Below are 72089 nucleotides of genomic sequence, written 5' to 3' on the forward strand. Positions count from 1 at the left end.
TTTAATTCTAGATTGGGAAGTTCAGCTTTGTAGAGATTTTTAAAGAAATCCGTGAACGTATGTTGAATGTCGTGGTTAGAGGTAAATCTATTTTTCCCAGATCTAATTGCGGCGATGTAATTGGAAGATCTCTTTTTAGTAATTTTAACAAGATATTTTGCCGCTTTCCCTGAGTAGCCACCATAAAGTGATTTCTTCCTTATATCTTCAGATATCATTTGTTGTTTAAGGAAGATATCCCTTTGTGTTTTTAAATTTGTGTATCTTTCTCCAAGATTTTTGGAAGGTACAGCTATGAACGCATTATATGCGTTCCTCACACTATTAGAGAGTTGAATTTCTTTCTGTAAGGATTTTTTTTTGAGGGCACACATATAAGCCTTAATATCCCCACGTAGAACAGCCTTTCCGGTCTCCCAGAGTATTTCTGTCTTATCTTTATAAGCATGATTGTAACTCTCAAATTCTCTCCATTTGTTAGCTAACCAGTTTTGAAAATGTAGGTTACTATGTAGATAATTGGGGAAAAAGAAATTATTATTCGGTCTAGGAATAAGGGATTTAGAGTTAAATTCTATAGCTATAATCGCATGATCAGAAAGTACTATATCTTTAATGTCGGCCTTTACCTCCTTACCACTTAAGTTTTCAGAGATTAGAAACATGTCTATGCGCGACAAAGCTTGATGTCCTTTGGATAGATATGTAAATGCTTTGACATCTGGGTTCAGACTTCTCCAGATGTCATATACACCCACTTTATGACAGAATTTTTGTAATGTTCGTGTTTTCTTGACTCGCTTAGTACTTTTAGTTCTACTTAATCTGTCTAAGTTAGGGTATGCTGTTAGGTTAAGGTCCCCTCCAATCACAATATTACGTCCTCTATATAATACTAATTCTAATGCTAGTTCCTCCCAAAACCTAGAGTCAGGTTGGTTAGGGCCATAAATATTGCAGAGAATAAAAGAGATCTTCTCTACTTCAATATCAAGGATTTGATAACGGGCCTCTGGGTCAATTTGGCTCTTATTTATTTTATATTTTAAGTTTTTATTGATCAATATTGCCACTCCTTTCTTCCTGACCTGTGACGGGGCAGCTACCACCTCCCCAACCCATCTAGATTTGAGTTTATCAATTTCATGCCCTTTTAGATGAATTTCTTGAAGCATAACAATATCGGGCTTATGGGATCCCAGTAATTTTAATACGGCTTTCCGTTTAATAGGGGAAGTAATTCCACCTACGTTCCAGGATAGAATTTTAATCGACCCTATGCCCGGTCCAAATTTACTAAAGTGCTAAAAAACATTTTAAAACGTACCGTGATTTTATAAAGTACAAAGAGACCGCAAGACTGTAATACTTTTAAATATATTAGAACGAGAGAGCAGAGGGGAGAAGAGGATGCAGAGACCTCATAAAAAAAAAAAAGACAAAGAAGGGGAGAGAAAAGAGAGGAAGAGAAAGAAGAGGAAGAAAAAAAAAAAAAAAGAAGAGAAGAAACCCCCCCCCCCCCCCGTTTACATACCGGTAATAAAAATACATCTTTACACACATAATCTTGAAAAAAACCTTCTTTTCAACAAGACGAATGTTAAGATATTATAGTTAAAAAAACAAAACACAAATCTCAATCTGTACCCCCTTCCTATATGACATGGGTTGATAGATAGATAGATAGATACTACGGATCTTTTCCAGATAAGCCCCGCCACTAATGCAAACAGTGCACGCGCCAAAAGTTAAGCCCCGCCACTTTTGTCAGCTGACGTATTACATTGTAATAAAAACTATGAAAATGAGTGAAACTATGAACTTTCTTACGCTTTCGACTGTCGTTCATGACAAGGAGACGGCAATACTTTTTTTGCAAACACACGGAGTGATCCATCAGCAACGTTTATGCAACAATGGGCACCAAATGACACTTTCCACTGTTTCTGACAGGTGGAGGTGTAATGCACGACAGTGTCGTCAAGAAATCGCTCTTAGAAAGGGAACTTGGCTGGAACGGTCTAGGATGGAGTTCAGGACAGTAATTCTATTTATTTATTGCTGGTCTAAAAATCTGACAAGTATGAAATTCTGCTCTGAGGAATTATCTATTGGCCACACGACCGCTGTTGACTGGAAGAACTTTCTTCGCGAAATTTGTGCCTGGCGTCTTTTGCAGAATCCAACTATTGTCGGTGGGCCAGGTCTACACGTCGAGATAGATGAAACGCTAATATCTCGCCGTAAAAACAACGCAGGGAGAGTCCTTCCCCAGCAGTGGATTTTCGGAGGGATCTGCAGGGAGAGTAAAGAAGTGTTCATGTATGCAGTTCCAGATCGAACTGCGGACACTCTGATGCACACAATACAGGCTTGCATAGCTCCCGGCTCAATCATCATTTCCGATATGTGGCCATCATACAAAGGAATTGAAACTATTCTTTCAATGAATTATACTCATCAAACGGTTAATCATAGTGAAAACTTTGTGGATCCAACGACTGGAGCTCACACACAAACCATTGAATCTTTCTGGCATGTCTACAAGATGCAGAATAAGCGCCAATGCGGCACACACAGATCTTTAGTGGACAGCTACTTGTGTGAGTTCGTTTGGAGGCAAAGGTACCGAAATACGGACCTTTTCATGCAAATTATCAATGACCTGTCCCAATTTCACCCTCTTAAATAAAAAATAAAGACCTGTCCCAATTTCACCCTCTTAAATAAAAAACAAGTTTCAATGCAAAATAAAAGTACAAAGTTTCAATGCACCGATAAAAAATAAAAGTACAAAGTTTCAATGCAGCGTCTTCAATAAAAACATTAAACTACAATACAAAATAACAATATAAGTTACAGTTTAGTACAAGTTTAATTTAATTTCACAAGTACAAGTTTCAAGTACAAGTTTCATTTCACACTGTTCCTGTTCAATAAACAATAAATGTACAAGTTTAATATCTTTTTTTTTTTTCATATTTGTTGCGGCGGGGCTTAACTTTTTGGCGGGGCTTAACTGGAAAAGATCCGATACTACTGTAGTTGGACCTGAGAAAGAAAGAGGTGTTGATCATTATTAGTTTCAGTGATAGAAAATGTATTGTAGTTTACTGTCATAGTGTCATGCCTCCTCTGGCAAGCTGTTATAATCCGATTTATGGCTAATTAATAGTTATTAAATCCCTTTAGCAGTAAGTCTTTATCTAAGTATCAGGTATGTCTCTTTGAAACTTTCGATTGTCTTGATATTAGCCAAGCGTACTAGAATGCCTGCAGGCTTTTTTTCTAAACAGATGATTGCTTAGAATATTATGAGAAATCCTTACTAAGATGCTTGGTGGATATGTGTGGTGCAGCAGTGCTTCAGTACCTGTTCCTGGGGGGAGACTTTCAAACGGTCGATCCCCATGTAGCAGGAGGTGGCTGATCTCACACCCTGCCTTGTGTAAATATTCCAACCGATCGCACCTGAATTGAGAAGATCCGGCTGCAGGGCGACGTCGACGATTTGCCTCTGGGTCCCTCGTAGCAGGCAGCTATGCTCCGCCTCCTTCCCTCAGTGACAGCACCGAATGATTGGAGATAAAAATGTATATGCTCCAATCATTCAGCGATGCTGTCACCTGGCTGTGTGCTGCTGAACGTGGACTGGCCTCTCTTCTATCCCCTGCCTGCAAAAAAATTGTGGGGGGGGGGGGGGGAAAGGCGGCAAAATAAAAAAGCGCCAAAAAAAAAAATATTGGGGAAAATGTGAAAAAAAAAATATTTAAAAAAATATTTTTTTTTCACCTTTGCGGGGCCCCCCTGACTGTATTGCTGGTCTGAACCCGAGGCGGTCGCCTTGCCAGCCCTGAAATAACTTGCAAGTTAGTAGCGAGCCGCTCATAACGCAAAACTCGTAATCTAGCCATGAGTAAACCACAAACAGGATTTGCGATAATAATTAAAGGGACAGTGAACCCAAAATTTTTCTTTTGTGATTCAGATAGAGCATGCAATTTTAAGCAACGTTCTAATTGACTTCTATTATCAAATTGTCTATTCTATTGGTATCTTTATTTAACCCCTTAATGACCGGACCATTTTTCAATTTCCTTACCCTTAATGACAATGGCTATTTTTACATTTCTGCAGTGTTTGTGTTTAGCTGTAATTTCCCTCTTACTCATTTACTGTACCCACACATATTATATACCGTTTTTCTCGCCATTAAATGGACTTTCTAAAGATACCATTATTTTCATCATTAATTCATAAAAATACAGCTCTTACTTAAACCTTTGTATCTCTATTTACTTCAGTGTAAATTATATAGTATTAATGCCCAAATAACTTTGTTTATAAAAGAAAAACACTGATTAAAATTTGTATATACCTGAGATGAGACTGTCACACTGATTAACCAATCGTTTCTGATCTTAAAAATAGTACATACTCTATGTGACAATACCGATTTACCTGTACCTTTATGCCTCCCGGAGTATGATAAAACGTTGTCTTTGAATTCCTGTGATTCTTTCTTCGATGCCGATGTACTCCGTTATGTTCTGAGCGTGGCGCTGCTGCACAATTCACTGACCACTAAGGAGTGTGTCAGACTACGGAATCACTATAGAGACAAAAAGAAAAACGAGCGCAGCCACGACTCAAGGTAAAAGTTTTAATGCCTCCAAATTGCGCATACATACATATTGCACTTACAAGAGCTTAGATAAAAACAGGCGCCTCAATGTGGCAGATCATATAGGATTATTCAGTCCCGGTTCAGCTGTGATTTTTACGTCTTCTTTATAATTGAGCTGTCTCCGGTATACACCGTAAGTTATTGATCATCCAGCAGACGGACTTTGTTCTTTTAGTGACTGCTGCCTTGTGCCTTTTTCTTCTACGCGTTTCGTCCGACCTCTGCGAACTTTCTCAAGACTTGCAAACAAGGTATGAAGTTTTTCGCGGGGGTCCGTGGTTTAAAAGTGGTAGCTCCACCCTATTGCTATCTTGTAGGCCAATCACATGTCCAGATTTCTCACACACCCCTCTGACCAAATACAGATTGGTATGCCGTAATAAGAATACAAAATTGCAAAGTTAAAGCTGTTTGATACATTCAATATACATTTCATTACATTATATTAACTAACATCCATATATTCTTTCTACTCAAAATTTATAAAAAGTCTCATAATCAAAACACATCATTAAAATACTTGCAGTACCGTGTACTCCTGTATATGTTCCTATACTTATATTTCGTACGTTAAAAATGTTATACTATCATAACTCTGTTTATTGATGTATATACATAATGTTAAAAATTCTATTGTGTTACTTATTTTTAGGATGCTACCAAATCAAAGTTGATTCTTCTTATTTTTAGAGACTGGCTGTCCTCCATATTACCTAATCCTCATATATTTCTATTCACAGATATCTCTCCCTACTCTATACGTAGTTGTTAATGTGTAACCATTCCCCGTCTGAATGCCTAGGGATCATGTTGTCTACTCTTCCTATTGTTATACTTATAAATGCTTGTCCCGGCTCTATTTGTAATTGAGATTATACTATCACTCTCAGTGTTTATTTACACATTATAATTCAGAGCATGAACGCCTGGAGATCGAGGTCAATATTTAACCCTTTGGGTGCTAAACTTTCTAATTGTTGTATCCATTTTGTTTCCTTCTTTCTCAAAGTTATGAGTCTCTGATGTGGATTAGACCCTGATGGTACAACTTCTAAAATACTGATTCGTAGGCTGGAGGGATCTTGCTTATGATGGTATTTAAAGTGTTCAGACACACTGTGTGTTTTCAACCCTATTTCAATATTATGAATATGTTCATAACATCTCCTCTTGATTTTGCGTTTTGTCCTTCCCACATAGATCCGCCCACATTTACACGTGAGCCCATAAATTACAAATGTGGATTGACAGGTACCCCTTGAGTTTATTGGTATTGACTTGGTGTGATTCCAATTATCTATAGATTCTCTGTTACTGATAATGGGACACATGCAGCAATTTTTCCTGCCACATCTGAATGTCCCCGGTTTTCTAGAGACCCACTGTTGCAAGGTTCCTGGCTTACTACTTATCCCTATTTCTGGGCTTCTTAATTTGGACGGGGCTAAGATATTCTTTAAATTCTTATTTTTTTTTTAAAGACTATATTTGGTTTGTCTTCTATTACCTCTTTTAGGATGGGGTCAGCTCTTAATATCCCCCAATGTTTATGCAGTACTTTTTGAAGAAACCCTGCCCCTTCATTATATGTTATATATATTGTTATATATATTGTATATTATTTTCATCATGTCTTATAATTTACTAAAAAAAAAATAATAAAATATGAGGAAAAAATGGAAAAAAACACACTTTTTCTAACTTTGACCCCCAAAATATGTTACACATCTACAATCACCAAAAAACACCCATGCTAAATAGTTTCTAAATTTTGTCCTGAGTTTAGAAATACCCAATGTTTACATGTTCTTTGCTTTTTTTGCAATTTATGGGGCAATAAATACAAGTAGTACTTCGCTATTTCCAAACCACTTTTTTTCAAAATTAGCGCTAGTTACATTGGAACCCTGATATCTGTCAGGAATACCTGAATATCCCTTGACATGTATATATTTTTTTTTAGAAGACAACCCAAAGTATTGATCTAGGCCCATTTTGGTATATTTCATGCCACCATTTCACCGCCAAATGCGATCAAAAAAAAAAAAAGTTCACTTTTTCACAAAATTTGTCACAAACTTTAGGTTTCCCACTGAAATTATTTACAAACAGCTTCTGCAATTATGGCACAAATGGTTGTAAATGCTTCTCTGGGATCCCCTTTTTTCAGAAATAGCAGACTTATATGGATTTTGGGTTGCTTTTTGGTAATTAGAAGGCAGCTAAATGCCGCTGCGCACCACACGTGTTTTATGCCCAGGAGTGAAGGGGTTAATTAGGGAGCTTGTAGGGAGCTTGTAGGGTTAATTTTAGCTTTAGTGTAGTGTAGTAGACAACCCCAAGTATTGATCTAGGCCCATTTTGGTATATTTTATGCCACCATTTCACCGCCAAATGCGAGCAAATAAAAAAAAAAACTTTACATTTTTCACAATTTTAGGTTTCTCACTGAAATTATTTACAAACAGCTTGTGCAATTATGGCAGAAATTGTTGTAAAAGCTTCTCTGGGATCCCCTTTGTTCAGAAATAGCAGACTTATATGGCTTTGGCGTTGCTTTTTGGTAATTAGAAGGCCGTAAATGCTGCTGCGCACCACACGTTAATTATGCCCAGCAGTGAAGGGGTTAAATTAGGTAGCTTGTAGGGAGCTTGCAGGGTTAATTTTAGAGATCAGCCTCCCACCTGACACATCCCACCCCCTGATCCCTCCCAAACAGCTCTCTTCCCTCCCCCACCCCACAATTGTTCCCGCCATCTTAAGTACTGGCAGAAAGTCTGCCAGTACTAAATAAGAGGTTTTTTTTTTTTTTTAAATAAAAATAATAAAGTATTTTAGCTGTGATGGACCCCTGCCTTAGCCCCAACCTCCCTGATCCCCCCTCCAGCTCTCTAACCCTCTCCCCTACCTAATTACCACCATCTTGGTTACTGGCAGCTGTCTGCCAGTACCCAGTTTGGCCCCAAAAACCCCCCAAAAAGTATTTTTATTTTATTTTTACTTAAAAAACTATTTCTGTAGTGTAGCAGCCCCCCACAATACCCCCACCCCCTCCCAGATCCTTTTATATATATTTTTTTTTTAAAAATCCCTTTTTTTCCCCTTTCTGCCCTCATTCATTGGTGTCAGTGTGGCTAATGGGTGCACGTGCACGCTCACGTGCACACACGCGCATCGTGCACGCGCGCGCATCGTGCACCCTCACACCCGGCACTATCGCTACCGGTGCAGAGAGGGCCACAGAGTGGCTCTCTCTGCATCGGGGGCTTGTAAAGTGGTATTGCAGGATGCCTCCATATCGAGGCATCACTGCAATACCCTCAGAGCTGCTGGAAGCATTTGTGATCGCTTCCAGCACTCTGTTAGACAACTGACGTACCAGGTACGTCCATTGTCATTAACTGCTTGTTAATGCATGACGTACCTGGTACGTCAGTTGTCATTAAGGGGTTAAAATACAAGAATGTAAGTTTAGATGCCGGCCCATTTTTGGTGAACAAACTGGGTTGTTCTTGCTGATTGGTGGATAAATTCACCCACCAATAAACAAGTGCTTTCCATGGTCTGAACCAAAAAAATATCTTAGATGCCCTTCTTTTTCAAATAAAGAAAGCAAGAGAACGAAGAAAAATTGATAATAGGTGTAAATTAGAATGTTGCTTAAAATTGCATGCTCTATCTGAATCACGAAAAAAAATTGGGTTCAGTGTCCCTTTAAATCATTTACCCCTATTGGTAACCAGATCAGAAAAAAATATTTTCTCACTAAGCCCCAGGGTCTCCCTATTTATCTTCCACTCGTAATCTAGCCCTATATTGTTCCATTTTCCTAGGAATAACATTGCCCTGCAAATAAAAAGAAATCTTTAACCTTTTTTTTTCCTGTGCAAAATTAACATAAATTTACAACAGCGATGTTTTCTTTAGCAATTACTACGCCAGCCTGAAGATGGCTCCCTAATCAGGCTGCTCAACCCTCTTTTTACATGCGGGGAAGGGATTATGGGTACGTGACATCACAGGGAACGTCAAATTCAGTGCCGCCTCCGGCTGAAGCCAAGAGCAGCAGCGGGGCTAATATGGCGGCGTCCAAGGTGAAGCAGGACATGCCTCCTACGGGGGGCTATGGACCTGTGGATTATAAAAGAAGTATGCCCCGGAGAGGACTGAGCGGTGAGAGAACGTTACCGGGTCCTATGACGGCTGTCAACGCGTAGATACGTTCACTGAATACATAAGCATACAGGGTCACACACATACTACAGACACAATTGTTGAAACAAATATAACAAGACATGAGCGTACTGCACATAACGCACTGATTAGAGACACTGCAAATAATTTACACAATGTAATTGAAGAGACACTGGAACTAAACGATGAGTAACAATTAGTTGTGTGTGTTCAGACAATCTAATCTCTCACTTCTTCAAGTAACCCCATTCTCCCTGGTCCTCTGTCTGCAGGGTATTCAATGTTTGGTTTGGGTGTTGGAGTCTTGCTGTTTGGATACTGGAGGATTTTCAAATGGAACAGGGAAAGAAGGTGAATATCTCATTGTCCTCCTCTGCCCTCTAGTATTGCTGGTCTTCTTACTTCTGTGTGTACTGACTTTGCCAGTAGCCCATTTAATATGTGCTATTTTTCCTTCTCAATCTTAAAGTGATGGTAAATCCTAGCGTTTAGGAAACGCTAGGATTTACAATCGTAACAAATAAAGGGGACTTTCATTCATGAAATATAAAATACTTCATTCTGAAAGCCCCTTTATTTGTTAGCAGCGTTTGCTGCGCTGAGCTGCTAAAGGCAGCCCACGGCAAAACGCAATTTGGCTGAGAGGTGACGTTTCCACCTCTTAAACAATAGCAGTGCGGGAAATACAGCTTGGCGCCAGGTTTTGTGGCGCCAAGCTGTATTTCCCGCATGGCTATTGGCTAAGAGGTGGAAACGGAATATGAAAGTCAAACTTAAAGGACCACTAAATGCAGTATAATTAACAAGTGCATAATAAAAATAAACACCTACTCCTAAATTTCAAATAAGCAGTAGATTTTTTTCTATTTTTTTTTTTCTGACAAATTTATTTTTTGTCCCATTTCCCAGCTCCCTTTAGCATGTAACAGACATCAGCCAATCACAGACTAGTATATGTATACCCTGTGAGCTTGTGTACATCCTCAGTAGGAGCTTGTTCCCCAGAACGTGTACATATAAAAAGACTGAAACATTTGATAATGGAAGTAAATTGAAAAGTGTTTTCAAACTGGATCCTCTATCTGAGTCATAAGTTTATTTTGTCTTGAGTGTCCCTTTTAATATTCATGATTCAGATAATACATGCAGATTTAACATAAGTCTCATTAATTGTCATCAAATTTACTTTGTCCTTTAGGTATTCTTTGTTGAAAAACATACCTAGGTAGGCAGGAGCAGCAGTGCACTACAGGGAGTTAGCTGAATATTAGTGGCTGCCCACATATGCCTCCTTTTCAATGACTGACCCAGTGTGTTCAACTAGCTCCTTGGAGTGCATTGTTGCTCTGGAGATGACTAGTTAAAGGGCAATTAATGTGGTTTAACAAATAGTTAAAGTAAACCCTCTGAATTAGTGTAAATATGCCCTGAAATACACTGTGGTACTTCCCCTCATGAATGCATTGGGGTGTACTTGCCCATTTTATTATTGGGTGCATTATTTTTATTATAGTTAATGTATAGTTTTCCTGTCTGTACTGACAATGTTTTTTTTGTTTGTTTTTTTGCAGAATACTTAAAGGGACATAACACAATTTTGTTTTCTTTTATTTAGAAAGCGCATGTCATTTTAAAACATCTTTCTGAATTACTTCTATTATCTAATTTGCTTTATTCTCTTGATATCCTTTGCTGAAACGTATATCTAGATAGGCTCAGTAGCTGCTGATTGGTGGCTGCACATAGATGTATCGTGTGATTGGTTAACCCATGTGCATTGCCATTTCTTCAACAAAGGATATTTAAAAAATTAAGCAAATTAGATACTAGAAGTAAATTGGGATGTTGTTTAAAATTGTATTCTCTACCTGAATCATAAAAGAAACCTTTTGGGTTTAGTGTCCCTGTTAAAAGGACAGTAAAGTCATAATTAGACATTCATGATTTAAACGAAGCATACCATTTTTAAACAACTTTCCAATTTACTTATAATATTTAAAGGGATAGTCTAGTCAAAATTAAACTTTCATCATTCAGATAGAGCATATAATAAGCAACTTTCTAATTTACTCCTATTTTTCTTCGTTCTCTTGCTATCTTTATTTGAAAAAGCAGGAATGTAAGCATAGTTTCAGCACCTGGGTAGAGCTTTCTGATTGGTGTCTAAATGTAGCCACCAATTGGCAAAAGCTACTCAGGTGCTGAGCCAAAAATGGCCCGGCTCCTAAGCTTACATTCAAATAGATACCAAGAGAACGAAGAAAAATTGATAAAAGGAGTAAATTAAAAAGTTGCTTAAAATTGCTGCTCTATCTGAATCATAAAAGTTTAATTTTGACTAGACTGTCCCTTTAATTTACTTCCTTTGTTATCCTTTGCTGAAAGGTTTATCTAGGTAAGCTCAGGAGCAGCAAATAACCTAGGTTCTAGCTGCTGATTGGTGGCTGCATATATGTCATTGGCTCACCCATGTATTCAGTTAGAAACCAGAAGTTCATTGCTACTCCCTTAACAAATGATACCAAGAGAATTAAACAAACTTGATAATAGAAGTAAACTGGAAAGTTGTTTAAAATTGTATGCTCTACCTAAATCATGAAAGCAAATTTTTGGGTTTCATGTCCCTTTAATGCATAGTAACTACATTATTCTCCACTGAATGTTAGCTGCAATTGCCTAAGCACAAGAAGCTGCACATACTGTGACACTAAACAATTCTAAAAATAGATATTTTAGTGATGAGAGTTAAGAGTTTCTGCCCAGTAGAATGGATAGTATAAAGCAGGATCAGGTGGTTAGGTACCTCCATCTGTTTAGAAATCAAACACAAAATTCTCACTCTGACATACAAAGCCCTCAACTGCACTGCTCCCCCCTATATCTCAGACCTAGTCTTCAGATACTCTCCCTCCCGTCCCATTCGCTCTGCTCATGACCTCCTACTTTCATCCTCTCTGGTTACCTCATCGCACTCCTTTTTACATGACTTCTCCAGACTGGCTCCCATCTTATGGAACTCTCTGCCTCGCCCCACAAGACTCTCCCCTAGTTTTGAAAGCTTCAAGCGCTCCCTAAAGACTCTACTGTTCAGGGATGCATACAACCTATGCTAACTTTACTTTATACCAGTTCCACTCCTCCATTGCTATCCCCTGAACCCCCTTAAGTCCAGCTGTTTGTAGATCACCTTCTTAAGGGCTGATTACAACAGTGCGACTCTTGGCAGGGCCCTCTACCCACTTGTTCCCTTTAATTGTTTTGTTGCACTACCCTCTGTTTACAGCGCTGCGGAATCTGTCGGCGCTCTACAAATAACCGTTAATAATAAATAAATCAGTGAGCTCTGGCGCCAAATTTTTTTTTTTTTTATTTTTTATTATTGTGTCCTCACAAGTATTAGACTGGCTGCTATTTCATATTATTTTGTCAACTACAATGCTATTTAAAGGGACATTAAACAATAAATTAATGCTAGATAGAATGAAGCATTCAAAGAAAAGATTTGTCTGAGAATTACATGTAGATGTATTTTTTTTTTTTTTTGTTTTTTTTTTTTTTTGTTTCATTAGTTGTTTAAATGACAAAATAAGTGTAACGTTTTAATATCTATTAACAATGGGAGCTGTCAAGTTGTAACTTGGGTTACTTTCTCTGCTGTGGCCAATTAGGGACAGTTATAAATAGATCCCTAGAGTGTGCAGCCAATGGCTGTAGCATATGTGTTCTGCACTTCCATTTCTAACAGGAGCTGAAAAGCTCACAATTTCAGAATGGAATTACAAGGAAAGAGGACAAAATAATGAAAGTATATTGTAGAGTTGATATAGAGATATATCTATCTATCTATCTCATTTTGAAGTTTTTATTGCCCCTTTAAGTGAACGAGAGACGTGAAATGTCATCTAGTAGTGGGTTCTGCAAAAGCTATTTGTTTTAATTTAAAAACAAAAACACTGTTATATATTGATTGGGTGGAAGCGTGGACAATGGTTGTAAATGAGGGCACATTTATTTATGACATAATCTTGACTGACATAGTAGAAGGCAACCCTAGTGTGAAAATGCTTGAATTATTAGAAGCTGGAACATTGATTCCCCGCTATTAAAGTATGTAAAATGTATACATAGCTCAGAATCTTGTTAATGTGTCTTTGGTTGTGCTTGTGTTTTATGGATCACAACAATTAAAAAAATTAATATTTTGATCTTGTTTTTTTTTTCTCCTTTAGGCGGCTACTAATAGAAGATCTAGAGACCCGTGTAGCTCTCCTTCCCCTTCTCCAGGCAGAGCAGGATAGACGGTTAGTACTATATTCATCGCTAGTTTTAGACCTATCAAATAGCAATGCCAAATTGTGATAATGCTTAAATGTTATGCAGTTCATATAGAACCCAGATGGTTCACCTCTTATCTGTCAATGGGTTAAAAGGACATTAAACCCAAACTTTTTCTTTGACGATTCAGAGCATGCGAGTTTAAACGGTTTTCCAATTTATTTCTATTTCATTTGTTTTGGTCTTGTGGTGTTCTTTGTTGAAAAGGATATGACAATTGTGACCTAATCACAAACAAGAGGGGGCTCTAAATGAACAAATAAACACAGAATATAAATAAAATAAGCATAAAAATAAGTGTCAAGAATATAGTGAAAGTTTATATTGCACTAAATGCTGTCAAAAGTCTGTGTAAGAAATGTCCTTTAGATGGCTGCCTCCTCACTGTCTGATCCAGGCGAAACTATGAAAGGTAAAGAGAAACACAGGGGCGCCTCATGTGTGGTATCGTCATAAGCAGATACAACATAAAAACAGATTTAGCCAAATGGGTACTCACACACTTCCGGAGCACACTTATGTGCTGGTAAGGGCCGGCTGCAGATTTATGGGGGGTGTGGCAGCTCACCCGTGCAATGGCGTTATCAGTACTTTGATGCTGGGAATGTAATAGAGAGAAAGCACTACATGTGCAGACTGTTAAAGGTATAACCAACAATATTAGCTTAGTTATGTAGGTGGGTACTCAGATATTCCCAGAGCACACCAATGTGCTTGTAGAGGCCGGCTGCAGAATTAGGCAGGTGTAGCAGCTCACCCAAATAACCAGGTTCTTGGAATAAATATTGTTGTGAAACAGTGAGTGAGGTAGTCCAAAGAAAGTTGCACAAAAATGTCAGGAGCAATTCTTGTGTGTAGTTAAGGCAGTAGGTAGGTAGAAGAATCCACTCAAAAAGTAAAAATAAAATTATTTAATAAAAACGAGTTTAAAACAAGTTAAAAAAACAACACCACACAGGTTTGTTGTGCAAAGTGGATTAGAGGGGGTTAACAATATTGCCCCCAATAGTTGCAACGCGTTTCTCGGTTAAACAAACGTTTCATCAGGCATAAACTAACTTCCTCCTACCTCTACCTTATATACCTAACTAACAAACATTCTACTCCACTTCAAAGGGGTGTTTCCTAATTAATCAGTTGCACCTGTAACGTGAGACTTATGTCTCTAATGATAGTGTCTTACATATATGCAGATTGAATAAAAACGGGAAAAAGGGTCAGGTTAATTTTAGTTTTTATTCAATCTGCATATATGTAAAACACTATCATTAGAGACATAAGTCTCACGTTACAGGTGCAACTGATTAATTAGGAAACACACCCCTTTGAAGTGGAGTAGAATGTTTGTTAGGTATATAAGGTAGAGGTAGGAGGAAGTTAGTTTATGCCTGATGAAACGGTTGTTTAACCGAGAAACGTGTTGCAACTATTGGGGCAATATTGTTAACCCCCTCTAATCCACTTTGCACAACAAACCTGTGTGGTGTTGTTTTTTAACTTGTTTTAAACTTGTTTTTATTAAATAATTGTATTTTTACTTTTTGAGTGGATTCTTCTACCTACCTACTGCCTTAACTACACACAAGAATTGCTCCTGACATTTTTGTGCAACTTTCTTTGGACTACCTCACTCACTGTTTCACAATAATATTTATTCCAAGAACCTGGTTATTTGGGTGAGCTGCTACACCTGCCTAATTCTGCAGCCGGCCTCTACAAGCACATTGGTGTGCTCTGGGAATATGTGAGTACCCACCTACATAACTAAGCTAATATTGTTGGTTATACCTTTAACAGTCTGCACATGTAGTGCTTTCTCTCTATTACATTCCCAGCATCACAGTACTGAGAACGCCATTGCACGGGTGAGCTGCCACACCCCCCATAAATCTGCAGCCGGCCCTTACCAGCACATAAGTGTGCTCCGGAAGTGTGTGAGTACCCATTTGGCTAAATCTGTTTTTATGTTGTATCTGCTTATGACGATACCACACATGAGGCGCCCCTCTGTTTCTCTTTACCTTTCATTGTTGAAAAGGATGCCTAGGTTGGCCCAGGAGCTGCTGATTGGTTGCTGCACATATATGCTTCATGTTATTGGATCGATCACCCAATGTGTTAAATTAGCTAAAAGTAGTGCATTGCTACTTCTTTAACTAAGGATACCAAGAGAATGAAGCAAATTGGATAATAGAAGTAAATTGGAAAGTTGCTTAAAATTGTATGTTCTCTATCTGAATTATGAAAGGGAAAAAAAATTTGGTTTTCATGTTCCTTTAACCCCTTAGTGACCAGACCATTTTTCAATTTTCTTACCGTTAAGGACCAGGGCTATTTTTACATTTCTGCGGTGTTTGTGTTTAGCTGTAATTTTCCTCTTACTCATTTACTGTACCCACACATATTTATATACCGTTTTTCTCGCCATTAAATGGACTTTCTAAAGATACCAATATTTTCATCATATCTTATAATTTACTATAAAAAAAATATGATGAAAAAATTGAAAACGAAACACTTTTTCTAACTTTGACCCCTCAAAATCTGTTACACATCTACAACCACCAAAAAACACCCATGCTAAATAGTTTCTTTTTTTTTATGAGTTTAGAAATACTCAATGTTTACATGTTCTTTGCTTTTTTGCAAGTTATAGGGCAATAAATACAAGTAGCACTTTGCTATTTCCAAACCATTTTTTTCAAAATTGGCGCTAGTTACGTTGTAACACTGATATCTGTCAGGAATCCCTGAATAACCCTTCACATGTGTATTTTTTTTTTTAGTAGACCATCCAAAGTATTGATCTAGGCCAATTTTGGTATATTTTATGCCACCATTTAACCGCCAAATGCGATGAAATAAAAAGAAAAAGTTTTTCTTTTTCACAAAATTTAGGTTTCTCACTAAAATGATTTACAAACAGCTTGTGCAATTATGGCACAAATGGTTGTAAATGCTTCTCTGGGATCCCCTTTGTTCAGAACAAGCAGACATATATGGCTTTGGCATTGCTTTTTGGTAATTAGAAGGCCTCTAAATACTACTGCACACCACACTTGTATTATGCCCAGCAGTGAAGGGGTTAATTAGGTAGCTTGTAGGGTTCATTTTAACTTTAGTGTAGAGATCAGCCTCCCACCTGACACATCCCACGCCCTAATCCCTTCTTGACCCCTCTCAAACAGCTCTTCCCACCCACCAAAGGTCACCCCCATCTTAAGTACTAGCAGAAAGTCTGCCAGTATAAAAATAAAAGGTGTTTTGTTTTAATATATTTTCTGCAGGTTTGTATCCCCCCAAACAGCTCTCTAACCCTCCAACCTCTACCTATTAGCCGCCACGTTAGGTACTGGCAGCTGTCTGCCAGTACCCATTTTGCTATAATTTTTGGCTTATTTTTTTTATATATATTGTATATAAATAAACTTTTTTTTTTTTTTTTTTCATGTAATTAGCAAGAGTCCATGAGCTAGTGACGTATGGGATATACATTCCTACCAGGAGGGGCAAAGTTTCCCAAACCTCAAAATGCCTATAAATACACCCCTCACCACACCCACAAATCAGTTTTACAAACTTTGCCTCCCATGGAGGTGGTGAAGTAAGTTTGTGCTAGATTCTACGTTGATATGCGATTCGCAGCAGGCTGGAGCCCGGTTTTTCTTTCAGTGTGCAGTGAATGTCAGAGGGATGTGAAGAGAGTATTGCCTATTTGAATTCAATGGTCTCCTTCTATGGGATCTATTTCATAGGTTCTCTGTTATCGGTCGTAGAGATTCATCTCTTGCCTCCCTTTTCAGATCGACGATATACTCTTATATACTATTACCTCTACTGATTCTCGTTTCAGTACTGGTTTGGCTTTCTACTACATGTAGATGAGTGTCCTGGGGTAAGTAAGCCTTATTTTTTGTGACACTCTAAGCTATGGTTGGGCACTTTTATATAAAGTTCTAAATATGTGTTTAAACATTTATTTGCCTTGATTCAGGATGATCAATATTCCTTATTTCAGACCGTCAGTTTCATTATTTGGGATAATGCATATGAATTAAAACATTTTTTCTTACCTTACAAATTGACTTTTTTCCCTGTGGGCTGTTAGGCTCGCGGGGGCTGAAAATGCTTCATTTTATTGCGTCATTCTTGGCGCAGACTTTTTTGGCTCAAAAAATTTCTTTGTCATTTCCGGCGTCATACTTGTAGCCGGAAGTTGTTCGTGTTTGCGTCTTTTTTTTGACGTTTTGCGCCAAAAATGTCGGCGTCACCGGATGTGGCGTCATTCTTGGCGCCAAAAGCATTTGGGCGCCAATAATGTGGGCGGCTTTTTTGGCGCTAAAAAATGTGGGCGTCATTTTTGTCTCCACCTTATTTCTCACATTACTTAAGTCTCATTTTTCATTTGCTTTTGGTTGCTAGAGGCTTGTTCATTGGCATTTTTTCCTATTCCTGAAACTGCCTTTTAAGGAATTTGATAGATTTTGCTTTATATGTTGTTTTTTCTCTTACATATTGCAAGATGTCTCAGATTGACCCTGGATCAGAAGCTACTTCTGGAAAAACGCTGCCTGATGCTGGTTCCACCAAAGTTAAGTGTATCTGCTGTAAACTTGTGGTACCTGTCCCTCCGGCTGTAGTTTGTGATGAATGTCATGATAAGCTTGCTAATGCAGATAGTATTTCCATTAGTAATATACCATTACCTGTTGCTGTTCCATCAACATCTAATATTTAGGATGTTCCTGTTAATATAAGAGATTTTGTTTCTAAATCTATTAGGAAGGCTATGTCTGTTATTCCTCCTTCCAGTAAACGTAAAAGGTCTTTTAAAACTTCACATTTTTCAGATGAATTTTTAAATGAACATCATCATTCTGATTTGTCTGTTTCTGATGATGATTTTTCTGGTTCAGAGGATTATGTCTCAGATATTGACACTGATAAATCTTCATATTTATTTAAAATGGAATTTATTCGTTCTTTACTTAAAGAAGTTTTAATCGCATTAGAGATGGAGGAATCTAGTCCTCTTGATACTAAATCTACTAAGCGTTTAAATTCGGTTTTTAAACCTCCTACAGTTATTCCGGAAGTTTTTCCTGTCCCTGATGCTATTTCTGAAGTAATTTCTAGGGAATGGAATTATCTGGGTAATTCATTTACTCCTTCTAAAAGGTTTAAGAAATTGTATCCTGTGCCATCTGACAGATTAGAGTTTTGGGACAAAATCCCTAAAGTTGATGGGGCTATCTCTACTCTCGCTAAACGTACTACTATTCCTACGGCAGATAGTACTTCCTTTAAGGATCCTTTAGATAGGAAAATTGATTCCTTTCTAAGGAAAGCTTGCTTATGTTCAGGTAATCTTCTTAGGCCTGCTATTTCTTTGGCTGATGTTGCTGCAGCTTCCACTTTTTGGTTGGAGGCTTTGGCACAACAAGTGTCAGATCATAATACTCATAGCATTGTTAAACTTCTTCAACATGCTAATAACTTTATTTGTGATGCCATCTTTGATATCATTAGAGTTGATGTCAGGTATATGTCTTTAGCTATTTTAGCTAGAAGAGCTTTATGGCTTAAAACTTGGAATGCAGATATGTCTTCTAAGTCAACTTTGCTTTCCCTTTCTTTCCAAGGTAATTATTTGGTTCCCAGTTGGATTCTATTATTTCAACTGTTACTGGGGGGAAAGAAACTTTTTTACCTCAGGATAAAAAATCTAAAGGTAAATATAGGGCTGTTAATCGTTTTCGTTCCTTTCGTCAGAATAAGGAACAGAAGCCTGATCCTTCCCCTAAAAGGAACAGTTTCTGTTTGGAAACCATCTTCAGTCTGGAATAAATCCAAGCCTTTTAGAAAGCAAAAGCCAGCTCCCAAGTCCACATGAAGGTGCGGCCCTCATTCCAGCACAGCTGGTAGGGGGCAGATTACGATTTTTCAAAGAAATTTGGATCAATTCGATTCACAGTCTTTGGATTCAGAACATTGTTTTACAAGGGTACAGAATAGGTTTCAAGGTAAGGCCTCCTGCAAGAAGATTTTTTTCTTTCTCGCATTCCAATAAATCCAGTGAAGGCTCAAGCATTTCTGAAATGTGTTTCAGATCTAGAGTTGGCTGGAGTAATTGTGCCTGTTCCAGTTCTGGAACAGGGTCTGGGGTTTTACTCCAATCTATTCATTGTACCAAAGAAGGAGAATTCCTTCAGACCAGTTCTGGATTTAAAAATATTGAATCGTTATGTAAGGATACCAACATTCAAAATGGTAACTATAAGGACTATTCTGCCTTTTGTTCAGCAAGGGCATTATATGTCCACAATAGATTTACAGGATGCATATCTGCATATTCCAATTCATCCAGATCACTATCAGTTTCTGAGATTCTCTTTTCTAGACAAGCATTACCAATTTGTGGCTCTGCCGTTCGGCCTAGCAACAGCTCCAAGGATTTTTTCAAAGGTTCTCGGTGCCCTGCTATCTGTAATCAGAGAACAGGGTATTGTGGTATTTCCTTTTTTGGACGATATCTTGGTACTTGCTCAGTCTTCACATTTAGCAGAATTTCATACGAATCGACTTGTGTCATTTCTTCAAGAACATGGTTGCAGGATCAATTTACCAAAGAGTTCATTGATTCCTCAGACAAGGGTAACCTTTTTAGGTTTCCAAATAGATTCAGTGTCCATGACTTTGTCTCTGACGGACAAGAGACGTCTGAAATTGGTTTCAGCTTGTCGAAACCTTCAGTCTCAATCATTCCCTTCGGTAGCCTTATGCATGGAAATTCTAGGTCTTATGACTGCTGCATCGGACGCAATCCCCTTTGCTCGTTTTCACATGCGACCTCTTCAGCTTTGTATGCTGAACCAGTGGTGCAGGGATTATACAAAGATATCACAGTTAATATCTTTAAATCAGATTGTACGACACTCTCTGACGTGGTGGACAGATCACCATCGTTTAGTTCAAGGGGCTTCTTTTGTTCTTCCAACCTGGACTGTGATCTCAACAGATGCGAGTCTGACAGGTTGGGGAGCTGTATGGGGGTCTCTGACAGCGCAGGGGGTTTGGGAATCTCAGGAGGCGAGATTACCCATCAACATTTTGGAACTCCATGTGATTTTGAGCTCTTCAGTCGTGGCCTCTTCTGAAGAGAGAATCGTTCATTTGTTTTCAGACGGACAATGTCACAACCGTGGCATATGTCAATCATCAAGGGGGGACTCGCAGTCCTCTGGCTATGAAAGAAGTATCTCGGATACTTGCTTGGGCGGAATCCAGCTCCTGTCTAATTTCTGCGGTTCACATCCCAGGTATAGACAATTGGGAAGCGGATTATCTGTCGCCAGACGTTACATCCGGGCGAATGGTCTCTTCACCCAGAGGTATTTCTTCAGATTGTTCAAATGTGGGGACTTCCAGAAATAGATCTGATGGCTTCTCATCTAAACAAGAAGCGTCCCAGGTATCTGTCCAGATCCAGGGATCCTCAGGCGGAGGCAGTGGATGCATTGTCACTTCCTTGGAAGTATCATCCTGCCTATATCTTTCCGCCTCTAGTTCTTCTTCCAAGAGTGATTTCCAAGATTCTAAAGGAGTGCTCCTTTGTTCTGCTGGTGGCTCCAGCATGGCCTCACAGGTTTTGGTATGCGGATCTTGTTCGGATGGCTACTTGCCAACCTTGGACTCTTCCGTTAAGACCAGACCTTCTATCTCAAGGTCCTTTTTTCCATCAGGATCTCAAATCATTAAATTTGAAGGTATGGAGATTGACCGCTTGATTCTCAGTCATAGAGGTTTCTCTGACTCCGTAATTAATACTATGTTACAGGCTTGTAAATCTGTGTCTAGGAAGATATATTATCGAGTCTGGAAGACTTACATTTCTTGGTGCTCTTCTCATCATTTTTCCTGGCATTCTTTTAGAATTCCTAGAATTTTACAATTTCTTCAGGATGGTCTGGATAAAGGTTTGTCTGCAAGTTCTTTGAAAGGACAAATTTCTGCTCTTTCTGTGTTTCACAGAAAGATTGCTAATCTTCCTGATATTCATTGATTTGTACAGGCTTTGGTTCGTATAAAACCTGTCATTAAGTCAATCTCTCCTCCTTGGAGTTTGAATTTGGTTCTGGGGGCTTTACAAGCTCCTCCGTTTGAACCTATGCATTCTCTGGACATTAAATTACTTTCTTGGAAAGTTCTGTTCCTTTTGGCAATCTCTTCTGCTAGAAGAGTTTCAGAGTTATCTGCTCTTTCTTGTGAATCTCCTTTTCTGATTTTTCATCAGGATAAGGCGGTGTTGCGGACTTCATTTAAATTTTTACCTAAAGTTGTGAATTCTAACAACATTAGTAGAGAAATTGTGGTTCCTTCATTGTGTCCTAATCCTAAGAATTCTAAGGAAAGATCGTTGCATTCTTTGGATGTAGTTAGAGCTTTGAAATATTATGTTGAAGCTACTAAAGATTTCCGAAAGACTAATAGTCTTTTTTCTTTTCCGGTTCCAGGAAAGGTCAGAAGGCCTCTGCCATTTCTTTGGCATCTTGGTTAATTCGTTAAAGTGATTTGTGGGTGTGGTGAGGGGTGTATTTATAGGCATTTTGAGGTTTGGGAAACTTTGCCCCTCCTGGTAGGAATGTATATCCCATACGTCACTAGCTCATGGACTCTTGCTAATATGAAAGAAATTAATTTATCAGGTAAGTTCTTACATAAATTATGTTTTTTCTCCATAGTGTAGCTGCCCCTCATTCCCCTACCCACTCACAGATAATTTTACTTGCTGATATCACCCTCTCCCGCCTTCCCACTTACTATACCTTTTTCTCTTGTAAGATGTATCGAGTCCACGGATTCATCCATACTTGTGGGATATTCTCCTTCCCTACAGGAAGTGGCAAAGAGAGCACCCACAGCAGAGCTGTCTATATAGCTCCACCCCCCAGTCATTGTCTTTGCCTACTCTAAGAAACTAGGAAGTGCAGAGCGAGTGTGGTGACAAAAATTTTAGTTTTTTATTTCTCAAGCAAAAGTTTATTTTTAAATGGTACCGGTGTGTACTATTTACTCTCAGGCAGAAAAGGGATGAAGATTTCTGCAAGGAGGATGATGATCTTAGCACTTTGTAACCGAGATAGACTGCTGTTCTCACAAGGGCTGAAGAGTACAGGAAAACTTCAGTTGGGGGAACGGTTTGCAGGCTAAACTGCATTGAGGTATGTTCAGTCTATATTTTTCTAGACAGACTGTTAATTCTAGAAAAGGCTGGCAATATCCCCATGAGGGAAGGGTAAGCTGTATTCAGACACTTTGGATAGGAATTTCAGCTTGCATGAAGGGCTCATTAGTTACTGGTGACACTGATAGGAAAAAACGTTTTTGTTAATTCAGTAAATGATGCAATTATAACGTTTTTTTGAAGGGACTTTAAGGGGTCATTGTGGCTTGTTTTAGGGTTTTTTAACCCACATGGTTAGTTAAGAAACACTCTGGTGTGTTTCTGATAGGCCTCAAAACATTGAGTGAGGTGGGAGGGGCCTTTTTTCGCTCCTCAGTTGCGCAGTTTCTTTTTCTCAGACATCTAACTGCTTCTCCAGAGGTTCCTGCTGTGTTTGAGGGCTGTAAAATAAGTTTCCCCCCCCCCAAATCGTTCTGAAGGGCAGGTAGGCGCCACAGCAGAGCTGTGGCAAGGTGCTGAAAGTTTTTTTTACTAGTTTTGACGTTTTTTCAATCCGGTTTTGCCATTAAGGGGTTAATTGTTTATTTGAATAGCTGTGCAAAGTTACTAAGGCTTTATGATACTACTGTAAAAATTTTGTTGTGTTTACTGCTTTTTTACAATGTTTTGCAGAATTTGTGCAGGTTTTTTTTCTCTTAAAGGGACAGTACCGTTTTATTTCTGTCATTTACTTTGATTACAGTGTTTTCCAAGCTTGCTTGTTACATTACTAGCCTGTTTAACATGTCTGACACCAAGGAAAATCCTTGTTCAATATGTTTAGAAGCCATTGTGGAACCCCCTCTTAGAATGTGTCCCACTTGTACTGATATGTCTATAAACGATAAAGATCCTATATTAGCACTTAAAAATAGAGCAATAGATGATTCACAGTCAGAAGTAAATGAGTGTTCACCATCTATCTCTCCCCAAGTGTCACAACCAGTAACGCCCGCACAAGTGACGCCAAGTACCTCTAGTACGTCAAATTCATTTACTTTACAAGACATGGCCACAGTTATGAATACAACCCTCACAGAGGCTTTATCTAAACTGCCTGGTTTTCAAGGAAAGCGGGACAGCTCTGGGTTAAGAAAAAATACTGAGCCGTCTGACGCTTTAGTAGCCGTATCTGATATGCCCTCATAATGCTCTGAAGTAGGGGTGAGGGATTTGCTATCTGAGGGAGAAATTTCTGATTCAGGAAAGACGCTCCCTCAGACAGATTCTGATATGACGGCCTTTAAATTTAAGCTTGAACACCTCCGCTTATTGCTCAGGGAGGTATTAGCGACTCTAGATGATTGTGACCCTATAGTGGTCCCAGAGAAATTGTGTAAAATGGATAAATACTTAGAGGTTCCTGTTTACACTGATGTTTTTCCAGTCCCTAAGAGTATTGTGAATATTATTGCTAAGGAGTGGGATAGACAAGGTATTCCGTTCACTCCCCCTCCTGTTTTTAAGAAAATGTTTCCCATATCTGACACCATGCGGGACTCGTGGCAGACAGTTCCTAAGGTGGAGGGAGCTATTTCTACTCTGTCTAAGCGTACAACTATACCTATCGAAGACAGTTGTGCTTTCAAAGATCCTATGGATAAAAAATTAGAGGGTCTCCTGAAGAAAATTTTTGTTCATCAAGGTTTTCTTCTCCAACCTATTGCGTGCATTGTTCCTGTAACTACTGCAGCTGCTTTCTGGTTTGAGGCTCTAGAAGAGGCTCTTCAGATGGAGACTCCATTAGAGGAGATTATGGACAGAATTAAGTCCCTTAAGTTGGCTAATTATTTTATTACAGATGCCGCTTTTCAACTGGCTAAATTAGCGGCAAAGAATTCAGGTTTTGCCATTTTAGCACGCAGGGCGTTATGGCTTAAGTCCTGGTCTGCTGATGTGTCATCTAAATCTAAACTTTTGAACATCCCTTTCAAAGGAAAGACCCTATTCGGACCTGAACTGAAAGAGATTATTTCAGACATCACTTGAGGGAAAGGTCATGCCCTCCCTCAGGATAGAACAAATAAGATGAGGACCAAACAAAATAATTTTCGTTCCTTTTGTAACTTCAAGGGTGGTCCCGCTTCAGCTTCCTCTGCTGCAAAGCAAGAGGGGAATTTTGGCCAATCCAAGTCAGTCTGGAGACCTAACCAGGCTTGGAACAAGGGTAAACGGGCCAAGAAGCCTGCAGCTGCCTCCAAGACAGCATGAAGGGGTAGCCCCCGATCCGGGACCGGATCTAGTAGGGGGCAGACTCTCTCTTCGCTTGGGCAAGAGATGTTCACGGTTCCTGGGCTTTAGAAATGGTGTCCCAGGGATATCTTCTGGAATTCAAAGACTCCCTTCCAAGGAGATTTCACATTTCTCGATTGTCTGTAAACCAGACAAAGAGAGAGGCGTTCTTACGCTGTGTAGAAGACCTACATACTATGGGGGTGATCCGCCCAGTTCCAAAAGAGGAACAGGGGCTAGGGTTTTACTCAAACCTGTTTGTGGTTCCAAAAAAAGAGGGAACTTTCAGACCGATCTTGGATCTCAAAATTCTAAACAAGTTCCTCAGAGTACCATCTTTCAAGATGGAGACTATTCTGACTATTCTACCTCTGATCCAGGAGGGTCAATATATGACTACCGTGGACTTAAAGGATGCGTATCTACACATCCCTATTCAGAGATCATCATCAATTTCTCAGATTTGCCTTTCTAAACAGGCATTACCAGTTTGTGGCCCTTCCCTTCGGGTTGGCCACGGCTCCCAGAATTTTCACAAAGGTGCTAGGGTCCCTTCTGGCAGTTCTACGACCACTGGGCATAGCAGTGGCACCTTATCTAGACGACATCTTAATTCAGGTGTCGACTTTCCAGCTAGCCAAGACTCACACGGACATCGTGTTGGCTTTTCTGAGATCTCACGGGTGGAAGGTGAAAATTTTTCTGACGGAGGTCAGAAAATCAAAACTCTTAACCACTTGCCGAGCTCTTCATTCCATTCCTCGGCCATCAGTGGCTCAGTGTATGGAGGTAATCGGACTCATGGTAGCGGCAATGGACACAGTTCCTTTTGGCCGCCTACACCTCAGACCACTGCAACTATGCATGCTCAAACAGTGGAATGGGGATTATGCAGATTTATCTCCCCAACTGCATCTGGACCAGGAGACCAGAGATTCTCTTCTCTGGTGGTTGTCTCAGGACCACCTGTCTCAGGGAATGTGTTTCCGCAGGCCAGAGTGGCTCATTGTAATGACAGATGCCAGCCTGCTAGGCTGGGGTGCAGTCTGGAACTCCCTGAAAGCACAGGGCTTATGGTCTCGGGAGGAATCTCTCCTCCCGATAAACATTCTAGAACTGAGAGTGATATTCAATGCGCTTCATGCGTGGCCTCAGCTTGCTGCGGCCAAATTCATCAGGTTTCAGTCGGACAACATCACGACTGTGTAGCTTATATCAATCATCAAGGAGGAACAAGGAGTTCTCTAGCAATGATGGAGGTAACCAAAATAATCCGATGGGCAGAGGATCACTCTTGCCATCTCTCAGCAATCCACATCCCAGGAGTAGAGAACTGGGAGGCGGATTTCCTAAGTCGTTAGACTTTTCATCCGGGGGAGTGGGAACTCCGGAGGTATTTGCCCAGCTGATTCAGCTATGGGGCACACCAGAATTGGATCTGATGGCGTCCCGTCGGAATGCCAAACTTCCTCGTTACGGGTCCAGGTCCCAGGATCCCCAGGCGGTACTGATAGATGCTCTAGCAGTGTCTTGGTCCTTCAATCTGGCCTATGTATTTCCACAGTCTCCTCTCCTCCCACGTCTGGTTGCCAGAATCAAGCAGGAGAGAGCCTCAGTGATTCTGATAGCACCTGCATGGCCATGCAGGACTTGGTATGCAGACCTAGTGGACATGTCCTCGGTTCTACCGTGGACTCTGCCAATGAGACGGGACCTTCTAATCCAAGGTCCGTTCACGCATCCAAATCTAATTTCTCTGCGTCTGACTGCTTGGAGATTGAACGCCTAATTCTATCAAAGAGTGGTTTCTCTGAGTCGGTCATTGATACCCTGATTCAGGCTAGAAAGCCTGTCACCTGGAAGATCTATCATAAGATTTGGCGCAAGTATCTTTATTGGTGTGAATCCAAAGGTTATTCGTGGAGTAGGATTAGGATTTCTAGAATTTTGTCTTTTCTCCAAGAAGGTTTGGAGAAGGGATTATCGGCTAGTTCCCTAAAAGGACAAATATCTGCTTTGTCTATTCTATTACACAAACGTCTGGCAGATGTCCCACACGTTCAAGCATTTAGTCAGGCTTTGGTCAGAATCAAGCCTGTATTCAAACCTGTTGCTCCGCCATGGAGCCTAAACTTAGTTCTTAAAGTTCTTCAAGGGGTTCTGTTTGAACCTATGCATTCCATGGATATTTAGCTTCAATCTTGGAAAGTTTTATTTTTAATAGCTATCTCTTTGGCTCGTACAGTTTCTGAGCTATTTGCTTTACAGTGTGATTCCCCTTACCTTGTTTTCCATACAGATAAGGTGGTTTTGCGTACCAAACCTGGGTTTCTTCCTAAGGTTGTTTCTAATAAGAATATCAATCAAGAGATTGTTGTTCCTTCACTGTGTCCTAATCCTTCATCAAAGATGGAACGTCTGTTACACAATCTTGATGTGGTTCGTGTTTAAAGTTCTACTTACAAGCAACTAAAGATTTCCGTCAAACATCTTCATTGTTTGTTGTTTATTCTGGTGAACGGAGAGGTCAAAAGGCTTACAGCTACCTCTTTCCTTTTGGCTGAAAAGCATCATCCGTTTGGCCTATGAGACTGCTGGACAGCAGCCTCCTGAAAGAATTACTGCTCATTCTACTAGAGCTGTGGCTTCCACATGGGCTTTTAAAAATGAGGCTTCTGTTGAACAGATTTGTAAGGCGGCGACTTGGTCTTCGCGTCATACTTTTTCCAAATTTTCCAAATTCGATACTTTTGCTTCTTTGGAGGCTATTTTTGCTTACCTGATAAATTTATTTCTCTTGTGATGTATCTAGTACACGGCCCGCCCTGTTTATTAAGACAGGCAATGTATTTTATTTTTAAAACTTTCAGTCACCACTGCACCCTAGTTTCTCCTTTTTCTTCCTAGCCTTCGGTCGAATGACGGGGGGGTGGAGCTAAGGGAGGAGTTATATAGGAGTTATATAGATTGCTCTGCTGTGGGTGCTCTTTGCCACTTCCTGTAGGGAAGGAGAATATCCCACAAGTATGGATGAATCCGTGGACTCGATACATCACAAGAGAAATAAATTTATCAGGTAAGCATAAATTGTTTTTTGTAGTGTAATCGGTCTCGGATGCTCCCGCCCCTCTCACGCCCTCCTCCAGCGATGGGCCGCCCTCCATCCTATCCCTCTGCATCGATTGCTTAGCAAAGTGTATTGCATGATGCCTTAATATCAAGGCATCGCTGCAATGCCCTAGAAGCAATCCAGTGCTTGAAACTCCTGAGAACATACCAGGCACCTCCTTGGTCGTTAATGACCGTTTTTTGTAGGACGTACCTGGTACATCCTCGGTCGTTAAGGGGATAAAACAAGTTTGACAAATTTTCTGGAGTTACAGTTTAGGCTTTTATGTTTTGCAAGAATAAAATGCTTCAGAGATAGAGTTAAAAAATATAGCAGTTGTTACAGGAGTTATTCATGTGTACAAAATGAAGCTTTTAGCAATCAATACTGCAGTGCTGCAAATGAGTATAGCAGCAGGATTGCAAGCTTCTCTCATAAACAGGTTCTCCAGTTCATTCCTACTATTATCTTTTTAAAACAAATTGAAATCCTGCAATCATGCACGTGAACGCAAGTTTTCAATGATGGGATCGGGTCAGGAGGGGCGTCCCTATGATGCTGGACACACCCTCCAGACCGCGATCGCATCCTGGAAGCGCCGTCTGCTTCAGGACGTCCTATTTCGTCCTAATGGCTCTAAAGCCCAGCGTGGTTAGGACGGAATAGAACATCATAACGGTGCTAAATGGTTGAACCATTTGTTCCGCACATTAACAAAAACGCTGTATTTAAAAAAAAAAAAAAAAATCTTATAGTTGCAACAAGTAAACTCCCCTTTTAATTATTCCTGACATTTTTAGTCTATTTTGTTAATTGCCCATAGGAGGAGCTACTGTAGTTTTTCACATTTATTTACTTTTTTTTTTTTAAGCAGGCTCAATAAATGTTTACTTGTGTTTAAGATGGAATTCAAACCAATCAATTTAGATGCGTATCATAAAACTCATTAATAAAGAGAGATTGTAACACATCTTCATATTCTGTATTGTCTAGTGCTTATTTAATTAAATTCTTAAAGTGAATGTAAATTTTGATGCTAAAGTACCTGGTTTTTAAAAATGTGATTAAAAACAGGGACACTTTAATTCATCATCAAAATTTACATTTCACTCCTGTTGTGAAAAAAAAAACTTACCTTTACCTTTTTAAACTTAACAGCTCCAGCTTCCTCTGGTCGTCGCAAGCCATTTCTGACGTCAGAAATGATGGATAGGTCATTCTCCAATCACGGGGGAATCAGTGTCTGATTCAAGGCCGTGATTGGAGGAAGCCGGATTCCTCATTTTAGACCCAGGAAGAGGCTTTGCAATGGGTGGAGGAAGCTGCAGCGGCTGTCAAGATTAAAAGGTATTTTTTTTTTTTTTCACAACAGGAGTGAAATGTAAATTTTGATGAATTAAAGTGCCCCTGTTTTTAGTCAAATTTTAAAAAAACGGGCACTTTAGCATCAAAATTTACATTCACTTTAAGATAGTGTTGTTTCCAGGACCTGTTTAATAAGCACACCATGCTAAAGCCCAGGGCAGTTAGGACGGCATGGAATGTCCTAATGGCGGGAAGGGGTTAAACCAATATTCTAGTATCTGGCGTGCACTCTGTACTAATGGTTGTTTATAGATAGGCACAATGAGTATTAGGCATGGGCATTGGGCAGAATGTTTGTTTTTATTCATTTACTGTGCCAATTATGGCAACAGGCAGCGGCATTCAGCTATTTTTAATAATGCAAAACACAAATATCTGAATTTGCCCAGATATTTGTGTTATACTATTAAACAAATCCGGCAAAGATAGCCTAAAAAATAGCCATATTTGCCTACAGTATTTTGTCAGTTAATAAACATTTGTAGGGAACTCAACTGATACTGTTTGTATTAGAATCTTCAAATAAACTTTACTTTGCTTTACATGCAAAAAAAACCCCAAGAAGTCTTAAATGTGCTATGACGAACAGCATTTGAGTAAATGATCTCTAATATAATTGGCAGCTTTCTTGACACAGCTTTTTAGAACATTTGACAGTATTTAAAAGTTGTATGAGTTTTTTTTTTTTTTTTTTTTTTTTTAATATCAAACAAAACTAATTTAAAGTAGGTAATGTAGGATTGCCACTTAACTTTCATGCACCACTATCGTCCCTTTTTCTTTCCCTATATAGAGTATTACGACTACTACGTGAAAATTTAGAGGAAGAAGCAATCATTATGAAAGATGTTCCAGGCTGGAAGGTGACTTTTTTTTTTTTTTTTTTTTTTTTCCATTTTCTCAACTTGGTTTGTCTGATCACTGCTGTAACTCTTTTAAAGGGACAGTCTTGTCAAAATTAAAATTTCATGACTCAGATAGGGCATGCAATTTTAAAAAAACTTTCCAATTTACTTTAATCATCAAATTTGCTTTCTTCCCTTGGTATTTTTTGTTGAAAGCTAAACCTAGGTAGTCTCATATGCTAATTTCTAAACCCTTGAAGGCCGCCTCTTATCTCAGTGCATTTTGACAATTTTTCACAGCTAGACAGCACTAGTTCATATTCTCCATATAAATAACATGGAGTTATTTATGAGTCAGCACTGATTGGCTAAAATGCAAGTCTTTCAAAAGAACTGAAATAAGGAGGTAGTCTGCAGAGGCTTAGATACAAGGTAATCACAGGGGTAAAAAAGTGTATTAAAGGGACACTGAACCCAATTTTTTTTCTTTCATGATTCAGATAAAGCATGCAATTTTAAGCAACTTTCTAATTTACTCCTATTATCAAATTTTCTTTATTTTAAAAGCAAGGATGTAAGTTTAGATGCCAACCCATTTTTGGTGACCAACCTGGGTTGTTCTTGCTGATTGGTGGATAAATTCACCCACCAATAAACAAGTGCTATCCAGTGTACTGAACCAAAAATTGGCTGTCTCCTTAGCTTTTTCAAATAAAGATAGCAAGAGAATGAAGAATATTTGATAATAGAAGTGAATTAGAAAGTTGCTTAAAATTGCCTGCTCTATCTGAATCACAAAAGAAAAAAAATGGATTCAGTGTCCCTTTAATATAACTGTGTTGGTTGTGCAAAACTGGGAAATGGGTAATAAAGAAATTATCTATCGTTTTAAACAATACAAATTCTGGGGTAGACTGTGCTTTTTAACATAGTTATTAAGTCCATAACAGCAGCCAGCAGACCAGAGCTCAAGGATATGTCTGCTTCAGCTATGGCTTTAGTTCAGTAATGTTTGATTGCTGTGATTTGAGAGCTATTCTAGTTAATTTTTATACAGTGCATGCATTGTACGTTTTACAATTTGGAGAGATAACACTCACACATTTTGTGCAGTTGTTCATCCTCTAGTGCACACACACACAACAGCAGTGATCACACAGCTCTCCTGTGCACAACTATACTTGGCCACTAACTATGCTTACTCTAACTTTAACAAAGGCTTCAGATTATTGTTAAAGGGATAGGAAAGTCAAAATTAAACCTGCATGGTTCAGACAGAGCATGTCATTTTAATACTTTTACATTCAAATTCACTTCTATTTTCAAAATTGCTATGTACTCTTGGTATCCTTTTTGAAAAAGAATATGTAGCTGTCCTTTAGTACTGAGAGTTAGCTGGTGATTAGTGGCTACACACAATTGTCTCGTCATTGGCTCACAAGATGTGTGCAACTAACTCCCAGTAGTATATTATTGCTCTGGAGTGGACTTCGACTGTGCGTTTAAGCCCTTTGCACAGGTTAAACACGCAGGTCTATAATGTAATAGAGCATTATTACTACTTCACTGACAGAGCATTTTCTTATTGAACTTTAACATTGTAAAGAGACAGTAAACACCTTGAGATTTGTTTATAACATGTTTTGGTTATATTTAATTAAACAGCTTTGCAATATATTTTCATTATTTATCCCCCCCCCCCCCCCCCTTCATGTAATTTAGCTCTGAAAATTTAGCAATTTCTAATTCCCAGACTTTAAACTACACCCTGCTGACATCTCAAGCCTAACTATATATCTTTACCTAATTGGCTTTGAGATAACTGCTCAATAATGCACTCTATACTAACACTATAGCTGTGGTAAGCCTTGTTGTCTGCCTACTAAAGCCCAGATTGGCTCCTCCAAATATGGCAAATGGTGGGTGGAGTTTCACTACTGAAAAATAATTGCGGAAAATGGATGTTTGTTTTAAAAACGTTTAGACTTGGCTGATGTGTTATTCTAGCAGCACAACAGAAATGTCTATTACACTTATTACACAGTGCTTACTGTTCCTTTTTAAGTATGGTGCTGCTTTAACATCTGATCCCAACTACATGTTTGAGAATACTCTTCTGTGCTCGCTGCTTGTTCAAGGCCATAGTTTTCTATGAAATTTACACCACTAGCTGTACACTCACGCTCCTGCCATAATAGAGATAGTTTCAGTACTGAGCTATGAATGTGTTAAACATTGCAATTTTTCTTTTTTTTTTTTTTTTTTTTTTTACTGTAGCCGTTTCATTTTTGCCATAATGCCTGCTTTACGTAGCGATTGTCAAATCTCGTTTCTCTTGTTAAGTGTATCCAGTCCACGGATCATCCATTACTTGTGGGATATTCTCCTTCCCAACAGGAAGTTGCAAGAGGATCACCCACAGCAGAGCTGCTATATAGCCCCTCCCCTAACTGTCATATCCAGTCATTCTCTTGCAAGTCTCAACCAAGATGGAGGTCGTAAGAGGAGTGTGGTGTTTTATACTTAGTTTATCCTTCAATCAAAAGTTTGTTATTTTTAAATGGTACCGGAGTGTACTTTTTATCTTAGGCAGTATTTAGAAGAAGAATCTGCCTGCGTTTTCTATGATCTTAGCAGAAGTAACTAAGATCCATGGCTGTTCTCACATATTCTGAGGAGTGAAGTAACTTCAGAGAGGGAATGGCGTGCAGGTTTTCCTGCAATAAGGTATGTGCAGTTAATATATTTCTAGGGATTGAATTTGCTAGAAAATGCTGCTGATACTGAACTAATGTAAGTAAAGCCTTAAATGCAGTGAGAGCTACTGGTATCAGGCTTATTAATAGAGATACATACTCTTATAAAAATGTAATATAAAATGTTTGCTGGCATGTTTAATCGTTTTTATATATGTTTGGTGATAAAACTTATTGGGGCCTCGTTTTTTTCCACATGGCTGGCTTGAATTCTGCCTAGTAACAGTTTCCTGACTTTCCACTGTTGTAATATGAGTGGGAGGGGTTTTTTGTGCAGCAAAAATTAGACAGACATCCAGCTTCTTCCTGCATGATCCAGGATATCTCTGGAGGGCTCAAAAGGCTTCAAAGTCGTTTTTGAGGGAGGTAACAAGCCACAGTAGAGCTGTGGCAGTTGTGACTATTTAAAAAAAAAAAAAAAAAAGTTTTTGTCAGTTATTATTCTGTTTGGTATTAAGGGGTTAATCATCCATTTGCAAGTGGGTGCAATGCTCTGCTAACTTGTTACATACACTGTAAAAATTTTGTTAGTGTAACTGCCTTTTTTCACTGTTATTTCAAATTTTGGCAAAAATTTGTGTTTCTTAAAGGTGCCGTAACGTTTTTTATATTGCTTGTAAACTTGTTTAAAGTGTTTTCCAAGCTTGCTATTCTCATTGCTAGTCTGTTTAAACATTTCTGACACAGAGGAAACAACTTGTTCATTATGTTTGAAAGCCATGGTGGAGCCCCATAGGAGAATGTGTACTAAATGTATTGATTTCACCTTAAACAGTAAAGATCAGTCTTTAACTATAAAAGAAATATCACCAGAAGATTCTGACGAGGGGGAAGTTATGCCGACTAACTCTCCCCACGTGTCGGACCCTTCGCCTCCCGCTCAAGGGACGCACGCTAATATGGCGCCAATTGCATCAGGGACGCCCATAACGATTACCTTGCAGGACATGGCTGCAATCATGAATAATACCCTGTCAGAGGTATTATCCAGGTTGCCTGAATTAAGAGGCAAGCGCGATTGCTCTGGGGTTAGGAGAAATACAGAGCGCGCAGATGCTGTAAGGGCCATGTCTGATACTGCGTCACAATATGCAGATCATGAGGACGGAGAGTTTCAGTCTGTGGGTGACGTCTCTGATTCGGGGAAACCTGATTCAGAGATTTCTAATTTTAAATTTAAGCTTGAGAACCTCTGTGTATTGCTTGGGGAGGTATTAGCTGCTCTGAATGACTGTAACACAGTTGCAGTACCAGAGAAATTGTGTAGGCTGGATAAATACTATGGGGTGCCGGTGTGTACTGATGTTTTTCCTATACCTAAAAGGCTTACAGAAATTATTAGCAAGGAGTGGGATAGAACGGGTGTGCCTTTTTCCCCACCTTCTATATTTAGAAAAATGTTTCCAATAGACGCCACTACACCGGACTTATGGCAGACGGTCCCTAAGGTGGAGGGAGCAGTCTCTACTTTAGCAAAGCGTACCACTATCCTGGTTGAGGACAGTTGTGCTTTTTCAGATCCAATGGTATAACAATTGGAGGGTTACCTTAAGAAAATGTTTATTCAACAAGGTTTTATTTTACAGCCCCTTGCATGCATAGCGCCTGTCACGGCCGCGGCGGCATTCTGGTTTGAGGCCCTGGAAGAGGCCATCCATACAGCTCCATTGACTGAAATTATTGACAAGCTTAGAACACTTAAGCTAGCTAACTCATTTGTTTCTGATGCCATTGTTCATTTGACTAAACTAACGGCTAAGAATTCCGGATTCGCCATCCAGGCGCGTAGGGCGCTATGGCTTAAATCCTGGTCAGCTGACGTGACTTCGAAGTCTAAATTACTCAACATTCCTTTCAAGGGGCAGACCTTATTCGGGCCTGGTTTGAAGGAAATTATTGCTGACATTACTGGAGGTAAGGGTCATACCCTTCCTCAGGACAGGGACAAAGCAAAGGCCAAACAGTCTAATTTTCGTGCCTTTCGAAATTTCAAGGCAGGTGCAGCATCAACTTCCTCCGTTTCAAAGCAAGAGGGAACTTTTGCTCAATCTAAGCAGGCCTGGAAACCTAACCAGTCCTGGAACAAAGGCAAGCAGGCCAGAAAGCCTGCTGCTGCCTCTAAGACAGCATGAAGGAACGGCCCCCTATCTGGCGACGGATCTAGTAGGGGGCATGGGCAAGAGATGTTCAAGATCATATCTCAGGGATATCTTCTGGACTTCAAAGCTTCCCCTCCACAAGGGAGATTTCATCTTTCAAGGCTATCTGCAAATCAGATAAAGAAAGAGGCATTCCCACGCTGTGTGCAAGACCTCCTAATTATGGGAGTGATCCATCCAGTTTCGCGGACGGAACAAGGACAGGGTTTTTATTCAAATCTGTGGTTCCCAAAAAAGAGGGAACCTTCAGACCAATTTTGGATCTAAAGATCTTAAACAAATTCCTCAGAGTTCCATCTTTCAAAATGGAAACTATTCGGACCATCCTACCCATGATCCAAGAGGGTCAGTACATGACCACAGTAGACCTAAAGGATGCCTACCTTCACATACCGATTCACAAAGACCATCATCGGTTTCTAAGGTTTGCCTTTCTAGACAGGCATTACCAATTTGTAGCTCTTCCCTTCGGGTTGGCTACAGCCCCGAGAATCTTTACAAAGGTTCTGGGCTCACTTCTGGCAGTTCTAAGACCGCGAGGCATAGCGGTAGCTCCGTATCTAGACGACATCCTGATACAGGCGTCAAACTTTCAAGTTGCCAAGTCTCATACAGAGATAGTTCTGGCATTTCTGAGGTCGCACGGGTGGAAAGTGAACGAGGAAAAGAGTTTTCTATCCCCACTCACAAGAGTCTCCTTCTTATGGACTCTTATAAATTCTGTAGAAATGAAAATTTACCTGACTGAGTCCAGGTTATCAAAACTTCTAAATGCTTGCCGTGTTCTTCACTCCATTCCGCGCCCTTCGGTGGCTCAGTGTATGGAGGTAATCGGCTTAATGGTAGCGGCAATGGACATAGTGCCATTTGCGCGCCTACATCTCAGACCGCTGCAATTATGCATGCTGAGTCAGTGGAATGGGGATTACACAGATTTGTCCCCTCTGCTAAATCTGGGTCAAGAGACCAGAGATTCTCTTCTCTGGTGGTTGTCTCGGGTCCACCTGTCCAAGGGTATGACCTTTCGCAGGCCAGATTGGACAATTGTAACAGATGCCAGCCTTCTAGGTTGGGGTGCAGTCTGGAACTCCCTGAAGGCACAGGGATCGTGGACTCTGGAGTTAAGAGCGATATTCAATGCTCTTCTGGCTTGGCCTCAGTTAGCAACACTGAGGTTCATCAGATTTTAGTCGGACAACATCACAACACTGGCTTACATCAACCATCAAGGGGGAACCAGGAGTTCCCTAGCGATGTTAGAAGTCTCAAAAATAATTAGCTGGGCAGAGTACCACTCTTGCCACCTGTCAGCAATCCATATCCCAGGCGTGGAGAACTGGGAGGCGGATTTTCTAAGTCGTCAGACTTTCCATCCGGGGGAGTGGGAACTCCATCCGGAGGTGTTTGCTCAATTTATTCATCGTTGGGGCAAACCAGAGTTGGATCTCATGGCGTCTCGCCAGAACGCCAAGCTCCCTTGTTACGGATCCAGGTCCAGGGACCCAGAAGCGACGCTGATAGATGCTCTAGCAGCGCCTTGGTTCTTCAACCTGGCTTATGTGTTTCCACAGTTTCCTCTGCTCCCTCGACTGATTGCCAAAATCAAACAGGAGAGAGCATCGGTGATTCTGATAGCACCTGCGTGGCCACGCAGGACTTGGTATGCAGACCTAGTGGACATGTCATCCTTTCCACCATGTACTCTGCCTCTAAGACAGGACCTTCTGATACAAGGTCCTTTCAATCATTCAAATCTAATTTCTCTGAGACTGACTGCCTGGAGATTGAACGCTTGATTCTATCAAAGCGTGGCTTCTCCGAGTCAGTCATTGATACCTTAATACAGGCACGAAAGCCTGTTACCAGGAAAATCTACCACAAGATATGGAGTAAATGTCCTTATTGGTGTGAATCCAAGAATTACTCATGGAGTAAGGTTAGGATTCCTAGAATATTGTCTTTTCTCCAAGAGGGCTTGGACAAAGGATTATCAGCTAGTTCCTTAAAGGGACAGATTTCTGCTCTGTCTATTCTTTTGCACAAGCGTCTGGCAGAGGTTCCAGACGTTCAGGCATTTTGCCAGGCTTTGGTTAGAATTAAGCCTGTGTTTAAACCTGTTGCTCCTCCGTGGAGCTTAAACTTGGTACTTAAAGTTCTTCAAGGAGTTCCGTTTGAACCCCTTCATTCCATTGATATTAAACTTTTATCTTGGAAAGTTCAGTTTTTGATGGCTATTTCCTCGGCTCGGAGAGTTTCTGAGCTATCTGCCTTACAATGTGATTCTCCTTATCTGATTTTTCATGCAGATAAGGTAGTTCTGCGTACCAAACCTGGGTTTTTTACCTAAGGTGGTTTCTAACAAGAATATCAATCAAGAGATTGTTGTTCCATCATTGTGTCCTAATCCTTCAAAGAAGGAACGTCTTTTACATAATCTGGACGTAGTCCGTGCCTTGAAGTTTTACTTACAAGCTACTAAGGATTTTCGTCAAACATCTTCCCTGTTTGTCGTTTACTCTGGACAGAGGAGAGGTCAAAAAGCTTTGGCAACCTCTCTGTCCTTTTGGCTTCGGAGCGTAATACGCCTAGCCTATGAGACTGCTGGACAGCAGCTCCCTGAAAGGATTACAGCTCATTCTACTAGAGCTGTGGCTTCCACATGGGCCTTCAAAAATGAGGCCTCTGTTGAACAGATTTGCAAGGCTGCGACTTGGTCTTCTCTTCACACTTTTTCAAAATTGTACAAATTTGATACTTTTGCTTCTTCGGAGGCTGTTTTTGGGGGAGAGGTTCTTCGGGCAGTGGTTCCTTCCGCTTAATCCTGCCTTGTCCCTCCCATCATCCGTGTACTTTAGCTTTGGTATTGGTATCCCACAAGTAATGGATGATCCGTGGACTGGATACACTACAAGAGAAATACATTTATCAGGTAAGCATATAATGTTTTTTTGTTTGAAACCTGTTTTTCCTGATAGAAACTCACAGTTCAGACTGAATTTAAATGTGTGGTGTGTGTTTTGTTTTTTGTTTTGTTAAAAGCTAATTGTAGATGAAGAATTGTTCCTTTTAAAATTGCAGCCACAATGTAAAAGTTTTGTATTACTCACTGATCATCCACTTTTGTTTGTATGTTGGCTGTAGGAAAATAGCGCCAGAAGGCTTGTAGCATTTCTCGAAATCAAAAGCAAATCTGTTAATCGTTAATCTGTTAGTCAATTATCGTTGAGACGAGAGATCCCCCCCCCTCCTAAGTAGGGAATTAGAAGAGTTAACTGCTCCGTCCTAAAGGATGTGAGCCCACAGTGTTTCATTGCGATTAGAAAGGAGTTTATCTTCCTCCAGATCTGAACTATAATGTAGATTACCTGATCAGTGTTTAAATCTATCAGAGGGAAATTAAACTCCACAGGCACTCTCCTATGTGATAACAGAACAAGAATTTCCTGATGAGGATATGACCGCATTCAACAATCATCCGGTCCATCAATTCTTCAGCCAGTTTTGAAGTGGATGCTTCAAGCTGATTTGTGTATAGCAATACATACCACTGATACCCCTGCTTTATAAGCAAAATAAGAAAACAAGCAAAGTATATTGCATTTGTACCTTTCTGGTCCAGGAGGCCTTCGTACCAGCTCAAGCATCTTGCAGGAGAGCCACTTTGGGGATTCTACAAAAACGTCTAATTTGTCATCCCAGTCCTCAGGATGTTGATAGCTTGGTTGCTGTATGACCCGTATTCCAGCTCCAGTTATAAAAAAAAATGTTTATTTTTTTTTTCCAAATTTGTTGATTCAACATAATACCTCTGCATCAGGCATTAAGCATGTAATCTTTTGCAATTTAAAATGATATAAATATTTATATATAATTTTTTTTTTTTTACATTAAAAAAAAATTAAGCTGTTTATTTTTAATGTTGAAATAAACAGCAAGTACAAATCTTGTTTTGAAAGAAAAAAAAAAGCTAAGTAGCAGATAAAGGACAACTCCCAGAGCTACATTAACAGACACATACCAACAAGAATTTTTTTTTTTTTTTTTGTACACACACTAGTTTTTCAGAAACTCTGTTCTGCAGCGGCCTCTTGAATTTAGCGCAGAAACAGCTATTAATGTCTCTTTAAAATATTTTTCTGAACCTTTTTAATCAGAAATTGTGTTCACCTTTTTAAAAGTCAATATTTCCTCTGTTTATAGAACATAACACCTCTAAAATTATTTTAGAGCGCAATTAAGTCTAAGCTTTCTGTGTGACTGCAAATTCCTCTGCCTCACTAATAGTAGGATCCAGTCACTCACATATTTGTCATTCAGCATTTTAGAGACCTAAGGGTTGTAGCTTTTTTTTTTTGTTTGTTTCATAATCTATGCAGTGAATAATTATCTTTTAGTATTTGCTTATACATTTGGTGTATAAAGTTATTTTTATGCTTAACTTGGATTCAAAGATAAAAAAACAACATAGTTAATTTTAATCATTGTAGACTGGTTTCTTTGTTATTTCTGAATGTGCTACTCAAACATTGGCAAATCTTCTGTGAAATCTAACTACAGATCTTCAAAGAAGGGGCAGGAAGTGTCTCCTGGGGGCTTTTAAGATACATGAGCAATTGTTAGACCTCACCTTTCTACTCAGTCTCTGATTATACCAGCAGATTGGATCTCAACAAAGTATGCAAGACGATATTATTATGGGGAAAGCGAGAGATGGCTGTGGGTGCAAAGCCAAACTTAAACTCTATTCTCTAGTGAGTTTTACTCTATTAAAGATGAATCTGTCCCCTGACACATCTTTTCTGACCTTTTAAAAGATTTTAGAGATAAAATGGAACCATTTATGTTCCAAATTGTCACCTTGGCTTACTCTACTAAAGTCTACAGGCAAGCACCTTCATGCACATCCCTCTAAAATGGATATTACTTTGGAACTTGGGTAACGCTGGAGGTATTTCAGCTCATTCCAGCAGAGCCGTTGTTTCTTCCTAAGCTTTCAATATGTTGCATCCTTGGAGCAGATTTGCAAAACTGTAACAGTTTCCTCTACGCTCGTTTTACATATTTTATCATTTTGATGTTTTTGCTGCCTCGGAAGTGGCTTTTGGCAGGAAAGGTCCTTCAGGCCGCAGTGTCTGACAAATAGGAACTGCCTTATATTGTCCCACCCTTTCCTTGACATGGACTCTCAGCTTGGGTATTAAATTCCACATGTCAAGTTTTCCCGATGGACTCTCTTTTTTTCATATGAAAGAACTAAATTTATGCTTATCTGATAAATTTATTTTCTTTAGGGATAATAAGTCCATTGGCCCTGTCCTCTTAAGTTTTGGGTGACAGTTCTAATTTGCATCTCTGTAGACCCTGCTTTTGTCTTTCCTACCTATGTTTCCTTTTCTCTGCTTGCAAACTGAGGAGAGGTGGGAGGGATTCAAGCTCGTGTGTGTGTTCTTGCCTCTTCCTATTGGCGGAAATCTAAAGGAGAGTTGTGGCACATGTGCAAACCCATCAGTACTGGAATGTAATGCAATGAAAGGAAAACTTCAACATAGTGGCACCCATGGCTAGAATGAGGCAGGGAATATCACTATGCTTATTTACATTGTGTTATTGTCCCTTAAATATTTGGAGGCTATGTCATCCAGATACATATTGTGGTTGTCTGTGATTATCATTCTACTAAAAGCCAGAAATACCTCTTAATTATCTGATATAAATCCAAATGTTTTTCCAATGTGTTGGAGTTCTAGTGTGTGTTTAACTGAACGTTTCACTTTTATTGAACAGGTGCTATTGCAGCTGTATGTAGGACTTAAAAGGGACACTCAAGTCAAAATAAACTTATGATTCAGATAGAGGATGCAGTTTTAAAACCCTTTCCAATTTACTTCCATTATTAAATTTTGCACACTTTTTATATTAACTCTTTCTTGGGAACAAGATCCTACTTAGCATGTGCACAGGGTATACGTATACTAGTCTGTTGTTGGCTGATGTCTCTTGCATGATACAGGAGGCCGGTAAATGGGAGAAAAAAATACTTGTCAAAAATCTATTGCTTATTTGAAAGTCAGAGTAAGTGTAATTGCATTGTATTTTTATTATGTACGTCTTAATTATGTATTTCTACTGCATTGAGTGGTCCTGTAAGTGAGGTGTCCTCTTTGGTCAGTGTGAGACCACCTTTAATGAATATCACTTCTAGTTATGTATCCTTGGGTTTTCAAGAGAAATAAAGCCTTGGTTTCTGCAACTGCAGATTTAATTGGTTCTTCTATAATATAAAGTGCTTTCTAAACCATTATACACTTGCAAGATAGTTACTGAGTGTCAATGGGGCTAAATTACCCTTTTTGTGTTAGTTTTGCTATCTTCTTGCATTCACGTAAAAAAGGTATATTTTGAGACCGCTAAAACAGTGTAGATTCCTAGCCTCAGAAAAAAATACTTGCAAATTATACACTGGTGACATGTATTGTGCTTTAGAATTCTGAACAAATTGGTACCTCAGTGTCCTCGAACTCCCTATACAAGGTCATTCATTACTAACTGAGCAGTAGACACTTCAAACTTGGACTTCAGGCATATGTAAAGTAGAAGCGTGGTATGGTCTGCTCTTCATAATAAAGCACCACAAATAGTATATCTGGGTGTCCTCTATGCTAAATACCATTTGGACTACCAATATGGTTATTTTTATTACTATTTTTAAAGGGACAGTCTAGTCCAAAATAAACTTTCATGATTCAGATGGGGCATGTAATTTTAAACAATTTTCCAATTTACTTTTATCACCTATTTTGCTTTGTTCTCTTGGTATTCTTAGTTGAAAGCTTAACCTAGGAGGGTCATATGCTAATTTCTTAGACCTTGAAGGCCACCTTTTCAGAATGCATTTTAAGTTTTTCACCACTAGAAGGTGTTATCTATATGAAAAACATGAACTAACACTATGCTCATGCACGTGAATCTGCAGGCACTGATTGGCTAAACTGCAAGTCTGTCAAAAGAACTGAAATAAAGGGGCAGTTTGCAGAGGCTTAGATACAAGATAATCACAGAGGTAAAAAGTTTATTAATATAACTGTTGGTTATGCAAAACTGGGGAATGGGTAATAAAGGGATTATCTATCTTTTAAAACAATAAAAATTCTGGTGTAGACTGTCCCTTTAATTCCTAATTTACTCAGTCCTTCTCCATCTGCTTGAAGCCTGAGCCTGCTTTAATTGTATTAAGTTAACAATAAAAACATTCCAATTTACAACTTTTAAAGGGACATTCTAATTTAAATTAACAAGTTTTCTGAGATATTCGGGCCATATTGCTGCCCTCCAGTTTGGTAAAGATAATATGCACTTAGTGAACTATACCCTTTTTTTTTTTTTTCTTTTTTTCTTTTTTTCTTTTTTTCCTGAACAACTTATGGCAGCCTCTCTCCCGCTAAATAGATAGACCTGGGAGGTCCCTTATTAACAGCCTATACTTTATTGGACCGTTTACTGGATACTGTTTTTCTTGTTCACTGTTTTACTCACTAACAAAGTGAGTACACCCCTCACATTTTATGTTTTTATTGACAACACTGAAGAAATGACACTTTGCTACAATGTAAAGTAGTGAGTGTACAGCCTGTATAACAGTGTAAATTTGCTGTTCCCTCAAAATAACTCTACACAGACATTTAATGTCTAAACAATTGGCAACAAAAGTGAGTGCACACCTAAGTGGAAATATCCAAGTTGGGCCCAATTAGCCATTTTCCCTCCCCAGTGTCATGTGACTCGTTAGTGTTACAAGGTCGCAGGTGTGTTTAATTTGGTGCTATCGTTCTCACTCTCTCATACTGTTTACTGGAAGTTCAACATGGCACCTCTTGGCAAAGAATTCTCTGAGGATCTTAAAAAAAGAATTGTTCCTCTACATAGAGATGGCCTAGGCTATAAGAAGATTGCCAAGTCCCTGAAACTGAGCTGCAGCACAGTGGGCAAGACCATACAGCGGTTTCACAGGACAGGTTCCACTCAGAACAGGCCTCGCCATGGTCGACCAAAGAAGTTGAGTGCACGTGCTCAGCATTGTATCCAGAGGTTGTCTTTGGGAAATAGATGTATGAGTGCTGCCAGCATTGCTGCAGAGGTTGAAGGGGCGGAGGGTCAGCCTGTCAGTGCTCAGACCGTACGCCGCACACTGCATCAAATTAGTCTGCATGGCTGTTGTCCCAAAAGGAAGCCTCTTCTCAAGATGATGCACAAGAAAGCCCGCAAACAGTTTGCTGAAGACAAGCAGACTAAGGACATGGATTACTGGAACCATGCCCTGTGGTCCGGTGAGACCAAGATAAACTTATTTGGTTCAGATGGTGTCAAGCGTGTGTCGCGGCAACCAGGTGAGGAGTACAAAGACAAGTGTCTTGTCTACAGTCAAACATGGTGGTGGTAGTGTCATGGCCTGCATGAGTGCTGCCGTCACTGGGGAGCTACAGTTCATTGAGTGAACCATGAATGCCAACATGTACTGTGACATACTGAAGCAGCGCATGATCCCCTCCCTTTGGAGACTGGGGCGCAGGGCAGTATTCAAACATAATGACCCCAAACACACCTCCAAGACTACCACTGCCTTTCTAAAGAATCTGAGGTTAAAGGTGATGGACTGGCCAAGCATGTCTCCAGACCAAAACCCTATTGAACATCTGTGGGGCATCCTCAAACGGAAGATGGGCGAGCGCAAGGTCTCTAACATCCACTATCTCTGTGATATTGTCATGGAGGAGTGGAAGGCTTTGAAGCTCTGATGAACTCCATGACCAAGTGGATTAAGGCAGTGCTGGAAAATAATGGTGGCCACACAAAATATTAGCACTTTGGGCTCAATTTGGACATTTCCACTTAGGGGTGTGCTCACTTTTGTTGCCAACGGTTTAGTCATTAATGGCTGTGTGAGTTGTTTTCAGGGGACAGCAAATTTACACTGTTATACAGGCTGTACACTCACTACTTTACATTGTAGCAAAGTGCCATTTCTTCAGTGTTGTCACATGAAAAGATATAATAAAATATTTACAAATATGTGAGGGGTGTACTCACTTTTGTGAGATACTGTATTTAATGTAATTTTGTGTTTCATTATAATCCTGCTAATATGAGAGCTTTTAAATAATAATAAAAAAAAGGCTAAAAAGCACCAAGGGATAGACTTTTAGTTCTTTAACAATGAATACTAAGCATCAAATATGCTGTAACTGTAACACACAGGGTCTCCTACAATTTTCTAATATGGAGAGAGATTATAAAAATAACCAATTTTAAAGTTGTTTGTACACATTTTTAAAATTTGTGTTTTGTAATATTTCTATAATTTGTTCAGGACCTCCTGAGTGAAACACATTTAGTATTGGACCTTGAATGTATTTGTTTTAGTTCTAGTGTTGATCACAGCCTCTAAGTTGGGGGGAGGGTTTAAACTAGTTTTACTGAACTGCTGCGGTTACCAGAATATTTGTTGGGGGGTGTTGAATTTATTTACGTTAGTTTTATTGTATGCAGGTAGTCTGATCATGTAACTTACATTGTGTCTATTTACCTTAAAAGGGCCATTAGTTAAAATCTGTTAGAGAATGGCATTTTAAGACTATTGACCCTAGATAGCTGTGTGTTTAACCCCTCCAGTAGAAATAACACTCTGGGCTCGCAGAGCACTGCTGGCCCCTAGTGGAAACTGCAGCTGCTCCTATCAGCAGCGCTAGTTGCATGACTCAGATGTGGAATTAATGTTACTGATTGAACATTTGCGTTTTTCTGCTTGGGGGCCAGCAGTGCTCTGTTAGTCCTGTACATTATTTCTACTGTGTGTTTAACCCCTTTGCTTAAAATTACATGCTCTAATGGATTAAAAAAAATGTAAGTTGTTGTGTTTTTTTTATGTAATGTTGTACAAAGAAACTAAAAAGCAAGTTCTGTAACCTGCAAATCAAGTAGCTGGTTTAGGAACTTTGCATTTTGAAAGCCAAAGTTTAGAGATTTGGCTCTTTAGTCTCTCAAAAAACAACAAAAACAAATGTATTTGTACACAAATTAGGTGTTTTTTGTCCTTTTAAAATGGAATTGCCCATAAATTAATGAAAATATAACATTACAGTCTTTTTATTTTTTTTTTTATATTGCTCGTTTTAGCTGTAAAATCAAACGTTCCCTTAAAGGGACAGTATACACCAATTTTCTTATGACTGCATGTAATAGACACTACTATAAAGAATAATATGCACAGATACTGATATAAAAATTCAGTATAAAACTGTTTAAAACCTTACTTAGAGCTAAACTGGAAGCTTCTGTTTAAAATGTTACTGGAACATCCACTGCTAGTGGGAAATATCAGACACCCCCCCCCCATTCCTTTGCATATGAAAAGACCCTTTACACAAACAGAAGCAAGCTGGAGTAGGTATACGTCTGTATTCTCCTAAAACTTTGGGGCTTGGTTAGTAGTCTGTAAATCAGAGCAATGATATTTAAAAATAAGCAAAACTATCCATTTAAAAAAAAAAAAGTTATGGTCTATATAAATAGATCATCTTCAAAACATTAATGCATAAAAAGAGTGTATAATGTCCCTTTAAGCGGTTGGAGCTTATATTATGCACATAAGAATGTTACAAATTGCTTGACCCAGCTTCAGTGATTGCATAGAGCAGTGCTCAAACTCATTTACAGTTTGTTTTTAATTTCCCACAATCAATGCAGAGACTATATATAGCTTGTAGCATTTTGCAGTGTACTTGTGTTACAAAATTAGTTTTTGGTCCTCTGTGGGACAAGCTAAATATTTTGGTTAAAGCAAGGTTGTTTAAAGCAAGTACAATAAAAAAGGTTGCAATATTTAATTTTCATTGGTTTATGGGGAATTTTTATTTGGAGTATTATGCACTTTTTTTTTTTTAAGTCACTATTCTTGCCATGATGGTAATTGTTTTCTATGATGATTTCTAACGATTCTGCTTCACTTTGTTTACGGCAGGTTGGAGAGTCCACATTCCACACAGACCGGTGGGTTAAGCCAACACTGAATGAACTTTACAATCTCCGGGCTCAGGAAGAGCTTATCAAAAAGAAGTTTAGTTTCCAGTGGTATGTCTAAACCACTGATCATTCTCTATTAGTGTACTGTATTCAACTTTCAAAATAAATTTCTTCCATATTTTTTTTTGTGTGTGTGGTGTGTTTACTCTGGTTCAGTAATGCAGGTTCACATGTTTAATAATTTAATCAAATCACTTGGAGTAGTGTTATAAGACACAGACCTGAGGCATATTTCATTTAGAAAACAATATATCAAATGACGAGAGTACTCACGATATGTTTAAATCAACAGTATCTGTTTATTATGAGTACACCTTATGTTATAGTTGTGTACAGGTGGTTCTCCCAGATCTGACCATTTCACACGTTTCCTCAGAGATCAGGCGTTGACAAGCTCATCATGTTTTAAATAGAGAGAGAACCAATAGGATACCTATTTGCATTATCAACATATGTGTATCATTAGATCTTCACACCCGCTGATTAGAAAATATATCTATCAATGGTACCTCTCAATATTATCTTCTACATTTAACCTGAGCTTGTAAATCATAAAGTACTAATTGCAATCATAATATATGAGATCACCTTTAAAATGCTATGTTATAGAAATAAAAGCATATTACACAAGACATAACTACAGACAGGTTTTGAGTACCATGAGCATAAACATATTAACTTCAAACCACAAAATGGAATGCCAAATATAATAAATTTGAATGTGATTATTTTAGTTTGTCAAGGTACTAATCTGCATTTCAGCAATTAATAGACTTTATGAATGATAATGAAAATAATCTTAATTAGACATACAAAGAAGACCACTAATACATAGAGTATTTTGATTTAAAATTTGAATGCACATGCTAAATTATCACTTCCACATTTAGAAAGCCTGAGCCTGGGAACACCATTTTAATGGCTGATTCCTGCCATGCCCCCCATATAAGGAAGGTATTCCAAAGGGACAATGCTTACATATTCCTAGGAATTGCACAGCATGAAACAAACCTATTAAATGAGGGTATAATAGGCACACACTTGATATCAATTGAATGGTAGCTAATATGGATAGGTGTCTTTTCCTTAGAGCTAAGAAACAGACTAAAATGTCACATAAGATATATTTCATGAAATGTATAGGAGGCAATTTCACAAATGATGCCAAGTGACAATATTTACCTATTGGGCATCATGATCTACAACTTAAACTTGTATCTGATAAGGGAGTAAGCTGTGCATCTAAACGAGCCCCTTCTATAGGAGCTATACAGAGAAAATATTATAGAATCAAAGCCTTCCAACTAGTTAACTCCAAACAAAAGATTTTTTTTTTTTTAGATGTGGTCACACAAGAGCTGTTAATATGCCAGTAAGGGTATTACATTCATGTTATCATAAATTCAGAAGATTTATACTAAAAAGGAAAGATTGTACATTGGCGTTTCTCATGTCAGTGTTTTCAGCAGCAAGTAGGCATCACGACCAGAGCACTTAATGAAAAGTATTAGAGAACATCTGTGTTCCCTTGAAAGAACCCATACCAGGGGTGATTAACTTCGGCACTCCAGAGGTTTTGGAACTACATTTTCCATGATGCTCAGCCAGCTGATGCATGATTCATGGGAAATGTAGTGCCAAAGTTGATCACCCCCAGGGCCGCCACTAGAAATTTTGGAGCCCCTGACTTAACCATTGATCAGCCCCCCCCCCCCTTTTGACATGTGCAATTTTTGACCAAGTGACTAAAGCATATATGCACTTTATTCTTAAGTGTCTATTTAAACTTGGAAATGTTGTAAAGGTAGTAACATACAAACAAACACACACTCATACACTGAAACACACACACACTCACACATAAGGATTCACATATAGACACTCTAGCAGACACGCAAAGAAACACACTCAGACACAGACAACCAAACAGACACTCGGCACTTGATTACATTGACCTGACAAGTAATGAGGCAGACTACAGTTTTGTAATAAAAGGAGATTTAGAAAACAAAATATGGAGTTCTGATGATCTTTTTGTAAAGGAAGATGCCAACTAAATGATGACAACAGCATGCAGTGGCCGAAAGGAAGGGCCCTGAACTGCCAAAACAATAATTTAAAGGTTAAATGGTGGATTGGTGACTTCCATAAAGGTCTCATTAGTCTCAAAGTCTGTAGAAAGATGTGAATAATCAGTAGTAAGGTCAAAATTTCCTAAAAAGGAACAGACAATGGACACACACACTCACAAACTCAAACTTGCACATACACCCAAGGAAACACCAACAGAGACAGCCTCAGAAAACACAGACACAAACACACACAGAGACACCCATAGAAAACACACTGACATACCCACACACAGAGAGACAACCACATAAAACACACACACTCTCACTGAGACATCCACAGAAAACAAACAAAGACATACACATACCCTCACAGACACACCCACAGAAAACACACACCCTCAGACATCCACAGAAAACAGACATACACAACCACCCTCACAGAGGCATCCAGAGAAAATACACAAAGCCAAACATACACACACCCTCGCAGAGACACCCATAGAAAAAGCTCAAAAACATATGCACAGGCATCCACAGAAAATGCACAAAAACATACACACCCACCCTCAGAGAGAAAATACATACACACTCAGAGACACAAACCAAAGCACAAAGACATAAACACAGACACTCACAGGAGGAAATATTTATGCACCTTGCATCCCCTAAATCAACAGTGTGTGACATGCATGATTAAAAATAAAAATGCAGAAATTAAGAGATCACTTTTTAAAGAATCATATTTGTAAATGTGTAAACAAAAATAATTCTGTGAATTCAAAATTGTACATTAATGATCTGGGTAGATGGCTAGATAAAGAAAAGTACTGGTTGACATATTTTTGTTTGTTTTCCCCAACCAAGAGCACCACTTCAAATATAGAGTACAAATGTTCCCATCTGTCAGCTGTACTTATGGATTTTGAAAATGCTGTACTCTATATAGTTTTGGTGGAACCATAAGCTGTGGTACTCATACCATTAGATCTGGTTAAATGCAGGATTTAGGCTTGTTGGTATGTTTTTCAAAATTAAGTCAGCTGTAGTGTAAACTGAACAATTTTAAGTTAACCTGTCTCATTTCAAACACTTCACAATCTTAGTCTGAGAGTATAACATTTTATGCAGATGTAAACATCTTAGATAAAATGTCTCCTTGCATCTGGAAAGTCCTTGCATAAAGGGGCAGTAAACTGGAATGTAATTAATTAATATAAAAATGTATATCTGCCAAAAGGACACCTATCATGTGTGTATTGAGGAGGAAACCTTTCTGCATGGTTTTAAATATAGAATGTCTACAGCATTGTCAAATAATCATCATTGCTGCTAAAAAAATGTTTTTATGGACCCCTGGCCCCACCATACAACTGCTACCACACTGAAGTTACAATCCGAAATCGCACAAATAAATAAACATTTGATAAGTAAGTCCTACCTTCTCTGCAAATGAAAGTGATCTGCCGTCTCACTCAGGCACACACTGAACAAACAAAGTGCCAAGTCTGTCTCACACTGTGCATAGTGGTTTAGTGCACACTCAGAAATCCTCTCAAATGCTAATACTTTACTCCTTGTAATAACATTTCCCATGCTCAATTAGCACTCTGCTGTAGTACCCACTGGTGGCTGCCAAAATTGAAAGAAAAAAAAAAAAATTATATTTTCTTTTAGTTCTTGCCTCATGGGGGGCCCCTGACAGGAGTCACCCCTGTCACCCCCTGATGGCGGCCCTGGTAAGGATCATGGTTTTCTTGGCATTCTTTTAGAATTCCTAGAATTTTGCTGTTTTAAAGGATGGTTTGGATAAAGGTTTATCCGCAAGTTCTTTGATAGGTCAGATTTCTGTTCTTTCAGTTATGCTCCACAAGAAGATTGCTAATCTTCCTGACATTCATAGTTGTGCTCAGGCTCTGACTAGAATCTTAATTTAGTTTTGATAATTTTTTAGGCTCCACCTTTGGAACCTATGCATAAGGCAGATATTAAGCTTCTCCCTTGGAAGTTTTTTTTTTTTAATAGAAATTTCATTTGCTAGAAGAGTTGTACTTATCTGTGCTTTCTTGTGATTCTCATTATTTTTCATAAAGATAAGGCAGAAGGACCAATTTTTTTTTTTTTTTTTTTTTTTTTAATTTTACAAAGGTTGTGTCTTCAGACAACATAAGTAGGAAAATTGGGGTCCCTTCTTTGTCCGTAAAATTATTTGGAGAGATCTCTTCATAATTTGGATGTTAGAGCATTAAATATGTTGACACTACCAAGGATCTCCAACATTTATTTGTTCACTTTTCTGGTTTTAGGAAAGGACGGAAAACTTCTGCTGTTTCTTTGGCTTCTAGGTTGAAACTTTTGATACAGAAAGCTTACTTGGAGGCAAGTCGGCATCCACCTAAAAGGATTACTACTCATTCTACTAGATCAGTTGCCACTTCTTGGGCTTTTAAGAATGAGGCTTCTGTTAAACAAATTTGCAAGGCAACTACTTGGTCTTTGCATACTTTTACTGAATTCTACCATTTGATGTCTCTGAAGCAGCCTTTGGTAGGAAAGTCCTTCAGGCAGTCGTTTCCACAGTTTGGGTGTAAGTTCCCAGGAGTAATGGATCGTGGACTCTTGCCACCTGTATGAAAGAAAATATAATTTATTCTTGAGATATATTTATATATATATTTTTTTTTTCATTTCTTTTGTGGTGGTGAGTCCATGAGACCCCACCCTGTGTTTTTTCTGGTATTTTTTTCATGCACATCTTTTTTCCTGTTCCTCATTGTTCTCATTTCTTTTCCTACCTCTTTTGCTCAGCTATATGTTAGGGTGGGATGGGTTTTATAGAGCTCTTGGGGTTTGGAAGATCTTTACCTCCTAGTGGTAGGGAAGAGGAACTCCCAGGAGTGGTTGACTCTTACCACCATGAAAGAAATGAATTTATTAGGTAAGCATAATTTTTTTTTTTTTTAAAGTATGTAATGAGCTTATGAGCAGATTTCATTCTGATCTTATTTACTTTACCTAGATATTTTATTGTGCCTAGGTATTCTATAGAATGCCTAGCCTTTTTTAGGGAATGTAAATAGAATAGACAACAGGGGTGGCGCTTAATGAATTAATTGATACCTGTGAAACCCAAACTCATTGCAAATAGAATAGAAAACGCAAATGAGAAAATTCAATGAATGAATTGGTATCTGAAACCTAAACAAAAGAAAAATCTTCTGATTGCATCATGGTTTGTCTTCTCAGATGAGAACGTTTTATTAATGAAAGCTAAACGCGACAAATATATTCTGATGAACAGTGTATCATTTTAGTCATCTATTTATAGGGATGGGCGAATGTTTTGCAACATTCGAAAACTGAAACTAATTTTAACACATCCGTTTGTTTCTAATGCACAACATTCTAACATTCGTTTTATGTAATAGTATTTCTAATGCTTTCTTTAATATTCCATTTAAATTTTTCTAATACTTCGAATGAAATTATGCATTATTAGCATTTGAAAAATTCAAATATATATTTTTGTAGTAGTATTTCTAATGCTCTTTAAATGTAATATTTGAATTATGCAATATTTGAATTTGAAAAATGTGAAACTTTATATTTGTAATACTATTTGTAATGTTCTCTTTAAATGTAATATTCAAATTATGCAATATTCAAAATACAAATATATCAATTTAAATGTTTCTATCTTTTCTATATCGATTTACTAAATTCCCTACCACATGAACTATTTAACTTCTGAATAGTATTCGTTAAATCGAATGTTACATTTGAAATTTTGAATGTGGATATTTGATTTCATTATGAACATTCGAAAAGAAAACTTACATTTAATCACCGAATTTTAATGGATTTTCATTCTTAACATTAGATTTTCCATAACGAATGTCCACCGGACTATTCGTTCTACCAAACGAATTACACTTTCAGCACATTCACCTATCACTATCTATTTACTGCAGCACTCTGAGCTTGAATGGCATTAACACGGATGAGAAAATTACATTAACAAACTGATATCTGAAACCTACCAAATTTTATGAACGAAAAGATTTTATTAACGAATATGAAACCGCAAAAATATTCTGATGAGCATTGCTTCTTTTTAGACTGCAGCAGTGTGGACTTGAATGGCATTTTACACAGATAAGAAAATTGAATAAGTATCTGAAACCTACTACATTTTGGGCTAGATTACAAGTGGAGCGCTAATTTATTGCGTGCCCGCACATGGGCAAACTCACCTGTTTGTGGGTGCGCGATAAAGACCCAGCCATTATCAGTGGTTGGTTATTGCCACTGTGAGCTCGCGGTAGAAATTAGCTCTCAGAAAATTAACCAGAGATCAGATCTCTGATTAATTTTCTAAATGGCCCCAAAATAAAGTATAGTGAAATTTATTAATAAAATAAATATAGCAGCATCTTTATTTTATATATATATGTGGGGTGTTAGAGAAAAAAAAAAAAGTACGTCACTGAAAAGTGCGTTTACATTGCAGTCTATGGGAACTGTGTGTTCCCTGTACATATTTACCTATATGCTTTGATATACACATATTAACACATAAATATATATGTATATATTCATATAAATGAAATTGAGCACAAATATAGCTTTCCTTCCTAAGATAGGGAGAGTCCACGGCTTCATTCCTTACTGTTGGGAAATACAACACCTGGCCACCAAGAGGAGGCAGACACCCCAGCCATAGGCTTAAATATCCCTCCCACTTCCTCATTACCCCAGTCATTCTTTGCCTTTCATTCAGGAGGTGGCAGAGATTCGGAAAGTCCTGAAAAAAGGATATCTGCCTTTTGAGATAGGACTGGAGTTTTAGGTAGCCATGTCAACCTCTCAGTGAGAGTATTGATGAAAGTTAGAGTCTGGAGATGCAGGGAAAGTTTTTCTGCAAAACCATCCAGACTACTGCTAACGGCTCCTAAGCAATCAGTGTTGACGAGTTTCACGGCCTGCTTTCTCTCACTCAAGTCCATGTCAGGAGCGCTGCTATTAGATTGTCACACTTGAGAGGCTGTGTTCTGTTCCACAGCATGGATCCTGGAGGTAAGATCGTTTCAATTTATTCTACATAAAACGCTATAACAGGGTCACAGTGTGGCTCCTTTATACCTTGATAGGATCCAGGGTTAATATCCTCTGAGGGGGGTTTATTGAACAGTTGGGGTTAATTAATCAGTGTATTAATTATTTACATGCTGCTTTGTGTGATTTTATTTTCTGGGCTCATAGGCTGTGTGTTTTTGGCTGGAACAAACTGGTTTCACTTTCGTTTTTTAAAATGTTGCACAGCTCCTATTAAAGGGACAGTCTACACCAGAATAGTTATTGTTTTAAAAGATAGATAAGCCCTTGTTTACCTATTCCCTAGTTTTGCATAACCAACACAGTTATATTTATATATTTTTTACCTCTATGATTATCTTGTATCTAAGCCTCTGCAGACTGCCCCTTTATTTGTTCTTTTGACAGACTTGCAGTTTAGCCAATCAGTGATGGCTCCCAGGTAACTTCACGTGCACGAGCACAGTGTTATCTATATGAAAAACATGAACTAACACCCTCTAGTGGTGAAAAACCTGTTAAAATGCATTTTTAAGAAGTGGCCTTTAAGGTCTAAGAAATTAGCATATGAACCTCCTAAGTTAATCTTTCAACTAAGAATACCAAGAGAACAAAGAAAAATTGGTGATAAAAGTAAATTGGAAAATTGTTTAAAATTACATGCCCTATCTGAATCATGAAAGTTTTTTTTGGACTAGACTGTCCCTTTAACTTACTTTACTTTTCATAACGTGGTCTATGCTCATTTCCTCCATTCCGGCTAAGACTTCAACCTGAGGATAGCGTTTCCTCTGTTAACTGTCTGGGTCTAGGAGGTGATGAGTTCCCCAGCCATTGGGAGTCTATTAAAACAAGTTTTTTTATTTGTGTCCTTCTGTGGGTATATAGAGCTATGGAGGACTCTGAAATGTTAGAAGGTACTTCTTCTCTACTAAATCATACCTGTTTATATTGTGAGCAGGCCATGGTTTTCCCAGCCACTCAATTATGTTCCACATGCCTTAACACCGTTATAAAGCCTAAGGGAGACAAGCCTGCTAAGGCTATTAGTCCCTCTGAGCCGTCTACCTCTCAGGACTCGGAGTTCCGTGAGATTACTACCCTTGCTAAATTATCCACTCCGCATGCAGTTCCCTGTAGCACAGCTAATACTCCATCTGGAGGGGGCCTGCTTCCTGCGGACTTTGCCGCAAAGTTAGAAACGGTGGTGTCTGCGGCCCTCAGTGCATTACCTCGCTCTAACAAACTCAAGAGAAAGGCTAAACATAGCTCTCCTGACCCGGAGTCATCTAAATATGTGTTGGATTTAGCTATTATGTCCCAGTTATCCGATAATGAGTTAACCTCTGTAGCTTCAGAGGGTGAACTTTCTGGGTCGGAGTCCTTAGCGTCTAAGCCTCTTGCTGCGGAGGAACCATCCTTTAGATTTAAAATTGAGCACTTGCATTTTTTTATTAAAGGAGGTTCTGTCTACGTTAGAGGTTCCAGAGGCTGCGCTGCCTGAAGAACCTATGATACCTAAATTAGACAGAGTTTATGAAGACGGGAAAGTTCCTTTGACTTTTCCTTTGTCGGTTAAAATGGCGAACATTGGGGCGTGTCCGGGCGGCGGCCATGGTAGACTGTAAATCCAGAGGCTTCTAATTTCCTTTAGATAATCCGCCGATTATCCGAGTCAATTTTACAAATATTAGACCAGAAAGAAGTGCTTCTACTTCAAACAATCCTGTTTTGGGCTGATCACATCTACGGGAATCCTAGACTGGACGGTTAGCTAGGTGAGGCGGCAGCCTATTCCATCAACCCTAACCCCCCCCCCCCCCCCGGTTTACACAAGTTTATCTAACTGCGAATATAAAATGGAGGAGGATAATCAGGCTCTGAGTGTCTTGCTGGCACGATTTGAACACCAGATGGATAACCAATTCTACGATCTTATTGATTTAGTGAAGGAGAGCAGTATGGCAACGGATACGCGAGTCCTGTCAATCATGGGCCTAGCGTCACTGCCATCACTGCTCATCATTCCGCTATGCCACAGTCGCCTGCAATCAAATTAGAGAAATCGTGAGAGCCAGTACATCTCATTTGGAGAGCAGAAGGTACTATACCCATTCCCCCAGCTAGCCCATCCCTGCTAGTTGAAGCTACACTGGAACAAGTACGATATACACACTCTCAATTGAGATATGAGGAGTCGCAATCTACCATGCCGGTACATACCTCACGCATGGCAGCCCTTATATTTAGACACCCGGCTACAGCAGAGGGGATAACCAGCTCGTCTTTGACACCACGGCAGGAAGGTGCGGCCGACTTCCGCGATCGAGTGTCGGAGACTCTGAGTGTCTTCTCTAAGTATAAGAATGCCTCGACATCACAGCAAAAATGAATACTGGGGATTAAGTTCAGGTTTCTCGTGAAACGCAGAGTCTGCTTTCCAGACTGTAGGATTAATCCCACTGCTCACAACTTCTGTCATTTGCCACAGACTGCATTATTGGCTCAAGTCTGGAATTGGATGAACAAATGTATCCCTTCACAACGTTACCCCGACTTGGTCAAGTGTTTTCTAGCGGGGGACATTACGTGACTAAAACTGCACCATATATTTTTATATATCCTGAGCCTTAATCTGGGGGCTTTATGCTTTTCTGTATCATAGCAATCTCAAGCACATTTTTCGCTAATTAAGCTTGTAGCAAACATCCGTTAACATTGGTACCGTATTGCTTCTCAATTATTTATTTTTATTTTATTCTATTATAGTAGGGACTGGTGTATATTCATAATTAAAGTTTTGCAAAAGTTTACTATGGCTTGTTTTTCCACAAAGTATTGGACTTAATGACACTTTCTCATAAACATCAGGTCTTGTATAGTTAGAAAATACAGATGTTAAAAAGCAGAGTTGCCCCATTTTTCTATACTGTTCCCTTTTAATAGTAACTCACAGCTTCTTACTCTCCTCTTATAGTCACACTTTTAAGTGTGCCCTAATTTAGATCTTTTTTAGTGGTATAGGAGAGACCTGTTCTAGGTGCCTAAGCCCGGTTACTGACATATTTTATCGCATTGTATAATCCTCAGTCTACTGTGCCACAACTTCCACATAGCACCGACAGATTCCTTTGCTTGAAACCATAAATCCAGTCCCCCAAATCTCTAGTTTATTCATTATATATGCATATTACTGTATACCATATTATTCATCCATACCTACTGGGCGACTGGACACTGCTATATCCATAATGAAAGTTTTATGTTTTGCCGCTTGCATATAGTTTTCTTCTACTCTTATCTCATGTTTGAATCATTAAACTTTCTCTAAGTGTAATTACAGCTTATTTGTGTCCATAAGCGATCCCTTGCAAAACGAGAGGAAATAACTACACTTCAAATTCTTTACTATATATCTTAGATCTAATTCGAGAATATAAATGTCAATTTACTAGATCTCCTAATTTTTCACTATTAAAGTGAATGTAAATTTTGATGCTAAAGTGCCCGTTTTTTTAAAATTCGATTAAAAACAGGGGCACTTTAATTCATCAAAATTGACATTTCACTTGTGAAAAAATACTTACCTTTTAAACTTGACAGCCGCTCCAGCTTCCCCCGGTCGACACAAGCCATTTCTGATGTCAGAAATGATGGATGGGTCATCCTCCAACTTACGGCTTCAACGCCATGATTGGAGGATGACCGATACATCATTTTAGACCCAGGAAGAGGCTTTGCGACCGGTGGAGGAAGCTGGAGCGGCTGTCATGTTTAAAAGGAAAGTATTTTTTCACAACACGATTGAAATGTAAATTTTTATGAATTAAAGTGCCCCTGTTTTTAATAGAATTTTTAAAAACCGGGCACTTTGACATCAAAATTTACATTCACTTTAAGTTTCAGTGGCTAGATATTCTTTAGCTATTACTGTTTTATATTCCATATAATATATTTTGTGCTAAGGTCCAAGAGTGACCATATCAGTTAATAGATTTCCTCCTTTAAGTTCTCTATATTTTCAGGGGTCCAAGAGTGGCCTCTTGCAGTTTGAGAGGAATATATAATATTAAAAAGGAGGCTTCATTCTCTTTTGTTCTTTTACACAATCTTATTTCTGACACATATGTTATTAAAGGTTAGTGATGTGGTTTTACTTTGTGTACCTTATGTATAGGTTAATGTTACAGAAGCATTAGTTATTTTGTTGTGAAGAGCTTATTTCCCAGCAGCAATGCCTGAACCAGCCAAGCCAGCGCCTAAGAAGGGCTCCAAGAAAATCGTAACAAGTATCATTTCATAAAGAGTTAACTTTTTTTCAGCTTTTAGAAACTATTTTCTAAATACAAGTTTGCTGGCCTCAGCTCTAATTAAGTTTAGTGATAAAACATTCCCATTGTCTAATCACCTCCGGAGTCAGACTGCTAATTGATAAGATGGACTGCATTGTTTTTTTATGTGTAACTTGTTATCTGAAGTACTGTAATCCTATTGTGGTCTGTCAAAGGACATTGTCTCTCTATCTAAATGTGTGATGGGGGATTTTATGCTTCCCCCCTGGGAGTGCCCTGTGTGCATGTAACCTCAATAAAAAGCAGGCTGGGCATCCCAGTCCTGAGTTCTTGGTTGACCCTCAATCGCAGCGTTGACTCGTTTTTGTGGGCAGAAGGGTATCCTAGCTGTACTACAGCTAAGGGGGATTATTCTACATTTGCGAGACTCATATAGAATACTATGGAAAGCAGCTTCTCCCCTCTTCAGCAATAGGGATCCAGGCTACTAAGCGGTCCATCTCTCAGCGAGACTAAGGGTAACCGTAACATTTGGCGGCAGCGGTGGGATTTTCCTAGATTTCCTAGGGGAGGTACAGAACGGATGGAGAGCGCTTACGAAAAATTGAAGCGTACAACCCTAAAGGATTTACTTGAAAGCAGAGGGGGGTACGCCAGCAACCGGCCAAGGAGAGAGCTGATCGCAGAATTGACCGAACTGGATCAGAGCTTTACAATGGCTGAAACACCGACCACGATTAGTGACGAAAAAACCAGGATTGTTCGGGAGAGGCTCTCACTGTACGGGCCGAACCTTTCCATGGAATTGGTACAGCAGTTGATGGCGGAAGCGGACGAGGATATACGAGAGACTCGAGCCCACAAACTCAACCTAGCGAATGCACACCGCAATGCTGAAGCCCCGCAGGTAATCATCCCTGTCGAAAATGCTGGGAGGCCCAAGATACCCTATGCAGCATTTCGACCCTTCCTAGAGAGCGAGACAGGGATTGATGAATATTTGGCGGACTTCGAAAGGCAATGTGCCCTGCACCAGATTCCCAACAGAGAGTGGCCCATGATATTGTCTGGGAAACTATCCGGGCGAGCCCTGGAAGCCTTTTGTACTCTGGGTGCTGAGGAAGTGACACAGTATGAGCTAGTTAAGGAGACACTGTTGCGACGGTACGCGGTAACTCCGGACACGTATCGCCGACAGTTTCGGGGCACGAAAAAGAAGCCTAACGATACCCATATGGAATGGGCGCACCGAATGCGGAGAGCGGCAAATCACTGGATGAGCGGAAGTAAAGCGGTGACTGGTGAGGAAATTTTACAATTGTTTCTCTTAGAACATTTTTATAATGGCATGGAACAGCAAGGGAAGGAATGGCTGCGAGACAGGCGGCCTTCTACCTTAGAAGAAGCAGCCAAATTGGCCGATGAACATTATGACTCCCGTCTTCACGAACCCACGAACTACCGAGCTCCAGCACGGGTCGAACCCAGAGAGGTTTACCGTGCACCCCCTCGTGCTGAATTCCGAGCCCCGGTGCCCGCCCGACACTCAGGACCTCCCAATAACAGCTCTGAGCGTCCCAGACCGACTTGCCACCGATGCAAGCAACCAGGGCATTTCATGGCTAGGTGCCCCCTTAATACGCACCAGACACCCAGGAATTACAATTACCCCTCTGGGTCATATCGTCCGGCCCGGGCCCTCTGTGTTAACCAAGAGGCCCCTATGGAGGAATATTTGGGGCCGCTTCACGAGGCGGACCCTGTATATGCTGCCTCAGATAACCGCCAGCACCATCGGCAGAAGGTATGGCTCGAGGGGCGATCTACCGAGGGATTGAGAGACACAGGGGCTACTATCACGCTGGTACAGCGTCATTTGGTGCCGGAGCACAAGCGATCCAGACAGACTGTGGCCGTTAGAGTGGCGGGGGGGATGTGTACAAAATTCCAACAGCTAAAGTGCATCTTGATTGGGGAGCGGGAAAGGGGGCTGTGAACGTGGGCATAATGGATAATTTACCTGCCGAAGTACTACTGGGCAACGATTTGGGCCCCATGACTTCTGCCTATGCTCCAGTATGCAACAACGAGGCGGACCCAGTGACTTCACGGGCCTAAGCCCGGACGGAGCGAGAGCTCTCACCAGTGCGGGAGACACAGGTAAGACCTACCCCGACCTTGCCTGACATGTTAGGCCCCATACCCTGGGACACCCCAGATGCTTTCGAGACAGAGTCTAAGACTGACCCGACCTTACAAAATTACTGGGAACAAGCAGAGACCGGAGGGGGCGGGGCAGATAACGAAACATTCTTATGGGAAAAAGGGAAACTATACCGCTGGACAGAGAAAAGGGGACAGCGTAGGCGACAGCTGGTAGTGCCCCACAAATACCGTCAAGAAATCCTCAAGATAGGCCACGACATCCCCTTAGCAGGCCACCTAGTCGTAACCCGTACCCTACACCGCATTACTCACACGTTCTTTTGGCCAGGGGTACACGCTGACGTTAGAACTTACTGTAACACCTGCGATGTGTGTCAACGAGTAGGAAGGCGAGGCGATCACCCTAAAGCCCATCTAGTAAATATGCCCATTGTAGAGGAAACGTTCAGCCGGGTTGCTATTGACCTAGTGGGACCACTGGCTACCCCTAGTCCCTCCGGTAAGCGCTACATTCTTACCGTAGTGGACTACGCTACCAGGTACCCAGAGGCTGTCGCCCTATCCAACATACAAGCGGATACGGTAGCGAATGCACTAGTACAGGTGTTCTCCCGGGTAGGATTTCCAAAAGAAATCCTATCCGATCGAGGCACCCAATTTACGGCTGAATTGACCCAACAACTCTGGCAGGTTTGCAAAATTAAGTCCCTCTTGAGCTCCCCATACCACCCCCAGACGAACGGGCTGTGTGAGAGGTTCAATGGGACCCTCAAGCAAATGCTCAAGACGTTCCACTCAGGAATACAGAGACTGGGAACGCTTCCTGCCGCACCTCCTATTTGCTTATCGGGAGGTGCCCCAGGAAACGACAGGGTTCTCTCCCTTCGAGTTGCTCTACGGAAGAAAGGTACGGGGACCCCTAAACCTGATCCGGGAGCACTGGGAGGGAGAGATGGACACTGACGGTGTCCCCATTGTGCCATATGTGCTGGAACTCAGGGATCGAATGGAGCAATTAGCCAAATCCGTGCGGGCTAAACTCGAGTCGGCCCAGAGAAGACAGAAAGTATGGTACGATCGGGGGGCCAGAAAGAGAATCTTCACCATAGGACAAAAGGTGTTAGTACTTAAGCCGGTGAAGACAGACAAATTGCAGGCGTCCTGGCAGGGTCCCTACCAGATCGTAGAGAAAAGGGGAGACACCACTTATGTGATAGCTAGCTGCCAAGACAACAATCTTAGAAAGACATTCCATGTAAACATGCTCAAGGAATATTTTGAGCGACTAGAGAACGTGACGGCCGTATGTTGTTCCCCTCAGGAAGACCCAGACAGTCTACCCATTCCAGACCTATTAGAAAAGAGTCTCCCCACAGGTATAGTGGCTCAGGTTCAGATAGGAGACCGACTTAGCCCCACTGAAAGGGAGCAGCTCAACCAACTCCTACAGTCCAAACACCTCACCTTCTCCCCGAAGCCAGGGTACACTACTTTAACCACCCACCAGGTAGATACTCCGGGACAAGCTCCCTTGCGCCAGGCTCTGTACCGAATCCCCGAAGCAGTTAGGACAGGAATGAAGAAGGAGATCGATGAGATGCTCCAACTCAGGGTAATTGAGCCCTCCGATAGTCCCTGGGCCTCCCCAGTTGTCTTGGTGCCCAAGAAAGATGGGACCACCCGGTTCTGTGTAGACTATCGGAGGCTCAATGAAAAAACCGTGACGGACGCTTACCCTATGCCCAGGGTAGACGAGCTACTCGATCGTATAGCCAAGGGAAATTACCTGACCACTATTGACCTCTGCAAAGGTTACTGGCAGATTCCCCTGGCCCCGGAGGCTATCCCCAAGTCGGCATTCGTCACCCCATTCGGCTTATATCAGTTTAGGGTAATGCCGTTTGGGATGAAGAATGCCCCAGCTACATTCCAGCGCTTGGTGGATAGGCTCCTGGATGGCTTCCAGAGTTTTGCTTGCGCCTACCTGGACGACATAGCGATCAACAGTGAGTCCTGGGAGGACCACTTAGCTCACGTAGGAATGGTTCTGGATCAGATCCGGGCTGCTGGCCTGACTCTGAAGCCAGAAAAATGCCACTTTGGGATGGCCGAGGTACAATACCTAGGTCACCGGGTGGGGTGTGGAAAGCAGCGACCAGAGCCGGCCAAGATAGAAGCTGTCGCCAATTGGCCCACCCCCATCACTAAGACTCAGGTCCTAGCCTTCCTGGGCACGGCAGGGTACTATAGACGGTTCGTACCAGACTACAGCACACTTGCCAAACCCCTGACTGACGACCAAGAAGAACTTACCTCGACAGGTCCTGTGGTCTCCCCACTGTGAAACGGCTTTCCAGGCTCTCAAAAATGCTCTAATTAACGCTCCTGTCTTGGCGGCCCCAGCCCTTAACAAACGTTTTATCGTCCATACAGATGCTTCCATGTTCGGGCTGGGAGCCGTCCTCAGCCAAGTAGGCGAAGATGGAGGGGAGCATCCAATTGCCTACATCAGCCGGAAGCTCCTGCCCCGCGAAGTCAGCTATGCAGCGGTCGAAAAGGAGTGTTTGGCTTTGGTGTGGGCATTAAAGAAATTGACTCCCTATTTATATGGGCAGGAGTTCACTCTGGTCACCGACCATAACCCGTTGGTGTGGCTGAACCTGGTCTCTGGCTATTACGTTGGAGTTTATCGTTGCAACCCTTCAATTTCACCATTACTTACAGACCTGGGAAACAGAATGGCAACGCCGACAGGTTGTCCAGACAAACCGACCTCAGCCCCGCATAACCAGCGGTCTGGACAGCCTTAGTCTGTCCCGAAAAGGGGTCAGACCGTGTCTGCCAGAGTGTTACACAGAAAGGGAGCACTGTTACAGAAGCATTAGTTATTTTGTTGTGAAGAGCTTATTTCCCAGCAGCAATGCCTGAACCAGCCAAGCCAGCGCCTAAGAAGGGCTCCAAGAAAACCGTAACAAGTATCATTTCATAAAGAGTTAACTTTTTTTCAGCTTTTAGAAACTATTTTCTAAATACAAGTTTGCTGGCCTCAGCTCTAATTAAGTTTAGTGATAAAACATTCCCATTGTCTAATCACCTCCGGAGTCAGACTGCTAATTGATAAGATGGACTGCATTGTTTTTTTATGTGTAACTTGTTATCTGAAGTACTGTAATCCTATTGTGGCCTGTCAAAGGACATTGTCTCTCTATCTAAATGTGTGATGGGGGATTTTATGCTTCCCCCCTGGGAGTGCCCTGTGTGCATGTAACCTCAATAAAAAGCAGGCTGGGCATCCCAGTCCTGAGTTCTTGGTTGACCCTCAATCGCAGCGTTGACTCATTTTTGTGGGCAGAAGGGTATCCTAGCTGTACTACAGCTAAGGGGGATTATTCTACATTTGTGAGACTCATATAGAATACTATGGAAAGCAGCTTCTCCCCTCTTCAGCAATAGGGATCCAGGCTACTAAGCGGTCCATCTCTCAGCGAGACTAAGGGTAACCGTAACAGTTAACATTCTCAAGCCATTGCATCCAATGTCTGTGACTACTCTTTTCCATTCAAATATCACATGGTGTATGCATCACATATATACAACTAAGAAGACATTTGTAGACCTGGTACTTAGTCGGATAATGTATTGCTTCATGTCAAATATCCATTTCTTTATGTACTTTATTATTGTGGGCATGACGATAATCTGTATATCTATTATCATTGTGAAAGAACATGTACTAAATGTTGTAACTTACATTAAAAAACCTCAATAAAATATTATGAAATAATAAAAATGGCGAACATTTTTAACAATGAATGGGAAAGAATTGGATCTTCCTTTCCCCCGCGTCTACTTTTAAAAAGTTGTTCCTGGTCCCAGACTCTCAACTGGATTTGTCGGGCTCCATTCCTAAGGTGGATGGTGCTATCGCTACGCTTGCTGAAAGTACTACTATACCTCTTGAGGATAGTTCTTCGTTCAGATAGCCAATGGATAAGATAATGGAAACCTTTCAGAGAAAGATGTTTCAACATACGGATTTTTATTTCAACCGGAGGCTGCAGTTGCCGGAGCAGCTACCTACTGGTGCGACTTTGTCGGAACTCATTGAGGTGGAGTCTCCCCTTGAGGATATTTAAGACAGAATTAAAGCTCTGAGAATTGCTAATTATTTTATCTGTGATGTGAACATGCAAATTATTCACCTAAATGCAAAGGCCTCTGGCTTTGCGGTCCTAGCCCGTCAGGCACTCTGGTTGAAATCTTGGTCTGCGGATATGACTTCTAAGTCCGGACTCCTTTCTCTTCCCTTCAAGGGGAAGATTTTATTTGGTCCAGGCCTGGACTCCATTATTTCTACGGTTACCGGAGGCAAGGGTGCCTTCCTACCGCAAGATAAGAACAAGTCTAAGGGACAACAATCTTCTAATTCTTGTTTTCTTCGTTCTGACAAATCCCAACGACAACAATCCTCCTCCAAGCCTGAGCAACCCAAGAGTACTTGGAAGCAGGCTCATTCCTGGAATAAGTCCACGCAGAAGAAGAAGCCAGCCGAAAACAAATCGGCATGAAGGGGCGGCCCCCGATCTGAGATGGGATCGTGTAGGGGGCAGACTGTCTCTTTTTTCAGATGCTTAGTTCAGGGATGTCCAGGATCTGTGGGTCCTTGACGTCGTACTCAGGGATGCAAGATAGGCTTCAAATCTCATCCGCCCAGGGTCAGATTCCTACTCTCTAACCTGTCTATATACCAGTAAAGAGGGATGCCTTTCTAGGGTGCGTTCAGGACCTTTCCTCCTTAGGAGTTGTTGTCTCTGTGCATATCGAAGAAAGAGGTTTGGGGTTTTATTCAAACCTTTTCGTGGTCCCAAAGGAGGGAACTTTCCGCCCAATTCTGGACCTAAAGTGCTTAAACGAATTTCTCAGTGTCCCTTCCTTCAAGATGAGGACGATAAGGTCCATCCTTCCTTTAGTTCAGGAAGGCCAGTTTATGACCACTATAGATCTGAAGGACGCTTGCCTTCATGTTCCAATCCACAGGGAACTTTCAGTTCCTGAGGTTTGCATTCTTGGACCAGCACTTCTAGTTCATTGCCCTTCCATTTGGCCTAGCTACTGCTCCAAGAATCTTTACGAAGGTTCTGGGGGCTCTTCTAGCCGTTGCCAGAACTCAGGGTATTACAGTAGCCCCATACTTGGACGATATCCTGGTGCAAGCACCATCTTGTCGTCTTACAGAAGAATACTAGGAGTCCCTTCTCAGTCTTCTTCGATCACATGGATGGAAGATAAACTTGGAAAAGAGTTCTCTTATCCAAAGTACCAGCGTGGAATTCCTGGGTGCTATAATAGACTCCATATCCATGAGGATATTTCTAACAGACCAGAGACGTTGCAAGCTAACTTTAGCATGTCTTGCCCTCCAGACCTCCTTGAGTCCCTCTGTGGCTCATTGTATGGAGGTGATTGGTCTCATGGTGTCCTGCATGGACATCATTCTTTTTGGCAGGTTCTGTCTCGGACCTTTACAACTGTGTATGCTGAGACAGTGGAACAGCGATTATTTTGATCTGTCTTTACAGATTGTATTAGACAGCCGGTCGAGAGAATTGCTCTCTTGGTGGCTCTGTCCAGATCATCTGTCCCGAGGGACGTGCTTCTTAAGATCATCCTGGGAGATTGTGACTACGGACACATTCCTATCCGGATGGGGAGCTGTTTGGGGTGCCAGGAAGGCACAGGGGTTGTGGACTCAGGAGGAGTCCTCCTTCCCGATCAATTTTGGAACTATGAGCAATCTTCAATGCCTTGAAGGCTTGGTATCTTCTGGGTTCTTCCCAGTTGATCAGATTCCAATCGGACAATATATCCACGTTGGCTTACATCAACCATCAGGGGGGAACGAGAAGTTCCTTGGCGATGAAGAAAGTATCTCAGATTCTGGAGTGGGCGGAGGCCCACAGCGGTTTGCTGCCAGGGATCCACATTCTGGGTGTGGACAACTGGGATGAGGATTTTCTCAGCAGGCAATTCTTCCACCCAGGGGAATGGTCTCTCCATCCCAAGGTGTTTGCAGAGATATGCAGCAAGTGGGGACGCCGGAGATAGATCTCATGGCGTCCCGTCTCCTGTATCTACCACAAAGGGTGGAGGACCTACTTATTCTGGTGTGAAGAGCGTGGTTTTTCCTGGCACAGAGTTAAGGTTGCCAGGATCTTATCTTTTCTCCAGGATGGACTGGAGAAAGGCCTTTCTGCTAGTTCCCTGAGAGGACAGATTTCGGCCCTGTCGGTTTTATTGCACAAGAGGCTGGCTGAGCTTCCAGACGTGCAGTCCTTTGTTAAGGCTCTGATTAGGATCAGACCTGTGTTTAGATCTGGGGCTCCTCATTGGAGCCTAAATCTTGTTCTTCATGTTTTGCTATAGGCTCCGTTTGAGCCTCTGTATTCCGTTGACATTATTTAATAATAATTATCTTAAAAGGTTCTCTCTTTAATGGCTATTGCCTCTGCGTGCAGAGTTTCTGAGATCTCTGCTTTGCAATGTGAGTTCCCTTATCTGATTTTTTTATGCAGATAAGGCAGTTTTATGTACTAAATTAGGTTTTCTTCCTAAGGTTGTGTCAGATCGCAACATCAATCAAGAGATTGTGGTTCCTTCCTTTTTCCTAATCCTTCTTCATCAAAGGAACGTTTACTTCACCATTTGGATGTGGTTCGCGCCTTGAAGTTCTTTCTTCAGGCTACTAAGGAGTTTACACAATCTTCCTCTTTGTTTGTTGTCTATTCAGGGAAGCGTAAGGGGCAGAAGGCTACTTCGACTTCCCTATTATTTTGGTTACAGAGTGTCATCCGCTTAGCTTACGAAACAGCGGGACATCATCCTCCTGAGAGGATAACGGCTCATTCCAGTAGAGCAGTGGCTTCCTCTTGGGCCTTTAAGAATGAGCCCTCTATGGATCAGATTTGTAAGGCGGCTACCTGGTCCTCCTTACGTACTATTCTAATTTTTACTAGTTTGATGTTTTTGCTTCAGCTGAAGCAGCTTTTGGGAGAAAATTTTTGCAGGCTGTGGTGCCCTCAGATTAGGGTCTGCCTCAGATTAGGTTCCCTCCCATTATTCATTCAGTGTCCTCTGGATCTTGGGTATAGTTTTCTCAACAGTAAGGAATGAAGGCGTGGACTCTCCTTATCTTAGGAAGGTAACATAATTTATGCTTACCAGATAAATTCCTTTCTTCCGGATAGGGAGAGTCCATGGCCCCCTCCCGTTTCTTTCCTTGTCTAAGGGTGGCCCCCTATTATTTATCTTATTCTTCTGGCACCATTTATACCCTGATATTTCTCCTACTTTTCCTTGTTCCCTCAGCAGAATGACTGGGGTAATGAGGAAGTGGGAGGGATATTTAAGACTTTGGCTGACGTGTCTTTGCCAGGTGTTGTATTTCCCAACAGTAAGGAATGAATCCGTGGACTCTCCCTATCCGGAAGGAAAGGAATTTATCTGATAAGCATAAATTATGTTTTTGCGGAAGAGATATTTTGTGTCAATTTGTAATCTAGCCCTTTATTCACAAAGTGGTATCTGAAACCTACTTAATTTTACGAGCGACCTGAAACATATAAACTACAAAAGCAAAACTCAAAAAAAATATTCTGAAGAACATAGATGTGTGAAGTTGGCACGCCATAGAATTACATTTTGAATACAAATATACCATTTGTTTGTGCCAGTTTCATTTCAGAGATGTTGTACATTATATTTTAGCCCATGCGACCTCAATCTTCACCCACTTTCCACCCCATGTAAAATAATCATAAAAATAAAATACAGTATTTGTTATCCTTGTTGAGCACTAATACTTGTTAATTCTATAGAATGCCTACCCTTTTCCTGTAACACACACACACACACACACACACACACACAAAGAAATATCCCACTAGGGGGAAGAAATAGGAGACCTGGAGACTTGATGCAAGTAAGTGTCTTTATTCAGCCAAGTTGCTAGACAGCTGGTGCAGGTTCAGATGAACACCTGACACGTTTCGCATCAGAGGCTATATATATATATATATATACATATATACATATATACATACATACATACATACATACACACACACACACAATTACAGCTCAACACTAACAGACTGCATCCCAGCTCCAATTTCTTTGTCAAGAATTAAATTTGGGAACTGAAAATTATTGGTCCTTGTATGTCTGCACTTCTACATTGTATTACTTACAATAGAAGCTAATTTATCATTTTTAGAGCAGAGAATAATAAGTCTAAAAAGGCACAATTAGGAAAAATACTGTAGGAAGATCTACATTGTGTAAAATGTATTAATACATAAAATTATTTTCTTTTTGAAATCAAAGTGAAGCTTTACAGTCGGTTATTAATTTCCATTTAATCTAGCTTCCTCAGTTCAACAAGAATATTAAGTTATGTTTGCTGAGGCATATAAAGTGACAGTAGCCTCTTTGTATGAGTGATATAGCCAAAACATATAGGAATGCTGAGTTTTTTGAGGGAATATTGTTGGGCCATAAAACAAGAAAAAACTACAGTTTCTCAGACAACGATCAATTAGCAACCGGCAAACCTAGAACTGAGGATTTGTGACCAACTAGCAACCTTATTGAAAGCAGCCAATAGCAGAATGACTTGCAATAGTTCCTGATTGGTCAATAACTTGACTCCTGAATGACTGAAACAGAACAAATCAAATTAATACAGGTGTGCGCAGCATACTGCATTATTGTGTGCTATGTAATTCTGCACTATATACATATTAAATATGTAAGTATACATTTACCATGAATGCACACATGCGCAAATACACACTCACTCAAATATACTCTTAAAAACTCATGCACACTGATTATAAACACACTCATCCCCTATGCACATACCCATTCTTACTCCCTCGCCCATACCCTGTCTATCTTTTCCATGCCCCTTCTCTCTCCCCCCTTCCATGCCTCTTCTCTCTCTCTCTCTCTCTCTCCTCTTTAATGCCTCTTCTCTCACCCCTCCTTTCCATGTCCATACCCCTTCTCTCTCCTCCCTTCCATGTCCATACCCCTTATGTCTTCCCCCCTTACATGCCCCTTCTCTCTTCCCACCAAGCCTCCTCCACACTATAACCTTAGTGCTAATTCCAGTGCTTGGAGACGGGGCATTTTAAGGAGGGGGCAGGAATATGTTACATGATGCCCCCTGCTTTCCTTACCGATTGCTGCATGCTGGAATGTCCTGTGGAGAAGCCTGACAAAAAAGAGCTAGGATCCCCCAAGGACCCAGCGTGTGCACCTCTCTAAAGGATGTGCATGGGACCGGTCGGGGACATCTTTGACCTCCCTACAGGCTGTTTGAAACACTGCAGCGCTCCTCTGACTCTGTGTGCACAAGGGTGATTGGGGTGTGCCCAGGCACATCTGGAACACCCTGTGCGCACAACTATGCAAATTAATATGTACCAGGTAATGAGATGACTGCCTGTCTTGCTGTTGCTGTTAAACCCACCTCCCCTCAAAACTAAGAACAGAGGAAGTTCTAAAATTTTGGGTTTCTAATAGGTTTCTGTAGCCAAATAATTTGCACGTATAAAGATATTGTAGCCCTTTGCTAAATGATAGTCTGAAGAAATTAAACCTCTCTATAACAAGAACATTTGGTGTACCCAATCCACACATCTATATATAAAATCAAGCTATAAATTGTATAATAATGCAGCAATTGTATGCTATGTTTGTAGTGGCAAATTTGTAAGGCAGATTCGCTTTCTTTATGTTTGATAGTTTCTGCGGTCCCAGAATAAATAAAATAAATGTCTGTCAAACCTCGTTTGCCGCTCCAAGGGCAATGAAAAACATGTTAAAAATAAACATTTGTTGGGAGGAGGGGAGTAACTGTGAGATATAAAATGTTTTTTTTTAATCACAGAATCTACATCTTACTGATTGGAAAATGTGTAACGAAGAACCGCAAAATTGATGTCAAGTCTAATTAAAGTGCAAGGGTTATGCAAATGAGAATTAGTAGAATAATATATCTACAGCAGAGCTTTCCAAACTTATCATGTTGGTGACACACTTTTTAGACCTACATTATTTTGTGACACAGTAATTCAGTTGTACCAGCAAACAGGAGGTTAAACTAACTTGTTTGAAATACAGACACATACATAAATTATATAAAACAAAATGTATTTACAAGTAACAGTAAGTATGTGCAAGAATTAAAAAAAAGTTTAAAAAACATCAATAGCTACTTACTATTTTAATGGGATGTATGAGGTTGATGGGATGAACACAGTTTCTGAATATTTGGTGGAATATTCGATAAGACCACTCGCATTTCATCATCAAGCAGCTGTCCCACTCACTGACTACACATGCAGTCACGAGACGATTGAGGAGACTACACGTGCAGTCAGGAGCCAATGTGCCATCAAAGCCGCCAATGGGAAAAGTTTCAGTTCCCGTTGAGCTGCGCAAATAGGTTAAGATGATCTATGACCCACTAGGTATTAATCACGTGTCAACCATGTGATAGGCGTAGCAGGCAGGCAGAAAGTCGGAAGCCCCCCCAAAATGTAAAGAAAAATTGAATTTCAAAAAATTTGTGCTGAAGCAGGGACACACCTACACACTGCCGCCGACACACTAATGTGTCACGACACACAGTTTGGAAAGCACTGATCTACAGGAACCTTAAAGCACACAAAAAAAAATCATCTCGTTATTCACTACCTTACCTTGGTGAAGAGAAATTCTAAAATCTCTCAAATATTTTAAGAAAATTAAAAACTGGAACACAATTTTTTAAAGCAAGAACATTTTCTTTGAATATCTGTTTGTTTTTTGAGGCTTGAGTGTGTCATAGTTTATTCGCATTAGTCAATTTACAATGAAATATACCGTTTGAACCACTTATGATATTCCTAAATCAAAACGAGTATAACTGCTAAATTGTGCACTAGTAATGGGTTAAATTGCTTTAAGAACAGAAAAAAAACATTGATGCAATTTAGTTGCACACTGAATTATCTTAGGTTATTTATATTAAAGGGACATTGACCATACTTGGTCAAGATGAGTAAAAAAAAATAACATACAGGATCAAGTAAATTGCACTGTTATAACGTAGCCTTTCTACATTTTGAAGAAAATGAAAGTGCTGACATTATTGACATTGTTGTTTAATTGTGCACCCTTAAAGTCATGGTAAACGATGCAAAGACTACTAAACAGAAATCAATACATGTGTGTGTGTGTGTGTATATATATATATATATATATATATATATATACATATACATATATACACACAGGGCCGCCATCAGGGGGTGACAGGGGTGACTCCTGTCAGGGGCCCAATGGGCTAGGGGGGCCCCATGAGGCAAGAACTAAAAAAAAATAAAAAAAAAATTTGGCAGCCACCAGTGGGTACTACAGCAGAGTGCTAATTGAGCATGGGAAATGTTATTACAAGGAGTAAAGTATTAGCATTTGAGAGGATTTCTGAGTGTGCACTAAACCACTATGCACAGTGTGAGACAGACTTGGCACTTTGTTTATAGAATGTGTGCCTGAGTCAGATGGCTGATCACTTTCATTTGCAGAGGAGGTAGGAATTACTTAGCAAATGTTTTTTATTTCTTTGTGCAATTTAAGATAGTAACTTCAGTGTGGTAGTAGTTGTATGGTGGGGCCAGGGGTCCATAAAAACACTTTTTTAACAGCAGTGTATTTATGATTATTTGACAATGCTGTAGAAATTCTATATTTAAAACCATGCAGAAATGTTTCCTCCTCAATACACAAATGATATATATTACATTCCAGTTTACTGCCCCTTAATGCAAGGACTTTCCAGATACAAGGAGGCATTTTATCTAAGATTTTTACATCTGCATAACATGTTATACTCTCAGACTAAGATTGCTCAGTGTTGGAATGAGACAGGTTAAAACTGTTCAGTTTACTCTACAGCTGACTTAATTTTGAAATACATACCAACAAGCTTAAATCCTGCATTTAACCAGATCTAATGGTATGAGTACCACAGCTTATGGTTCCACCAAGACCATATAGAGTACAGCATTTTCAAAATCCACAAGTACAGCTGACAGATGGGAACATTTGTACACTATATTTGAAGTGGTGCTCTTGGTTGGGGAAAATATCAAACAAACATATGTCAACCTTTTAAAAGTTCTTTTATTCATCTAGCCATCTACCCAGATCATTAATGTACAATTTTGAATTCACAGAATTATTTTTGTATGCACATTTACAAATGTGATTCTTTAAAAAGTGATCTCTTAATTTCTGCATTTTACACACTGTTGATTAAGGGGATGCAAGGTGCATAAATGTTTCCTCCTGTGGGTGTCTGTGTTTATGTCTTTGTGCTTTGGTTTGTGTCTCTATGAGTGTGTATGTATTTTTTTCTGTTGATATCTCTGTGAGGGTG

General features: G+C 40.0%; 1 protein-coding gene across 1 annotated transcript; it reads left to right on the top strand.

Moving 5' to 3' along the window:
- The first annotated feature begins 8703 nt into the window (after positions 1 to 8703).
- NDUFA13 (NADH:ubiquinone oxidoreductase subunit A13) lies at positions 8704 to 46104 on the top strand. The gene is made up of 5 exons (XM_053702924.1): positions 8704 to 8860; positions 9154 to 9232; positions 13111 to 13182; positions 29939 to 30008; positions 45920 to 46104. The coding sequence occupies exons 1-5, from the start codon at positions 8767 to 8769 to the stop codon at positions 46037 to 46039; spliced, it is 435 nt and encodes a 144-aa protein (XP_053558899.1). The 5' UTR covers positions 8704 to 8766; the 3' UTR covers positions 46040 to 46104.
- The last annotated feature ends 25985 nt before the right edge of the window (positions 46105 to 72089 follow it).

Source organism: Bombina bombina, chromosome 2, assembly GCF_027579735.1.
Source record: "Bombina bombina isolate aBomBom1 chromosome 2, aBomBom1.pri, whole genome shotgun sequence".
In the NCBI taxonomy this organism is placed as follows: domain Eukaryota; kingdom Metazoa; phylum Chordata; class Amphibia; order Anura; family Bombinatoridae; genus Bombina; species Bombina bombina.

Excerpts from the sequence above, each read along its gene's own strand:
- NDUFA13 (XM_053702924.1), top strand. The coding sequence starts at position 8,767 with ATGGCGGCGTCCAAGGTGAAGCAGGACATGCCTCCTACGGGGGGCTAT. Across the intron at positions 13,183-29,938 it reads CAGGCAGAGCAGGATAGACG|AGTATTACGACTACTACGTG; the intron begins GTTAGTACTATA and ends TTCCCTATATAG. Across the intron at positions 30,009-45,919 it reads AAGATGTTCCAGGCTGGAAG|GTTGGAGAGTCCACATTCCA; the intron begins GTGACTTTTTTT and ends TGTTTACGGCAG.